Genomic DNA, 71,017 nt, shown 5'->3' on the forward strand with positions numbered 1-71,017 from the left:
AATTGAGACTTTTGTCTTTAATTCTGGATTGTTGTATTTGTGCAACATTAACTATGAGGCGCAGGACAAATGATTGATTTAAACCTTTGTGGAGAGGTTGCATGGGGAGATGAACACCTTCCACCTTCCATAGGTGAGATGACAGTCACACTTGATAATGTGTCATCACTTTTACAATTGCCATTTTAGATTAATTCCCTAAATACATCCCCTTAGAGTACAGTGAAGTTGTGACTGTCTTGGTTGAGTTACTAGGGGTCGAGGAGGGTTGTTGAAAGGCTGAGATGAGGTAATGTTACGACACCCACGTATGATTGAGTTAGTTAAGAGATGTATATGAGGAGTGTTGTGTCCATTATTCTTGAGAGTGTGCTATCAGTGCATACTTTTTGCATCTAGTTGGATGTAACTTATTTGCATATAAGAGTGTCACTTTCATCTTTGTTTCGTACTTGTTGTTAACAAATGATATATGAACATTTTATTAAAATTTCAAGAATGTGCTTAAAATCCACATAATTATGCCATAAAAAAGTGGAGTGTATACCATATGACTTTCTAATTGACTAATCCAGATGGTATTTCACAATATGGAAATACCTCCCAGATTAGTCAATATGGAAGTCATATGGTTCAAACTTCAAACTAGAATGTAATTCCTCATTCAATAAATATCTTCCAGTTTGGTCAATTCAGAAGACAACCCAATCACTAAACACACCATATTGGATCCGGAAACAACGTCCGAATTACATAATTCGTAACAAAGTTTACTATTTAAGTACCTTTCAGATCAGCCAATTCAAAAATGTCTCCAAAATCCAAATAATCATTCCAATTTACATAATTTGGAACATACAAATTACGTAATCTAAAGATTCATCGAATTACACAATTCAAAATACACATAAACATACCATAAACAATGAAAAAAAAAAAAATTGTAAACACAATCACCTCCGAATACCAAGGACCACCATGAACGCAAATTAACAGCAACCAACAATGCCTTTAACACTCTTTTCACGTACCAACAGTAAAAAATCAACACACCTTCACACAATTAAAACTTCAAACATTTTAACCTTTTCACAAAAGAATATTTGTGGGTGACAGAAGAAAACATGTGGTGCAAGAAGCACCAACGAAAGATTAAAACTTGAAACCCCAATTTGTTAAGTGGTGTTCTGACGTCAAGGTGTGACGTTTCTGACGTCACTTTTCATTTAAAGATTTTTGCTTAATTTCATAATATGTGTTTTGGGTTAAATTGGAGAGTATTATTAAAATAAAATAAAAAAGTGGTGGAATCTAATTTCCACCGTAAAGGATCCGAAAAAAGCAAAAGTGTAAGAAGCATTTTTGTTTGTTGAACAGACCTTTTATGTTTTTTTAATATGCTATCGATATATAAAGAGAAGCAGAGAAAAGAAATAAGAAGAAGAGCACATGTTATCACAGTAATGAAGAAGCATGCAAAGTCTCGAAAATGACAGTTCAAAGAAAAAGTATTTTTTATTTTATTTTAAATATTAATTAATAAATATCCAAACAATTTATAACTGGAATACGGCTGAGTATAAACAAATTAAGAATTTTTACTTTGCAGATTTTTCTTTTCAATTTCCACTTATTGATCTATTAATTGCAAAGGCGAGTTATTCATTCTTAAATTTTGCATTAAACAGAATTTAGAAAAAGTAAGAAATGTAATTTTTATAAATTAGTTTATACTATAAGTTAATTTTAATTATTAAATAAAGTCATTATTTTATTCTTTTTCATTTTTCTTCTTATAAGTCTTTACGGATAAACTGGTTCTGTGTGTAATTTGTAAAATTCCAAATTAAGTGAGGATGATTTTGTTTTTTTTTTTTTTTTCTTAAAAGTGTTTATTTAATAAAATAAACATATTTTAACTTTTTTATGTGGTTTTTTAATATCTTTATTTAAAAATATACCTTTTTCCACTTATTTTAATTTAATAACCAAATTATCCCTGCTTCTTAAATAAATAATTTGTTTAAATTACTTATTTTAAAGTTAAATAAACTTGTCTATAATTTAACAAACTTGTCTTTGCTTTATTCATGAGATGTAAAATATATGAAAATTTGTATATATGTATTAATTATTCTGTCTTTGCTTAAGCCATCTTTATCCACAAATTACGGGGTGTATTAATATGATTCTAACGAGTTTTTTGCTATAGTTATTGCTGTCGTAGTATAAATAATTTATTGAAAGTTAGTTAAAAGATATTGTTTGGCCAATCGTATTTAAATTTGAATTTAATTTAACTATTCCATCTCTATGAGTTCATATAACAACTTACCATAAAATATTTCATTGTTTCCTTATATTTTTTTGTATCGTTTATTTGGTTTATTCTAACATTAGTAGAGCTTTTTATGGTCTACTTTATATATATATATATAATATTATCTAACACAGAAGAAACGTGAATGAAGATGGTGATGAATTGATGATTGGTTCTAAAGCTAGCAATATTCTAGGTAGAATAATAATGTAAACTTGTTCAATTAAAAAATTATTTTTGACATCCATTTACCCCAAAATTCACCCTTTTGTAGCTGTAAAGGCAAGAAGAATTCTCACTATGATCCATAGTGAGTGTATAATGTATTAGCATATTTAATATTTTTTCTCATATCCACCACATCTTCCCCTAATAAAGAAACTTCCTCTTTTAAAAGAATTTTGACCATGACTAAAGAAAGAAAGACCACAGGATGAAAAAGAAGAATTCATTCTTTTTCCTATTTCATACTAAAAATATCATTAAATAAAATTTAATTTTAGAGATAAAAAATAAGTCAAAGACTAAATTAGATATTATTTTAAAAAATAAAAAAAATATTGATATAAAAATTGATAACTAACTAAATACTAATTTAAAAATTAATTTATAAACTTTACTGATTAAAAAATAATTTAGATATCAATAAATTTTTAGTTTCTAAAATAATATCTAATATAATCAATATAATAATTAATTATTTTTTATTATTAAAATTGATTTTTATTTAATAATATTTTTTAGTGTTCTTGTAATTTAATTCACATATGAGAATTTAGGAAGATAATGAATGAAATATGAAAATCTTTCATACTTACAAGGTCGAAACTATAAAATTACATCCAAGTCTCTTCCTATTTTATTTTCTTATTTGTTGTTTGCATGTTCAAAATGACTCCAAATGATATTTTTATTCATAACTTTGTACATCTAAAGTTTAACTCTAAAGATACACTTTCATGTCACTAATTTTTGAAATTTTCTACAATACAATAGTACATATAAAAAATAGTATCAAAAATATTTGTTAGATAAAAGGATGAATATTTAGAACACAAATTGTTTCATAGTCCTTAATAATATGTTAAAAATTATAATTCTCATTTTCAAGGATAAATTCATCTTAGTTTTATAATTAATGAGTAAGGCTAAATTGCTTTAATTTTTCGAGGAAAAAAATTGATCAAACTTTTTTAATTTAGTTTAGTTTAAATTATTTAATTCCAATTAAATTAATTTCATAAAGAAATAAGTTACTTTTTATTTACGTTACCAATTCGAACAATAGAATTGTTAGATTCAACATTAATAATTGATATTTATGATGATTAAAAACATTATAATCATAATTTAAAAAGGGATAAATTTACAATTTAGCCTCTTTTATCCCTTCAAATATTGCTAATTTTGGTAAAAGAGTTAAAGGATGGTGCTACAGCTTCTTTGTTGCCTCTAAACAAATAGTTAATTCATTAGATTTTTATGGATATTGTTGTTACTATTATCTTTTAAAAGGTTTTTATTCAGAAATTCCATTTGATACAGATTGTTTTATTAATTAAACAAAGAAGTTGATAATTAAACTTTTTTAGGTGATATGATTTGATTTCATGGAGAAGATTTCTATGGCAAGTTGAAGAGTTTTGAGTATAAAGAGTTTGATATGATCACTACAAGCTTTCCATTTGTAGCAACACCATCTTTTGCTTCATCATCTAACCATAACCTTGTTACGTTTCTTTATTGAAAGTTAAATTTGAATGTGATGCAAACGGGAAGTTGTGAATTAAAATTTAATAAAAAATTAGATTGATCTATTAGTCTTTATCCACCATGTTCCCATGAGGGAGTAGCTGGACCCAGTTGCACTTTGCAATGAACATAATGATGGTGTTAAAAAGACCCAAAGGGTGTTAAAAAAACACTACAACAAATTACAATGATCCACACACGAGGAGTAAGAGCAGGAAAATCAAAAGGTTTAGATGGATGTTTGACCTAAAAGACAAGAACAAGATAAAAAAAAAAGGATCATCTCTGATTTAAGGCTTCAATGGTGGTAAAGAGTCATGAAAGTGATTTACCAGTATTTATTTTTTCTCTTCACTAACAATGATCCTATTAGTTGCTGTATATGGTAAAAATTTAACCTAATTAAATTCTCTATTACATGGATACTTTTCACATATTATAGTATATAATTAATCAGGTTATATAATTTTCTCCCTATTTTTACACTACAATATTACAATATGTGTATATATCTACTTATAATAATTGATTATTTATTTTTTTATCAGAAAAAAAAATAAGTGGATGAGAATATTTAAGGGATATTTCAATCTTTATAAAAAATTATTACGGAATATATTTCATCCTAAAATAGATACATTACATATATCCTTAATATGGACATATATAATCCAAATTTTTACAATTCCTAGAAACAAAATAAATTCAATAAAACTTAATATAATCAGACGTGCCAACCTAAATTATAAAAAAAAAATATATGCATCGGTCAAGTTAGAAGAAATAAACATGTTTTATGATAGAGTAACATGCTTTTTTGGCATTGTTAGCTCTATATTTATTAATTTGTTGTTACACATACACTCGTTTTTGTTTCTTATTTACTATTAACTTAATGATCCTCGTGTAAATGAATTGAGCTTATATGACAATGATAATTTACAAGTGTATTTAATTTCAGTGTAATAATCTTTCACTAAATGCCATTATTAGTGAATAAAGTATTAAAATATTATTGAGTTTTGATATCATAACCACGTGTATATATATTAATCCGATTTTTTATGAGATAAATGGTTAGTAATTATTTATTTCCATGCCTATTTCTATTCAAACTCAAAACTGCTAACTAAATTAAATTTTGAGTTAATCAAAATATTAATAAACTTAATCAACATATTAAGTTATATTTTGTAATGTACAATGATCATATTTATATTATTTTTTATTTCTTAGTTGTCCTTCTGGCATACAATAGGAATTCTCTGTCGGTGGTGCATTGAGCGTAGCCGTTGATGCATCTTGGAAAATGAACGGCTGGTATTAATCTTAAAATTATATTGTTTTTTAAGATAAAAGGGTTGAATATAATGTCGCGTCGTAGCAAAGGAGAAGATGCAACAGAAGAACACGTATGCCATCCACAATCTCTAATTTTATTTTTAAAAATTTAAATAAATATTAAAATTGTTTTTCAAATTATAAAATTAAATAATTTTTTATTAAAATATAATCTATACCTATATATAAAGGGGATTTCCCTCTTAACTGTTCTTAATTTTTTTTCTTATTTTATCGTTATATTAATATTTAATTTTATTATTGTATTATGGTCATTGTGTCATTTTTTATTCTCCTCTTAATTGCTCTTAATTTTTTTTTTCATTTTATCCTTACTTAATAATTTATTGTATTAATTTATTTTGGTTATTTGGACATTTTATAATTTAAAAAATTAATAAAATAATTTTAAAATTTATTTTATTTGTTATTATTTAACTGGAGAGTGGAGAGATTGATTAGTTACTTTTCTCTTTTAAATATTTTCTTCTCTATTAAATAAAAAATTAAAGATATTTGTAATATTTTGTGGACCACTTTAGCGCTGGAGATTTGTTACATTACTTTTTTTTATTTAAACTGATATTCTCTTTTATTAAAATTGTAGAATTTTAAAATTGATTTAAGAAACGAATTTTATGATTCTACACTACACATAACCCATGTATCCTACTTTCCACTTTCTTTTAAAATTGTAGAATTTTAAAATTGATTTGAGAAACGGATTTTATGATTCTCCACTACAGATAACCCACGTATCCTACTCCACTTTCTTTCTCATATATAGGTACCTACTCCCCACTTTCTCTCTCATATATAGGTACCTACTCCCAATTTTCTCTCTCCACTACACATAACACATTCTTTTTTTACCATACTTCTCACTTCCTTTTCTCTTTCCTTTTCACTTTCATTTAAATAAATAAATTCATTCATTCTCTTTGCCATATGCAACTTTTAATTACCGCTCTCCACTATTTTATTAACCTTTTATTTAAAAGTATACTCTTTAACTTCTCATTTTAATGTTATTAAGAGAAATTGTTTTTGAAGAATAAAAAAATACTAAAGAAAGAGAAATAAAAAATGCGGATACACATTACTATTTAATTGTATACTCTTTAACTTCTCATTTTAATTTTATTAAGAGAAATTGTTTTTGAAAAATAAAAAAATACTAAAGAAACAAAAATAAAAAATGCAGATACCTCCCGCTAGTTTAAATAAAACTACATCATACAATACTTTTGCAAACAAATTATTTTTTTTTCGAAATTAAATTCAAACAAGTATAATTTAAATAAAATCAATCTTTGCACAATTTCTCAAATTATTAAAAATAAGTATTTCATGTAAGCTTCCAGATAATCATATCCAAAAGTGAGTTATGAGTTATAGATTTTCATATCCGGAAATGTGTGTTGTAAATGGTCTTGAGGATTGAGATCCAAAACTCATTTATGTTTGCTTACAGATTTTGACATTCGGAAGGTCATTTATGTTATCCAAGTAAGCTTCCGGATGGTAAAATACGAAAGTTTTCCAGATAGTCATATCCAAAAGTGAGTTATGAGTTCTGGATTTTCATATCCGGAAAGGTGTGTTGTAAATGATCTTGAAGATTGAGATCCAAAACTCATTTATGTTTGCTTACAGATCTTGACATCCAGAATTTGGTGGTGGCAGAAACGTCATCGGAGTCTGGTAGCAACCTTGCGTATTCTTTGGTGGTCCATAGACCGTTGTGCATGGCTGCAACTTTTTCTGGGGGCACCTCCGTGAGCCCTGTGGGGAACATGCTTCTTCACCATCAAGGTATTGTGTTACCCAATCCCAGGCAAAGGGTAATGGAAGTTGGGGAATGTAGCAACAGTAAGTCACAAGAGGTGGGACCTACACGTTCCGATGGATTTATTTCTCACAAAACGAATGTAAGGTTAGTATCTAGATCTACTGTTTTTACTAATAATGATACTAATAACTGTTTGGTCTGGTTAAATAACGAGAAGGTGGAAGCAGATAGAATATGGAATTCAGGAAAGAAGGTAGGATACTCTCGGTTTGGAAGTGCGGCTGATATTTTAAACAAGTTAAAAAGTTTGGAAGAAAGGGACAACAGGAATGAGGGTTTAGGTTGGGTTGGGCAAAATGTCGTTAATGATGAAGCTGATTAGTATGAATATTAGGGGTTTTGGTGGAATGATAAAAAGAAAGTATATTAGTAAGCTCATTAAAGAACAACAAGTTGGTTTTATCTGCTTGCAGGAAACAAAATGCGAACATTTTAGTAAGGAAAAGTGTTATCGAATGTGGGGATCAAATGAAATTGACTGGATTGAGGTTGGAGCAGTTAATAATGGTGGAGGAATAATCACGATGTGGAAGAAAAAATGTTTTGAATTAAAAGGGTTCAGATGTGGGAACAACTATTCAATTATTGAAGGAATATGGAAGGTAGGAAAGCTATTGGAAGTAATAATAGTTAATATTTACTGTGGAGGCTCTTTAAGAGAAAAGAGAAATATTTGGGATGAGATATGTGAGATAAGGAAAAACCACCGAATAAAAATATGGTGTGTAGCTGGAGATTTTAATTCTATTAGATGTGCTGGGGAGAGAAGAGGTCAAAATTATAATGCAAATTATGGAAGTGAAATACAAAGCTTTAATAAGTTCATTGAGGAGTCTAGTCTGGTTGATATTCCTTTGGTGGGTAGAAAGTTTACCTGGTACAAACCTAATGGGACAGTGAAGAGCAGAATAGACAGAGTTTTAGTCTCCCTTGAATGGTTAGAGAAGTGGCCGGGAAGTAAATTGTATGCGAAAGGGAGATCGATTTCAGACCATTGTGCTTTAGTGTTAAAGGAGATAAATATCGACTGGGGTCCAAAACCGTTTAGATGTCTTGATGTGTGGCAAAAAGACGGTCGGTTTAAGGAATTTGTAAGGTTTAAGTGGGCAAGCTACGATATCAGGGGAAACGGTTTGTATGTTTTAAAGGAGAAATTGAAAAGGTTAAAGTTTGATATAAGGAACTGGAACAAACACGTCTTTGGAGATGTGAATAAACAAAGAGTGGAATTGGAAAAGAAAGTCCAAGATCTGGATGAAAAAGATGATGAGGGGGAGTTGAGTGTGGAAGATAGAGAAGAGAGGAGACAACTGTTAGCTGACTTGGGGCAAGTCCGAGTGAAACAAGAGGCGATTTTACAGCAAAAAGCAAGATTCAGTTGGTTAAGTCAGGGGGATTTGAATACAAAATTTTATCATTCAAGCATTAAGTGGAGGAGGATGTTTAACGGGATTAATGGTCTCAAGGTCGGAGATCAGTGGTGCGAAGACCCAACCGAAGTAAAGGTTAGAGTGAAGGAATTTTTTGAGGGCAGATTTAGTGGGGGAGGGGGGGGGAGTCCTCTGGTTAGATTGGATAATGTTTGGTTTAAGGGGATATCTAGGGAGGACAATGTAATGTTGGTTGGAAGTATTTCTGAAGAGGAAGTTAAGGAGTCAGTATGGAATTGTGACAGCTCCAAAAGTCCTGGACCGGATGGTTTTAATTTTGGCTTTATAAAATTCTGTTGGGATTTTTTAAAAGAAGACGTTGTGAGTGCGGTACAATGGTTTGCAGAGGGTGGAAGTTGGCCGAAAGGTTCTAACGCCTCATTTATTACCCTGGTTCCAAAGGTTGCAAATCCACAACAACTGTATGAGTTTAGACCGATCTCTTTGGTGGGTTGTGTGTATAAAATTATCTCTAAAATACTTTCTTCAAGGTTAAAAAGGGTACTAAACAAAGTTATTGATCCCAGACAGTCTGCTTTCTTGGAAGGAAGAGGTTTGTTGGACAGTGTGTTAGTGGCTAACGAGACACTGGAGGAGGTAAAAAGGAAAAAGAAAGAATGTGTGGTGTTTAAGGTGGACTATGAAAAGGCATACGACTCAATTAGTTGGGAGTTTATTTACTACATAATGGAAAGATTGGGTTTTTTTGGTAAGTGGATTGATTGGATAAAAAATTGTTTAGAATCATCCTCAATATCTGTGTTAGTAAATGGAAGCCCTACAACTGAGTTTAAACCTTTGAAGGGCCTAAGACAAGGGAATCCTTTAACACCGTTCCTTTTTCTAATTGCGGCTGAAGGTCTTGCAGGGGTAGTTAGGCAGGCGGAAGAAAAGAAGCTAGTAGAAGGTATTGAAGTCGGGGAAAAACGAGTAAAAGTGTGCATGTTGCAATATGCAGACGACACTCTTTTCTTCTGTAAAGCCTCAATCCAAAATGTTCTGACACTAAAGGCTATTCTGAAATGCTTTGAACTTGCTTCTGGTCTTAAGGTTAACTACTCCAAGAGTAAGGTTGGGGGAGTGGGTGTGAATATAAATCAGACGATGACTTTCGCCTCAATTCTTAACTGTGACATTATGAAGGCACCTTTCAATTACTTGGGGGTGTTGGTAGGTGGGAATCATAAGAGGTGTGTCTTTTGGGAAGGTGTGATCACTAAGTTACGGAATAGGCTGAGTGCATGGAAAGGGAAAACCCTCTCTTTGGCAGGCAGAGTATGTCTTATCAAATCAGTGCTTACGTCCCTACCGCTTTTCTATGTCTCCATTTTTTATATGCCGGTAACTGTGATGAGGGAAGTGAAAAGGTTACAAAAAAACTTTTTGTGGGAATGGGGGTCAGAGAATCGAAAAATTGCTTGGGTGGCGTGGGATAAGATTTGTCAATCGAAAGATAATGGCGGATTAGGGGTCATTGACATAGAAAAGTTTAACTTGGCTCTTCTAGGGAAATTGATATGGAGACTTAAGTCTGAAGAGAGTGGGTTTTGGAAGGATACTATAGAGTCTAAGTATGGTGGGTGGAGGGGTTTAAGATCTCAAGATCAGTCTTGTAAGGAGTCGATGTGGTGGAGGGACCTCAGGAAAGTTTGGCACTTAGAGGGGTGGGGATGTGATTTTGAAGATAGAGGTCGGTGGGAAGTAGGAGATGGGAAAGAAACCAGATTATGGGAGGATAAGTGGTTGGAAAACATCCCTCTAATGCATAAATTCCCTAGATTATATTTAATCTCCTTGGATACTGGTTGTAATCTGTCACAAGTTGGGAGTTGGAGTAATAATGGTTGGTCCTGGAAACTGAGGTGGAGAAGAAATCTTTTTGTGTGGGAATCCAGTCTACTTGATCTTCTAATGCGGAAGTTGGATACCAAAAGGTTAACAAGAGAAGGTGAAGTTAAACCTGATAAATGGCTATGGAGGGATGTGGATCATACGGATTTCTCTGTGAAGGTAGCATATAAATTCCTCATGGGGGAGGAGTCTGTAGTGGGGGAGGATCTGTTCATGAATTTCTGGACTTTAAAGACCTTACCTTCGACACATTTTTTGGCTTGGAGGGTGTTACGTAATGCTATTCCTACTAAGGACAATCTTTCGAGACGCGGTATACCTTTGATGTGCGATCGGTGCCCTCTGTGTGGTGTGGAAGAAGAGTCGGTAAGACATTTATTTTTTGACTGTAAGATTTCTTGGAGAATTTGGGGTATGTGTCTCACGTGGTTGGGTTTCCCGTTGATGCTACATTGTGATGCACAAATGCACTTTAGGATGTTCAAACCTCTTGGTCTGAACCACGCAGGTACCAAGTGTTGGGGGGGTATTTGGGTAGGTTTTGTGAGTGAAATTTGGATTCACAGGAATAAGGTTGTGTTTGAGAATGGGCGGGTGGATCTAGTGGAGATTTTTACCGTGGCACAAAGGAAGACTTGGTCTTGGGTCACAGTAAAAGAAAAATCGGCTGTGTTCTCTTACTCAGACTGGTGTTTGGATCCTATTTGTTGTATGAGGTATTTGAAAGTCTGATTTTTTGTGTTATTAACTAACGTTCTTTCCTAGTTTTGGTAGTTGTGGTGTGGTTTGCGCAGGTTCCTTCGGTAACTCCTATATGAATGGCTAGACTGAGGCTTGGAAAGCTTTAAGTGGTTGTGCAGGTTGTTTTGGTATTTTCTATTTGGCAGGGTCAGACTGATGATTCTGCTCTGTATTGCGGTTGTCTTGGACATTTTGTTTGGCAGGGCCGGACTGAGTTCTTTGCTCAGAACTGCGATTGGAAGCTGTTACGTTTTTCTTGCAGGCAATATCTGGTCTATGTACTATCCTCGAAGGATCGGTTTGTTGATGTTAGTTTTTGGATTTTTGGTACAGTTTTCCTGTTACAAAGATTTGGCTTAGTTGTTGGGTGACGTGTCTTTTATTATCGAGTTTGACATTTGGTTATGGTAATTCAGCCTGATGGCAAAAACCTCTTGTATATCTTTGTTTGAGGGTGTGACCTTTTTTGTGGATTGATGTAACTGTGTTTGTTGGGTTCTTATATTTTGTACAGGAATTGTGTATTGTTGGATCCTTAGTTGGTAGGGTACTAGAATACTTGTATTTGAGGTTTTGTATAAGGGTTGGGACACCCCTGAAGTGTCTCTTTTTATTTTATTTATTCTTTGCTGATAAAAAAAAAATGTTATCCAAATAAGCTTCCGGATGGTAAAATACAAAAGTTATATATTAGTTCCGGATTTATATATCAAGAACTTTGTGATTTAACTTATGGATATGAATATCCGGAGGACAAAATTTTTAATTTATTAAAGACAAAACAAACATTTTACGTCAGTGTGTTAGGTGCAAATCTAAATTGATATGGTGCACGGAGAATCAACCAATTCCTATTCCTAGTCATGCAAACTGAGTTCGTAATTTTTTAACTGGCTAAATGGGAAAAAACATTTTTTTTTCAAAAATATGTGTAATATGGTTAACGAAAGAGAAGTTAGAATAAGTAGCTTATTTTCCCTTTTCTACATTTTATTGTTGTTTCCCATAGCACTTACCTGATGCCTAGGGCTGGAAATAAAATAAGCTACTTCAATTTTCATGTATAATAATTCTAGAGTCTCAATGCTAGCAGTTCTGAATTCCATAAGAAAATTCTTAGGGCATTGCAGGTTCTTATCTTTTATAAAACTTCTTGACTACACAAAGAAAAAATATTCAAGGCAAATAGTAGCTAGGATGTGCATTTTGTGACGAGAGAAAATGTTCTTCTTTGCTGGAAGCTCACTTTTTTAAGTGTTCACTCACAGAACTCTCTGTTTGTTGCATTAAATTTCAATCTCAGAATGTAATGCAATTAGTTTTGTTTCAAGATGTGCGAAATGGAATTTGGCTAAAGAATTAAGATCTTACAGGAAGACTGCTATGCCGATAGATTGTGACGAAAGGAGTTAAATATATCAAATACAATGAATCTAATAAAATGGTCTACTTCGTCTTATGATTCTCATCAATATTCAGATACTGCTTCATTGGTAAGAGCGGGAAAGTTGCCTTAACTATTGTCACCCTTAGTCCACATCTATTTTCATATTATCAATGTATTCACCAGAAATCTCCACATGAACAAATTCCTCTTTCAAAATGATGGAACCTATTGGCATCCCTTACAACAAGGGTCCTTTGGGAGACTTTTGATGCTATCTTAAAGAATGCATGACAATCATCACAAATTCGAAGGTTTTTTGTGATTCGAATTGAAGTACCTTTTGGTGTAACAAGCAGACCATAACCAAGTGCCAACCTTTCACTATGTCTATATAACATTTGTATTTTCTCTTCTTCACTAACATTATGGAACACAAACTTTGTTTGAGCCCTATACCCTCCTTTTTCCAGAAGTTTTGTAAACTGAGCTAGTTTTAGACAAATATCATCAGACTTTGGATGAGACTTGTCCCTTGCCATGAAGGTGTGAATCTTATTCTCAACCTCAATCCAACTGCATCCTGGTGTCTTCTTCGTGCCGTTTCCCTTCATTCTCAACCTCACTTCTTCAACATCATTCCATCTTCCATCTGCTGCGAAGATGTTTGATATCAACGCATATTTTCCTGAATTCTCTGTATCCGATTGTAGGAGCTTCTTTGCTGCAAGCTCTCCTAATTCTTTATTAGAATGAATGCGGGAAGCGCTGAGAAGAGAACACCAGACTTCAGAAGTAGGTTTGATAGGCATGTTTCGCACAAACTGATGAGCCTCTTCAAGGGAATTGGAACGGCTGAGGAGATCAACCATACAGGCATAATGCTCTGGCCATGGTTCCAATTTATATTCATATTTCATAATATTGAAAATCCTCTTACCTTCATCCATCAACCCTGAATGGCTGCATGCATTTAATAAAGCTAAAAAGGTTATATGGTCAGGAATAACATTTTCATCTGTCATTTTCTTGAATAAAGCAATGGCCTTACTTCCACATCCATGCATTCCATTTGCATTAATCATGGAAGTCCATAAAACTAGATCTCTCTGTTTTACAGAATTAAATATCTTTCTTGAGTTCTCCACACTTCCACAATGAGCATACGTATCCACTAGGGAGCTAGCAATTGGTCCCTCCAAGAAGAAACCTTTCCTGATCAGAAACCCGTGAATCTCCTTCCCTTTCTTCAATGAAGATAAACTAACAGTGGCAGAGAGTGCACTAATGACAGCTACAGAATCAGGATGAATTTTAAATTGGTTTAGTGTGTAGAAAAGTTCAAGAGCTTCAACTGGAAGTCCATTATGAACACAGCAGGTAATCATACTTGTCCAAGACACAATATCTTTGGATTTAATTGATTCAAATACACGTCTTGCATAATCTATATGCCCAACCTCTCCGTATACATTGACAATGGCATTTTGCAGCACTGTATCAGCTAAACCTCTCTTCAAAACATAACCATGAATCTCTCTGACAAAGTTTTTAGATTTCAACTTGCTACAAGCCTGCAAAACACTTCCAATCATCATGGGGTCAACAGCCATCCCATCCACCTGAACCATCCGAAACAAGTTCATTGCTTCCAGATGGCATTCATTCTGTGCATAACCAGTAATAACAGTTGTCCAAGAAATCAGATCCTTTTTAGGCATACATTCAAAAGCACGACCCATATATTTCAGACAGAAACATTTAGCATACATATCTATCATGGTGTTCCCAATCTGCATATTAGAATCCATTCCATTTCTTATTACATAGGCATGAACTTCCTTCCCTTTCAATAAATTTCCTAATCGCCCAGATGCGGCAATCAAGCTTAACACTGACACCTGATCAAACTTAGAGCCAGAACCCTGCATATCCCGGAAATAATTTAGAGCATCACTATAGAGCTCATTTTGAACCAAACCGGAGAGCAACGTATTCCAAGATACACAATCCCTGCAAAGCATACTATCAAAACCTCTTACAGAATCCTCCATTCGACCACACTTTGCATACATGGCAATCAAAGCATTGGCAACATAAACATCAACAAAATGGTTAGATTTCAACACAAAACCATGAATTTCCATACCCAGTTTAACAAACGAGGGATCCTCACAACCTTGAAGAGCTGAAACAAAAGTATATGTATTACTCTCGACACCAACCTCCTGCATTCTTCTAAAAAGCGACAATGCCTCCAAACATTTCCCTTCTGCTACATGTGCCGAAATAATAGAATTCCAAGAAACAGTGTCCTCTTTCTCCATCATAATCCCATCGAACAGCACCCTAGCCCCATCAAGATCACCACACTTGGCATACATACTTATAAGCGCATTACACACAAACACAACTTCACCATATCCACACTTAACCGCCACACCATGGATTTCAGCCCCCAAGCGGGTTTCACCAAGAGCACCACACGCTTTAAGCACAGAGGGAAAGGTACAAGCATCTAGCGCCACTCCAAGGGCTCTCATCTCTCTGTACAACTCAATTGCTGCGAGGTATTTCCCACTTGACACAAACGCACCCATCATGGCATTCCAGGTAAAAATAGTTCTCTCAGTTATCTCATCGAACACTTTGAGTGCATCGAGCAAAGAGCCACATTTTCCGTACATATGGACGAGCTTGGTGGCTAGAAACCCCGAAACGTGAGATTTTAGCAAACGGGCATGCAACTGTTGGCCTTGTGGAAGGGCTTTCTCAGTGGTGCAGAAGTCAAGGAGGAGAGAATGCGCGTGTTCGAGACGCGAGGGGGACGTGAGTGGGTGAGAAGAAAGGAGGGTTAAGGATTCAAAAGCGGGTTTGAGGATTCCTTGGTTGAGGGTGTTAACAGAAATGGGTTTGAGACCTGAGAGGATTGAAGTGGACATGGTGACTGTGCACGGGTGGAGCTGCGCCGCGCCACACCGGAACAAAGTTCTCAGCAGAAGCCGCGAAACAGGAGCACTTTAATTTAAATCTCCATTTCTTATGCATATGAGAGAACAAGATGATGAGTCATGCAAATTGCAAACAACACAACACGCAAGCAGATCACAGAAATGGCAACTCAGAACTACGAGACAGAAGTGAAAGGCATTGAGCAGTGACAGTTTCGAGATTTCAAGAACCGAATCAAGAATGATTGTAGTAACCACGCAGAAACGCACCATATATATTTTTAATTGAACAAATTAATATCTCACCATTAATATCTTACAAGCTCCACCATACAATATAAATGTCTTCATAATCAATGTCTCACTCACAAGTTCCATAACCAATTACATAAAAAAATGTACATTATTATCACTACGCCTCAATATAAAAGAAACAAATTGTGATAGCACGCACATAGGGAGTTAAATTTGTTAAACCCATCTAGTTGCATCTTAGAAACTGCATAAATATATTGAATGCAAAGTACGTGGATGCTATATTTGTATAATTTAAATAATATAATATTAACATTTAAATACTTTAAATTAGTTTTTGTTTATATTTTTACTTATCTCTAACTAGCCAAATTAGTGTCAAACCAATATGTACAACTATTTATGATTTAAACAAAAGAAAAAAAAACATTGTAATATTCTCTCTCTCTATTCGATTCTATATAATAGTCTTTTGAAAAATTAATCTTCTTTAATTAAAATATGAGTTACATGACATAATAAAATGAAATATTAGTTTCATGCTAGAGAAACTAACTTCTTGTTAATCCTTGTGATGATGACAAACTTTGAAAGTAGAGTACAATTAGTGATTCATTTGACCTCTACTGTTTAAAATAATGAGCCATGCCATGTTAAGAATAAGATCTAAAACTTTGCAAAACATATCATTTTTTTATAAAAATTAAATAACTTCAAGATAAATTAAAATTAATTTAGTATAATTTAATTTATAAAAGTGTAATTTTTTTATTAATTTTTACATATTTTAAAAAGATTTTACAGGGAAACTCGGAATAAATCTTATATACTTTTATTTAATTAATGGAATAAATAGCTGACAGATGGATCTTTACGAAAGGTAGAGGAGACGGGAGCGGGAAGCATTGATAAACAAAACAAATAACTAATTAACTAATTTTGAGAATAATAATTAATTAAGTGATTAATTAAGGTCTGAGTTGCTTCAATTTTTTAGTCTTAACCTGGTGGTTGATAAAGAAAAACTGGTTTACTCAAATGACGTGGCAAAGTACTATTACCCTAAACTACTAGCGCTTTTCCCTTCACATAAATAAGATTCCTTTTCCTAAGCTAGAAAAAAAAAAATGTGGCATGTGTGGCAAATGTTAATCGTCTAAGTTCACAGGTTTCAGGTGTTCATCCAGTGAGCAAATCAGAATGGTAAATGGCGGTAAATGATTTATGCTTCTGAACCGTCTGATTATATTCAATGATTTTGATTTGCTGACTGGGTGAGTTGGTGAAGTTTCAGAAAAGCAGAGAATCCAGGTCTCATCAGGCATTTTCTTTCTTCTATTTGCGCTAAGGCCCAACCAAAGCAACTGAACTTCTTATAAAAAGAAAACCGTTTCTCCCCCCTCTTTCATTCACGAGTTCTTGTTGTGATAGCAAGTAAAGGAGAGAGAGAGAGAGATTGAAGGAGAAATGGCGTCGAAGCTGAGTACGTCTTTCGTGTGCTGGAACCTGAGTGGTTTCAACTGCGTGAACCGCTCTAACGGCAATGGTAGGATAGTTCGAGTTTCGTTTCCAGCTTCTTGCAAAATGCGAAACCGCTCCACTTTCAGGTATCAATCGTTGTCTCTTAATCTTGCTCTATGCCTTATTCAGATTCTTCACGCTTTGAAATTCAATGCGTAGTTGTATTGTATGCTTAAGCAGTTTGCAGAATAAGAGGCAACAGATCAAGCCTTCCACTGAGGTAGGTCTCCGTCAAAATCAAGTCGAGGAAGAAGATTCAGTGGTTTCATTCAACAACGATGATTCTGTGGACAAGACAAAAGAAACGACGGCGCCTTCGGTATCTTCTTTTCTTTATTTTCTTTGCATGAATGGTGCCGTTGGTAAAGACTAAACAAGAAAAAGAATAAAGAAAAAAGAAATATATTAGGAAGGAGAATCAGATGTGCTGTGAACATAATTCGTTTGAAACCTTAATGGATGATATGATAGAATTTCTCTCTAATCGAATGTTCGAAAGTTATGAACAGTGGTACAGAAATTTAGCTTCCTTGAATGTTTGCTTAGAGCTTCTTTAAGTGGATCGTTCCAATTTCCAAAGGAAAATTAGTAGCTAAATTTGCAATGCATGCATAGAGCATAAATGTTGGATAAGAGAGTAGAATGATGCCTAAGAAACTGCTTGAACTTGTTGTCCAAACGAAAGAATTGAAGTTTGATTGGAGGAAGTTTTTGCCTCAATAGGTCTGTTAAGAAGGGAACATTGATGATTGGGGTATGGCGTTTGAAACTGGAAGAAAGAACTTGCTAGAAAAATACAAACTCCAAATTTTCTACTTGAATGACTGGGAAAGATAATATAGAATTGATAAGAACAGTTCAGATCGTTGTTCAATAGTTTCTCTATCAGTTTTGTAGCCATTAATGTCTATTTATTTATTTAAATTTCTTAATGTGACAGTTGTTAGGGTTGCCTTTAGTGGGAATGACCTATGACTAAAGAACAAGATGTATTTGGATATCAATCAAGAGAAAGACCAACATTCTTTAGCTTTTAGTGTAGCTGATCCTACAATTTGTCCCTACTCTCTGACTTAATTTCTTTCATCATCTATAGAGATTTAATTGAAATTTTGTTACTAAAGCAATTTTGTACTTGTTTGGTTTTCTTTGTATTTATATATGTGTTGATAAATTAATTATTCACTTTGCAATACTCTTCAATGTTAAACGAACTTGCACTATACTACAGTGATAGGGGATATGAATGTTCTCTTGCACATAAATAATTACATTACGGTACCCATACATGAATCTCAGGCATTTTTTCCCTAGTTAGACCTGAATCAATGCATTGCTTTTCTATCATAATATTACAATACGAAGTACAAAATATATACGTGAGTCCTTTACCCACCCACATTACTCGGTGCAAATTTTGTTGCATTGTCTTATCATAAGGCGATAGACCAGTCATTTTGTACATGGATATACTTAGCAAAGGAAATGGAAAGTTTTTATACAAGTAACAACTAATTATTCTATTATGAAATAGGCCATAAACATAAATGGAGCAGAGCAGGCTGAACAGTTGTCTAGTGAGCAACTTGAGGATTTTCTGGGCATGATAAGAAAAGCAGAGAAAAGTAAGATATCTTTCTGGAATAATTATGGATTTTTTTTTTCTCATATCCTTACTGTTTGTTCAATATCTTGTTTTCCTATTATATTATCATTAAGAATTTTATATTCTTCATGCAGACATTCTTCTTTTAAATCAGGCTAGAGTTCGTGCACTTAAAGATCTTGAAAAGATTCTTGTTGAAAAGGATGCATTGCGAGGAGAGATCAATGTCTTAGAGATTAGATTGGCTGAGACTGATGCACAAATTAAACTTGCCACCGAGGAAAAAGTACACGTGGAACTATTGGAGCAGCAGTTAGAAAAACTTCGTAATGAGTTGGTCGAAAAGGGAAGTACTGAAGCAGTATATGAAGAATCGCGTGACCTTCAAAATGGAGATTTGAGGGATGCACACCCTCTCAGTAATAAGGGTATTTCTCATGCCCTTAGTAAGGAATTTAATTCATTAAGGACAGAAAATGCATCTTTGAAGAATGCCATAGAATCATTTAAAACACAGTTTAGTATTGTCAAGAATAATGATGGACGTTTGGTGGCATTGGAAAATGAACGGTCATCTTTGGAATCGGCCCTAAAAGACTTGGAATCAAAACTATGTTCTCAAGAGGATGCATCAAAACTTTCTACACTTACAGTTGAATGCAAGGATTTATGGGGTAAGGTTGAAAATTTGCAATCATTGCTAGATAAAGCAACCAAACAAGCTGATCAAGCTTTTATTGTGCTGCAACAAAACCAGGATCTTCGGAGGAAGGTTGATAAATTGGAAACATCTCTTGAAGAAGCTAATATCTATAAGCTATCATCTGAGAAATTGCAAAACTATAATGAACTAATGAAACAAAAGATAAAACTATTGGAGGACCGTCTTCAAAAATCAGATCAAGAGTTAAATTCTTATGTTCAGCTATATCAAAACTCAGTAAAGGAATTTCAAGATACACTTGATACTCTGAATCTGAAAGAAGAAAGCAAGGGAAGGACAGCGGAAGAACCAGTGGAAGATATGTCATGGGAATTTTGGAGTAAACTGTTACTTCTAATTGATGGTTGGGCGTTAGAAAAGAAAATATCAGTGGATGATGCAAGTCTTCTGAGAGAAAAGGTGAGAAGAAGAGAAAGGCGTATTTGTGAAACATTTCTGGCATACGAAGAAGAGAGTGAACATGAGGCTGTTTCTGCATTTCTTGGTCTTTTATCATCTGCAACAAGGTATTCACTTGTAATTGTAAATTACAATTTGATATATCTTTCACTGTCTGATGCATCTCTTATTTTTTATCTACAGTCCAGGATTACATGTGATTCATATTACAGCAGAGATGGCACCAGTGGCTAAGGTGCACTCATGTTTTATTCTTGTGAATTCATTTTATGTTATCCCTAGATTTTAATTATAACACCTACTGGAATCTAAAGAGGCATGGCAGAAGCTTCTTGATTTTCCTAAAGAAGGGAAGTATTGGCTTTGAGTTCTATATTGAAATAAATTCTCAGACCTCCTTTAAATGTAGTCTCTTTTGTTTTTTTCCTCTCTTGCCATTTGTTGAAATTTTTTTTCCAAATTAATTAGTATTTAGTTAAGAATTTTCCGTAAGCTTGCATTTTTCACGCTTATTTGGATTGGAAGCTGTTGCAACTGCTAGATCCTAGCTCTTTGACAATGGTCTTCATGTACCATTGTTTCTGAACTTGTTGAGTTCTTTTCCTGATTAGATGGAACTGTATTTGGTCCTGATAGAAATCAAGAACCACTGCTAAAAAGACAATCTAAGAGAAAATAGAAGAGTAGTCATTGAGGAAATATAATTTTGGGTTCTTAAGTTGGAATTGGATGACCGAATAACCCTCTCACAGGTTTGATATCTCAATCAGATTTTTAACAGAATCTTAAGTTTCTAAGTACATGCTAACTGGCTGACAGCTGAGCAAAGTATACTGCATCTTACTATTGACAAAGCATTACAGTATTTATGATAGATGCTGCACTACTGAACTGAATATTACTCATTGCAAGTCTATACTTCTGTAGCTTATAGTATGAAATCAACTAGAAATAATGTCATTCTCTGTGCGGAAGTTCAGGTGAATTAAGCATACAGTTGGTCTGTCTAACTTTACAGTAATATTTAAATTGAGTTATTTCATGGACAGGTTGGTGGTTTGGCGGATGTTGTCACTGGTCTAGGTAAAGCACTGCAAAAGAAAGGACACCTTGTCGAAATTGTGCTTCCCAAATATGATTGTATGCAATATGATCGTGTCTGCAACTTAAGGGTATGTTATTTCATTAAGAAAATAATTGAACGTGTTGATGCACTAATCTAATAATTTGATTATCCATTCAGGCTTTGGATGTGCTCATTGAATCACACTTTGATGGTCAATTATATAAAAATAAAATATGGGTTGGCACTGTTGAAGGTATTCTATTAGATATTTTTGTTTTATTGATTGTCTTTATCTGGTTTAGTAATTTCACTTTGCCTGTGCAGGTCTTCCTGTTTATTTCATTGAGCCCCTCCATCCTGATAAGTTCTTTTGGAGAGGAGAATATTATGGCGAGCATGATGATTTCAAACGATTTTCATTTTTTAGCCGTGCTGCTCTTGATTTTCTTCTGCAAACTGGCAAGAAGCCAGACATCATTCATTGCCATGATTGGCAGACAGCATTTATTGTATGAGCTGTCTAATTCTTTCTAGCAAATTTTTGCTCTTTTAGTCACTAATTGTGGCATCTCTGTTTCTTTGCTAGGCTCCTCTGTACTGGGAGATATTTGTAAATAAAGGATTAAATTCAGCTAGGATATGCTTTACATGCCACAACTTTGAGTATCAGGGGACTGCAGCAGCTTCAGAGTTAGACTCATGCGGTCTTGTTAGCAAAAGTCTAAACAGATCAGATAGGATGCAGGACAACTCAGCACCTCATAAAGTTAATTCAGTCAAGGTATGGTAATAAAATTATTACCAATTATATTATATATCTTCAGTAAATATAAGTAATAGTTTTGCCTTTCATGATCAGGGTGGGATTGTTTTCTCAAACATTGTGACAACAGTTTCACCTACTTATGCCCAAGAAGTGAGAACTAAAGAGGTATGATTTATTTCTTGTTCTTGTGCAGAGTATTTATTTTCTAGTTCTATCAAAATCTTGTCTCTAATTAATTAATATAAATAATACGGCAATAACTCATATTGGCACAAACGTAAGAACGTCTCCTATAACTTTCTATTTCATTCTCCTTTCTACATACAACTGATCGTTTGCAAAAAGGATTGTTAGATATAGAGAAACCATTTAGATGCCTCCACGCATGTTTTTCAAGGGAGTTGGTTCTTGACATATTGAGTCTTTAGAATTTGATTTTGCTACTTCTATGTTTCAAATCAAACAATAATCCTCTCACTGTTTTCTCTTTAATTAAAATAATTTATTCTCAATGTTCTTTAACTTTAAACTAGTGCTCTTCCTCACTTTTCAATCTTAAAAAAAGTAAATTGTTCCGATGAAAATGCAGGGAGGGCATGGTCTCGATTCAACACTCTCTTCTCACTTCAGAAAGTTCATTGGTATTCTTAATGGTATTGATACTGATGCATGGAATCCTGCCAGTGATGTATTTCTTCCAGTTCAGTACAATGCAGCTGATCTGCAAGGGAAAGTAGAGAATAAGCAAGCCTTGAGAAGGAGACTAGGTCTTTCATCTGCAGATGTTACGAGGCCATTGGTAATTATATAACCTAAACTTTACTTTGGTCTTATCTCTCTAATCAATTACAGATGTTAGGAGGACCCAAGTTTGAATAAATTACAGAAATAAACATCATAAACACAGAGTTTTCCCCTTTCCTTCTTCACAAATCACAACACCTTAATTGTCTTCTACTCATCCATCAGAATGCTTGTATATCACTATAACTGTCACACTGTAATATATAATTGCCTAATCTGAAATTAATATAAAAATAACCGCCCTTCAGAACTTGTTGTCTCACTGATACATAGACCCATTTAACATGTGATACATGAACTGCTCATAATTATAACATATTCAATTAACGTTTGGAAGTGGTTGACTTGTAATATAATGCCCTTATGACATTGCTTTATGATGTCACTTTATCCTCTCTTGATAGGCATCTTTCATGCATATGGAGAATCAATGTTCTTTTTCTTGATATTTCAAGTTATTAATAATTCATATCTTATTATTATAATTGAAATGCTTTATTAATTCAAATTTTCTATTCTCTTCTTTGATAGGTTGGTTGTATAACAAGATTGGTTCCGCAAAAAGGTGTTCATCTTATTAGACATGCAATATATCTAACATTGGAGTTAGGAGGACAATTTGTTCTACTTGGTTCAAGTCCAGTTCCATCTATTCAGGTTTTCTTTCCTTGTGGTTGAAACAGTATAGAATAAGAAGATAGTCAATAAAATGCACTGTAGGTGGGATTCATGTTTTGGTGAAATAAAATAATCACTACTTATCCTAATCACATTATTAGGAAACAAGAGAAAAGTCAAGTAGCAAAATTTGCTGAGAAAAGTGTTATCATATCTCTAGTAAATATAAGAACTTAACAATTTAAGTTGTATTAATCTGTATTTTGAAGATAGGACTAGCTGGTCCGATTAGAAAATTAATATTCTGTTTCTTTGATGTTAATTTATCTATTATTTATTTTTTATTACTTGATTAATTAATATTGGTTTACCACAGTTAGAAACTTGACCTAGTATCAATTCAAGGGACCATATGATAAAATAACGTGAAGTTGGAGCATGAACTCTACTGTAATCTAAGTTGTAGCATACCTCGAAGATCATAAACATATATAGCCTATGCTTGAATGTTTTGAGATCATAAACATTGTAATTAAGTATATATGCATGTGTATAACACACTTATATGCTGCTATTGTTGGTTCACCTGGGTGAGAGCAGATAGTTATTTGAAAAGGAAGATTGTTGAGTTCTTTCTTCTAGAAATTTAGTGTTAGATGTAGGCTATTTTTGTCAACTGATTACCAGTTTTTTCTTTTCTAGAAAGAGTTTGAGAGCATTGCCAACAAGTTTAAGAATCATGATCACGTAAGGTTGATATTGAAGTATGATGAACCTCTCTCTCATGAAATTTATGCTGCATCTGACATGTTCATCATTCCATCAATCTTTGAACCTTGCGGGCTAACACAGGTAATGGTCAAAATTTATGTTCCTGAATTTCAAATATTAAGAAATCTGCAGAAATTGACATCATACAATACTATGGCATTAAAATAAATATATGCTCGATTCTTTTCGTAATACATGTATCTTCCCTAAAACATTAGGATTCGGGTATGGCACAATTTGGCATAACTGTCACACACGCACCCATAGCATGGTTGATAAAAGTGTTTTTGTTTCCAGCATCTAATATGCTATCTGGCCTTTTGGCCTCCCACTATATTCTGCTATCTGGCACTAATAACACCGATAAAATATGCTGTGTCAAGAGTATTAGAATAACAGACACTCATGTTTCCTATTTATGTCAATATGTCAAATGTCCTTTGTGGTAAATTGAAACCTTGAGATGTGCACACATACTCTTTAGTGTCCTCGTGAATGACGTGTATGCTGAATGACTTTATATGTACTGCTATTTAGAACTAATCTCTCTTTTTCCAATTCATTTTGTTTTACCAAGTTTTCCAATATATTCCCTGCAGATGATATCAATGAGATATGGTGCCATACCTATTGTCAGAAAAACCGGTGGCCTAAATGACAGGTCAACATAGCATGCAAGATACAGCATGACAGAAATCATAACTCTTGTTTTCTAAAGAATAACTAAATTCTGTCTCATTTTGTAGTGTTTTTGATGTGGATGACGATACAATACCTTCACAGTTTCAAAATGGATTTACATTTGCGAATGCTGATGAGCAGGTAACAAATAGTTAGATTATCTTCACATATGCAGTCATTTTATTTAGAATAGAGTCGGTTATACAAATTCATTTCACCTTTTTTAGGTGTAAACCTACCTTTCCCTCTTTTCAGCATTCTAACGACTAGAGAAACATTATTTTTTGCAATTTTGACAGGGATTGAAGGGTGCTTTGGTACGAGCATTGAATCTCTATAAGAACAATCCTGAGAGTTGGAAACAACTTGTTCAGAAGGATATGAACATAGATTTCAGCTGGGGAACATCAGCAGCACAATATGAAAAGCTCTACTCAATGTCTGTGGCAAGAGCGAGGGCAGCAAAACGTGCGTAATTGACAACAGAAGGCTTCCCCTCTGCAATCGTTCAATTTTGTCACTTTTTCTACTTGGAGATGAGAGCTCAGAGTTAAAGCTCAAATTAACTGAACATTACTTGCAAAAAAAAGTCTCAGATTGGGAATGAATAAAATGAATGCGAGATGGTTGCTGAAAATAGGCTGTTGGTTCCATGACATGGAAGCAATATTTCTCTATACTTTGACGAATTTTAGGTGATATTTCAACTTTACTATGACTTGCAACATTGTGTAGTTCTTTTTCTATTATTACTTTTTTTTTAATATTTCAAATGTATACAGAGGTCCATACATGTAAATCGTGACAACTATGTTCTTGAGAAAAGAAAATGTATAAAAATATTAAACAAAAAAATGTTCATTGCCTGTAGCATTTTCCTGTAGTTTGCAGAAGTGCATGAAAAGCTTTCTTCTCGGTTTACACATGCAACAACAAAACTATTAATTGTTGCACGCTCTATATAGCCAATATGTTTTCGTTTTCTGGATGAAACTTAAATTGCATCAGGACGACATGAAAATTATAAAAAGGAGTCTAATTGACTCCATCAGTTCATAGAGAGAGTGAAAAGGAATATAAAGGCGCACAATTAATTGTCATATTCAGTACATGTTACACTAGACAATCCACAGTTCAACATGGCGATAGAAAGTTTAATAGGCATAACACTACAACCATGTATCATAAAAGCAAACTTGTGCAAGTAAAAACCTAGTGGCCTCAGAATCCTCGTTAAAATATATGAATTATGTGCCTAGAGCAACATTGCAGAGTTAATGTCTGGTAATAAGTAGAAATCTTCATTCAGACTCAGGTGAACCACCAGGGACCAACTGCATTAAACCCAGATTATGGTTTGTTAGTATGAGGATAACACCAGCTAGAAACAACTGAACCTTGAATTATTGTAACAGTTTCTAAGTTGTCAAACCAAATGATTTATTAATACTCCATAGATTTCAACAAAACGGAAAATAATTGAATATCAACTTACAATGGCAATGTTGTTTCCATTGAGTAAAATCTGATCAAGCTTGGTTATCCGTCTCCCTTCAGAAGTGATCTCGCTGTTGTATGAATATGAAAGCAACAAACCAAATCAGTTTTATTACATGCCCAACGCATTCGCATGTATGTCAGGTTACAATCTGTCAATACCAGATTGTAATTCTTACAACTGAGTAGCCCTAGGGTATAAACATGCAGCAAAGGGTATAACTTACTATTCAGTAACATCTTCAAGTACCATGTTGACATAAACATCAAAGCCTCTAAGAGTACCAACAAGCTCCTTGTCACCTTTCATTATCACCCAAATTTTTGAACCTATACACCGGTCAATCAACTCTGCAATTTTCCACCACAAATCATATACTTTTAAACACCTTTCAATGCTACATTGAATTTACTCCTTTAGCAACAAAAATTTCAAATATAATTATGAAATCAGTAACCTGATGGGAGAAGCTGTGACGGATTGTTAGCCATGGAAAATTGACGCCGAATTTCCCAAAACCTGCGGAGGATACACAAAATTAAATAATGAAGAGTTACGAATTTGTATTAAACCCTAAACCCAAATGAAAAAAAGAAGGTTTTTCTAAGAATCAGTTTTGAATTGAATTGGTATGTGAAAATTAGCGAAGCGAAGTTAAAACCTTTGTGGGAACAAGCGAAGACGTAGCTGCGTGAGACAGAGAGAAGAGACTGCCCTAACAGTAGCAGTGAAGAGATGATGACACTGTTTTTTTTTTCATCTATTGACTCTTATTTATAAGTTTTTAGCCTCATATTATTCTGGTTAAATTGAGATTTTAATCCTTCTTTAGATTTTAACATATAATTTTCATCTATTTAATCCTACCGTTTAGATTCTATAAATAAATGTACTTTTTTGTTTTAATTTTTTAATTTTAAAAAATTCAAAACTTTTTTAACACATATCATACCTATGTCCCATCCCTTGCGTATCATTTTATCATTTAACACATATCATACACATTATCATTTAACACATCACATTATCATTTAACACATATCACATTATCATTTTACATTCTTCTTGGACAGTAAAGCACATATCATACCTATGTCCCATCCCTTGCGCCAAAAAGGAAGTTGCAATAACTATTATTGGATTCTCATTTGGATATAGAGAGTAGGGGTTTAAGAGATTTTGTAAAGGATTCATGCAAAGATGATAGAAAAAAGACAATCAAGATAGAAAAGAGAAGAAAAAAAAATTAAGAAAGAAGAAACATAATACAAAAAAATGCATGTGCACCGTTCTTTTGCCATATTGAGAAAATATGATGATGTAGAAAGAAAAAACCAAAAAGGAAACCAAGCAAAAAGAAAAGATATATGATTCCGCATATATTTTTCAATATCTGTTTTACACGTTATATTATGTACATAAACAAGAGAATGAACAAAATCAATGTATGGACCAGTCCAAGGCCCAAAAACACCGAAAACCTAGGTTTTTTTTCAACAAATTTTTAGTAAAAGGTATAACTATTCTTTAAAACATGTACAGAAAGATGCAAAGAACTTATCTAAGGCAGTTTGTTCCTGCACCCAAGAGTGTAAAAACTAAATCGTCCTTATTAGTTTTTAAAATTTCAGAAATATTCATAACTTAAAAAAATCCTAGAGAGCTCAGGCAAGAATGCTCTCAGATTGCGCTGCCGTGTCTTTCATGTTCTATCAGTGGCACCTTCAAATCATTCTTCTTTCAATCGCACACATTTTTGTTGGTGATTTAGAGTGCTCTTGACAAAGGTAAGTAAATTTCTTTTCTTTCGGATCTACACATCCATTTTTTTTATGGAATTTTGTTTTCATAAGTGTTTTCTCACATTCCAGATTATAGAATCCAATAGAATTTTGGATCACAAAATACGGTAAAATCCTGGATTTATGCTTCTGGTAAAATCTTGGATTTGTAGTTCCGAAAATATTCTAGATTTGTGGATCCAGGAAGGTTCCAGATTTGTGAATCCGAATTTGTGTTTTTATGGTCATCCTTTCTTCAACATATATAACTTCATCCTAAGATTTTTTCTATCTTTGAATGTAAGTGTTCTAGTGAGATATAAATACGATGGAAGTTACAATTTAAATATGATGGAAGTTACAATATAATATGAATGTATACGACTCGAACATCCAATCTATTCCAAAATGCATTTTATTTAATTGGATCATATCAAATGCAACGTCCCACACCATTACTATTTTTGGTTAAGCTCTTACAAGAAGATTTGAATCTATGATGTATTCTTAGATACAATATTTAAATCTCTCTCACCTCACCGCTATTACTCAATTATATCCTAATTTTATTACTTCAGAGATTATTATATTTAATTGAATGTTTGTTCAAAATGTTATTTTATTTTGGTTTAAATATTTTTTTATTCTTCTAGATTTTGTATATGATTTGTAATGAGCTTCTTTTTTTTTCTTCTTTTAATATTTATTTTTGGTCTATTTAGTTTATTTATATTTGCTTAGTAGAAATGATACAATGCTTTTTTTTTTCTCTCTTTTGGTTTCAATAGAATTTTATATTTGTTGTTTCATGTTTGTATTGGTTCAACATCTTATTCATTAGTTTGTAATTTGGTTTAACTTGAATGGTGTAATTGAAGAAAAATGGTGAAGACTAGGGGAAGAGGTTCACAAGGTGATTGTCTATGTCCCACAACCTCTGTTAGAAGAAGAAGACATGTTAATGAAGATGAAGAACATCTTGAACATGAAGATGCAGAACATGTTGAACCTGAAGAAGTTGAACCTCAAATGGAGGTGGAGGATGAAGACGCACCTGAAGTAGAAGGTGAAGGTTATCCTGGAGGTCCACAGGATGGGACACAGTTAACAGGTTATGAAGACCATGTGGCCATGCAATTATGGAATGATGTGGTAAGTAAATATGTTATATGATACTTGTTCACTGTTAATTTGATATGATTTTCGTTTATTAAATTGTATATTTTATATGATTTTGGTTGGTTAAATTAGGATCAAGGAGAGTTAAAATTGGTGTCTCATGGCCAAAAAATGAATAAGATGGGTGCTCCTCATCCTCAGATACTACCTGTAGTGGAGTTGACAGGTTTAGTTGAACTTGTTGGGGCAAGCTATGACACAATAGACAAAGGATTGTTATGTACCTACAAAAGTTATCATAACAAGTTATTTCATTTACTAATTAACAAACAGCTTAAACATGCTTTATAAACTTAACTTTACCTCATTTGTAGTAAATACATCTGTACATTCATATCCCTTCGATTTACATAATGACTTCTCAATATCATCATCATCCCACACATAAACCCCATCATATAATTCTTCTTCAAATTCTTCACTACTATCCATGTTTCTACAAATAAAAAAAAATGAAACTAAATCATTGCATTCCGAATGCATGAATCCATAAGTCAAAAAAATAATTCCAGATCCAACAATTCATAATTCAAAAAGACCATTCCGGATTCAGGAATCCATAACACAAAAAAAACAATTTTGGATTCAGAAATCCATAATGCAAGTTACACATTCCGGATTCAGGAATCCATAACACAAAAAAACAATTCTGGATCCACCAATCCGTAATACAATTTAGGCTTCCAGATTCAACAATCTGGAAAACAACAATTTATGAAATTTTAACTTCCAGAACACCCCCTCATCTGGAAAACACAATTTAATCAAGTTTGGATTCATGAATCCAAAATACATTACCGGATCCTGATATCTGGTAACCCTGAAATATCCATAACCACCATGCTCCTAAAAAAAACTTAACTCTTACCTCTACAACCCAAACAACACTTCGGCAACATTGTGTAGTTCTCCACCTTGCTCTGAATAATTACAAAGACTCTCCACAACAGTTGATATTCAATGATGAAAATGAACCGTGACAATGGAAGTTCAACACGGTGCCCCTTTTCAAATTGTAGGTTAAGATTAATTTTGGGATATTTAAAATTGTGGGGGTGCAGCAAGAAAAACTTGGGCGTGCAGCAAGAAGAAGCCCTTATCTAAATATAGTTAACTATTTTAGCCCATAAAGATAAAATTGTAATTTGTTAATTGTTCATTGCCCTAAAATAAACTGTTTTGTCTGTATGTAAAGTATGGTAAGAGTTGACTTCTATTAAGCACTTGTGCATATTTTTTAAATATTAATTTTTTCCAATGAAGTATTTAAATAATAACTATTTAGTGTTGGATTAGTATATATCAACATGATTGTTAATATTTGAATATTTATAAATTGTGAATTGAGATTTCATCTTTACAAATTAGAAATATTTGACAATATCTTTAAATAGGTGTTACACTTGATAATGAATCATAATGAATTTTTTTAGGAGATAATGAATTTGATTTTTTTTATAAATTAAATAAGTTGAAAAATAAGACCACAGAGAAGTTAATTACACTGTTAAATAACTTATATAAATTATTGCTTTAATTCTTTTCTCATAAAAGTGTTTATAGAAAAACTGTTCCAAATTAACCATAAGTTTAAGTACAGAGTTAATAATTATCATTTAATATTATATTCAATTGAGTTGTGAGTTAGGAGTATGAAGAGTAAGTGCAAGTGTTTAATATTAAGAAATTTAAGTTTGATAGACTCCATAATGAAGGCATGGACCATTAATAGCTTGTAGTTTACTTGTATATTAGACAATCATAATAAGACAGGTTAACAACTTAAGAACCCTTTTACATTAATTATTTCATGTTAACTAATTGTACTTGTGGTTATGGTAGTTAATCATATCATACGAAACTTATATGAAAAGTGATTTAATTCTTTTGTTTTATTATGTCATCATGGTGCCAATAGAAGATGTAATAATAATAATTCATTTGTTTTAATGAGGATAAATTTTGTGTTTTGTAAATTCTTCATTTGTTTCGCATAAACTTTTCTTGTGTGCAAAAATATAAGGGTGGGTAGTTAGAGCTGATTTGAAAACAATGTTTTTAATTTTTATTTCTCAAATTTAAACCAGTTTTGACTAATTCAAGACTTTAAACACATAAAAAAATATATAACTCAAATATTTTTTTAAAGCAGAATAGGGTTATGAGAAATGAAGGAAATGTAAACCCAGTGAACAACTAAAAATTGGAAAAAAATCTGAATATTTTTAAGATTAATAGTGAAAAGTGTAATATCTACTAATTTGGGTTTCTATTTTAGCATTGTGTTCGTCTTGGTTAATAGGATTTACTGAACTAGGTCTTATAATTTTATGAAATAGTTTAACTATTTTGGGAATTTTCCATTGTTTTTAATTTAAATAATTTTAAATTAAAGAAAAAAAATCTATTTTTTTCCTGGTATGAGAAATATTTTTAAATTTTTTGGGACCCATTTATCGTAATCACTCTCTAATTACTTGTATGATAGTTCACTCTCAATTTGTATAAACTGTAATAGGATATAAGTATGTTGGGTTCCAGTAAAATTTTAAAATAACAAATATGTTTTTAAAAAAAATTATATTACTTTTGTCTTTAACTAGACCTTTTATATTCTTATTAATAACTTATGTATTAGAAACTTATGTAGATATAAGATCTTATAACTTTCACTATATATATCTATCTAAAATATTTTTTTGATTGTATCGGTTTATTCATATTCCTAACAAGAGTCTAAGAAATATATTTAAATATATTTTTAAATACGTATTTAATATATTTAAAGTTTTATAGAAATGAGAACATATTTTACCCATTATAATAAAAATTTATTAATATTTAATATTTTGAGAGAAATTATTTAGATATTTGCATCTTAATTTAACTTGGAAAGAAAGATTTGTAACAAGGATTACTTGGAGTAGGTTGTAGAAACTATTTATTGTTTGTGTTTAATTAATGAGATTCATTAAAAAAATAAGTCAAATGATCTTTAAATGATCTTTTGGATAAAGAGTTAAAGTTACTTTCTTAAATAACTTTTTGACATAAAAAATATTTGAACTATGGCTAACTCATTTGTACTATATGATATGCATTTTTACTATATGTTGGTGCAAAATGTTATTTTACCTAGAAAAAGGAATACTAGCAACGATTAAGAATGTTACGTACAAAAGAAAAGTAATTAATATTTTATGGAGTGTATTTAATGCAATGTCGATATTCAAGTTTGTCATACACAAAGAGGACATTCAAATAAGTTGAAGTTTCTTAACGACCAAAACTGTCTCTAAACGGCATATTCTTTAATGCCTAGATAAAACAAACTTTTAAGAAGAAGATAAAGATCCTTATGCATAGAGCAAAACTTTTGCTAAATATTTGAATCTGAAAATGCTTTAGAGAGAATACTATGAGTGTTCATGTAGCTAACTAGGATAGAGTGTTTCATCTTGTATTTGTCAAAAGATGTAATCCCTCCCTAGAGAGCAAGACTCGTGATGTGATGATCATACCCTCAAGCAAAATTCACAACTTAGCCAAGAGTCGTTGGTTGCAAGCATACTCAATCAAGCTAATGAGTTGCTTGGAAATAATAATCAATAGGGTCAGTGAAGAGTGGTTGGGAGCCGAAAGAATAATAATTGTGTTAGGAGTGACTTATGAAAAGAATACTTAAGGGATTAATTAGGAGTGACAATGAGCTCAAATAACAATCAAGGAGTTATCCAGGAGTGGCTACAAGCTCAGATAATACTCAAAATGCATTTCGTAACATTAGTCTACTTAGTGGAACTTAATTTATTGATTGAGAACTAAATGTAGTCTATTGCAACAAAGGAACAAATATAAATTGTTGAGTGTATTTTATTTCTTCCATTTTTTTTGTTACATGTTATCATCATCTGTACTAATTGAGGAAGGAGAACTCCTTTTGAAAAATACAAGTTCAAAATGTTTTACTCCAGAAAACCAGTTAAGCTGTAAAGTTGCGTCTGTTGTACTCTAACATATTCAAAAGTCTTTATCTGATCAATTGACAAACAAAACTATCGTTTCAATATCATTATTAGACGGTATTTACGAAAAGATTCTAAAATTAATTTAAAACACAATTCAATCATCAATTCTTGTGTTTTTCCTATTTTTTCACATATAAATAGACTTTTATTTTATATCTGGACTCTTTTAGTAGATTGTAGAAAATAGTTATGTATGATATGATGAAAAACTAAACTCGTGTAGGATCGTTTCCGATAATTTCCACTTATCGATTGACAACGTGAAAAATATGGAAGGGATGAGAGATAAAAAAAACTTCAATATACCTCGATTGATGTCACAATTGAAAGAAATTGATGAGTAGAGGAAGTTTGTCAATTGTGAATGAAAAATTCAAAAATAAAGTTCAAAAGTTCTAATGAAGGACATAGAGAGAATTATTTAAGAAAATTATTCAAATTTCAAAATTAAAAACTTTTTAGTAGAAGAGTTTAGGGTTCAAAAAAAACTTATCTACTAGAGATCTTGTATTCATGAGTCCAAATACTACTAAGACCCATCCAACAAGCCTCTCAAAATCTAGAGTCTAAAAAGTTTCTAATTACAATTGACAATTATTTCCTGCTTCCGATCTTTTTAAACCTGTGCACCTGATATCTTGTGTCAAATGACAAAAATGCAATTTTTAATTTTTAAATAAAAGGGAGGTGCGTATAAAAATACATTTCGAATTTGGTTTTCTAGATTTAAATTTTTATAACACTTGGATTCTGAATCCTTTTTTCCAGAATTTCTAAATTTTTTGTTTTTTGGAGTTTTTTTTCCATAATGTATTTTTTTTAATTCTGGAATTACTTTTCTAAAATAAAATTTGGTTTTCTAATTCTATTCTAAATAAATGAACTTTTCTGGAATTACTGTGTATTTTAAATAAATGGGCTGTTAAAGTAGTGAAGCTAACTGAAATTCTAAATAATTAATCAGATCTTAAAAGAAGGTGTTATTTATTTATTTTGTCGTGAGTTTTATGTAGTCTATTATTGAGTCAAATAACTATTTTTATTGGTATTACTGCTCATGGAACCAGTTTTTAATTTAACGTGAATTCTCTGTTTCCTAGCTTATACTCCCACAAAATTGCTTCTTAAATCGTTTTCCTCTATACTTATTTCACTCTGTTTGGTATTAAGGATCTACAAATTTTTCTACGTATTGCTATCCATTTTTCTCAATTATTTTCTCAAAAGTAAGTGTATTGTAATAGAAAGGGGGGGAGAAACAAGGTAAATGAAAAAAAAAACCGAGAAAAGTAAGTAAAAATAAAAATGAAATGTATTTAATTGAAGAAAAATAAAAAATAAACAGTGAAATTCCCAAATTTTAAATTTCATTTCAAGATTAGTTATACCAAATACTCTCTTCTAGTCCTATCCACTCAATATTACGATTTCAAACAAAATATAAGAGATAAAAGAGATGAATTAGGAACACATGTTTATTTATAAAGAGAGTATATTTCGAGGATTTTTATTTTCATAATAAAATTTAAGAGGAAAAAATTTAAAAAAAAATTGAAATGAATTTCTTTAGGAAGAAAAAATAATTATATATATATATATATATATATTTAAAATGTTTTTTTTTTTTTATAAAAGTATCCGTTGAAATGGTAAGGGATAAGTATGTGAAAGAGATAGAGTAATCCTAATCTCATATGACTTACTTTTTTGCTTTTTACCTATCTAAACAAATATCACAAAATGCATCTTCCATCCAATAAGAAGGTGCCATTTTAGATTTTGGATAAGCAGTGTATATCAGATAAATGAACTGTAAAATGGAACATGCTCAAAATACGAAATATGCATGCACAACTGTGTTTAATATGTGGATCACAATGCTTCTGTAGTTCTACCAAACTGCATATGGCCGCACAATAAAACTTTACCAAGTAGAAACTTGGTATTTCATCAAGTTATTTTAGATATTTTTCTCTTCTTTTAGAGAGAAAACTTGGATCAAACTAATTATTTATTATTTATTAAGTGGTGAACCAATCTTCAGAATTCACGTATTAGTTTGAGTTCATGTGACGTGTACTGTAATTTCTCCTTCATCAGAAATGGACGCGCGTAACCATCAACCTTCACTTGGTTCTTTTCACAATTTCTCTGTCTGTGTTTGTCCTTTACTCTCTCTGCGCTGCTAACATACACTCATTCAAAATTTGTGGTTCTCATGCACCATGCCACAAGAGAAAGTAGATGTGGACCCACAAATATCTCACAAACTCAAATCATAGCCACATAGTTGAAGCCATTTTCCAAGTCACTTGCAAAATGGAATAACAAATTAGCAATTATATCTAGTGGAATCCTACAATCAGACGTGGAAGTCCCACATTGGTGAGAGAACATAAGAAGAATCTAACCCATTAGTGGATTGAAAGGGTGCCAAGTGTAGCAGCAAAATCTGAACCCCCAATGAGATTGCAGCTTTAGATAGCCCAAGATAAGAGCTCCACCACTTCATCCCCCATATAAATCCCCACCCACCACCCTCAATTATTCACAACTCCCACAGCACAAAGCACAGAGCAAAAAGAAGAAAGCAAGTTCCTTGCAACAATGGCTGCTGCATCCTCCATGGCGCTCTCATCCCCCTCCCTGGCTGGCAAGGCCGTCAAGCTTGCCCCATCAGCCCCGGAAGTCGGGAGGGTCAGCATGAGGAAGACCGTCACCAAGCAGGCCTCCTCCGGAAGCCCATGGTACGGCCCAGACCGTGTCAAGTACTTGGGCCCATTCTCCGGCGAGGCCCCATCCTACCTCACCGGCGAGTTCCCAGGTGACTACGGTTGGGACACTGCTGGGCTTTCCGCTGACCCAGAAACCTTCGCCAAGAACCGTGAGCTGGAAGTCATCCACTCCAGGTGGGCCATGCTCGGAGCCTTGGGCTGCGTCTTCCCCGAACTCCTGTCCCGCAACGGCGTGAAATTCGGCGAGGCCGTCTGGTTCAAAGCTGGTTCCCAGATCTTCAGCGAGGGTGGGCTCGACTACTTGGGAAACCCAAGCCTCGTCCACGCTCAGAGCATCCTCGCCATCTGGGCCACCCAAGTCATCCTCATGGGCGCCGTCGAGGGTTACCGTATTGCCGGTGGGCCTCTCGGTGAGATCACTGACCCCATTTACCCCGGTGGCAGCTTCGACCCATTGGGCCTCGCTGACGACCCAGAGGCTTTCGCTGAGCTCAAGGTGAAGGAACTCAAGAACGGTAGGTTGGCCATGTTCTCCATGTTCGGGTTCTTCGTCCAGGCCATTGTGACCGGAAAGGGTCCCTTGGAGAACCTCGCCGATCACCTTGCCGACCCAGTGAACAACAACGCCTGGGCCTACGCCACCAACTTCGTCCCCGGAAAGTGAGCACCATCAGAATGACTTGTGGATTCGAGAGTTTTAGACTTCTGTTTGTTGAAGTATATGTTATTGCAATGTACTTCACATAACGTGAATCATCTTGTGTATCCGATCCAACTTAATGTTAATTGCTTTTTACAAATTTTCCCTTTTTCTGCTCTTCTCACCACCAAATCGAACTTTGATTCATTCGTTCTCGTAAAACAAACATGTTTCTGTACCTCACAATTTTTAAACCCGATCATCACCGGCGTTATCGAATTCGAATTTCTTCTCCTCGCTTAACTGGTATGAAAATGAAATTGTAATTTCAACATTGTAACATGTTCTTCATGGAATCTGAATTCTAACATTTGGATTATGCAAATGCAATCAGTTTGTTAAAATTGATTAATGTTGTCTACTATAACAGCCTCATAGTGAAAAGTTTAATCTGAAACTGGACCTTGTTGGGAAGAGTATTTCAAAAAAATTAATTTAAATTGTAGTTTATATTTGATTGTAATTTATTGATGAACGTGGTGGAAACTTTAGAGCCTTTACGACAAACAGAAAACTTGGAAGGTTCTTTCATCGGTAGAGAGCAAATTCCATTTCTTCCTGAAAGTGAAAGAGTGGGAGACAAAGTAACGATTAAATGGTTATTTTTTTTTGTTTTTACCAATCGGGGTCCGTTTAAAAAAAATTACAAATTTAGACCAGTCGTGCCAATTCGGCACGACTTCATATGCAGAAGTCGTCCCAATTAGGCACGACTTTTGTCATGTCATACTAAAGTCGTGCCAACTTGGCACGACTTCTGTCCTGTCATACTGAAGTCGTGCCAACTTGGCACGACTTCTGCCTTGTCATACTGAAGTCGTGCCAAGTTGACACGACTTCTGCCCTGTCACTTCATTCTCCACACCATCAGATTCCTTACACGTATAATTTTTTACCTTCTCCTTCAGGTACTTTTTCCACTCCACCAATTATATTTGGAACTTCGGCATTCACCCCTCTTTCTACATATAATCCAACATCATCCATGCACTATCGATCCACAATGCCCTCACCAGCATCTCATAATGAAGCCAATGACAACGATGATGAACATGTCGTTGATGATCCTCTTCCACGAAGACCTCGATGACAAATACGAAGACCACATTGTGTCATGTCTTCCCATAAATAATTTACTTCTAGTTCAACTTTATAGTTTTATTTTATATCTTGTAATGAATCTTACTAATTTGTTTAGTTCTAATTAATCTCTTCTCATCATTACGTGTTCTCTGTAAAATCATTACTTCTCAAGCTATTTATTTTGCAACTTCACAACAATAATTCTCTATTTATTTTCCAAATACAATAAATTTTTATTTATGTATTTATTTCCAAATTCAATAACAATTTTCTTCATTTTTTAATTAATCAAATAATCAAGTTATTGTATTACATTACCGTCAAACATGATTCATACACGATTATCTAATTTTTTGTTCCTTAAAACTAACACTCTTAGAAAATTATGTATCAAAATAATTTTTAACATTACATAACTTTCTACCCAATATATAAACAATAAAATTAAAAAAAAAATTATGATGTGGCATAAGTCGTGCCAAGTTGGCACACTTCAATATGACGGGGGCAGAAGTCGTGCCAAGTTGGCACGACTTCAGTATGACAAGGTTGAAGTCGTGCCAAGTTGACACGACTTTAGTATGACATGGCAGAAGTCGTGCCTAATTGGGACGACTTCTGCATATGAAGTCGTACTGAATTGGCACGACTTGCCTAAATTTGTAATTTTTTTTAAACGAACCCCATTTTGGTAAGAACAAAAAAAAATAACCCCATCATGGTCAAAAAACCGATTAAATATCTAGTTTAGTTTGAGGAGGTTGGCTTTTGTGTATTGGATAACCTTTTGCTTATAGTTTTTTTTAGTTTCTCCTTATTTCTTATAAGATTATGATTGCACTGCAATTTTAGAAATGAATGTCTAGATACACGGATGAAGAAAAAACAAATCTTTTGAAAATTAAGAGAAATAGTCACCATAATTTTATTAAAAAAAATTAAGAAAAAATCTTTAAAAAGTCGAGTAATTGAAAACGTTTAACCTTCATCTCTTTTCTACTCAAGGTTATCAAACTCGTGCAAAGTCCATAAATTCGATTAGTAAATCCAAGTAGATTAATAAGAGTCTATTTTATATAAAATATTAATAAAAAAATATTCATGATACCAATTTCACAATATTAAAATTAATAAATTTATTTATACAATAATCAAATATTTCACTTTTTTTTCATTCCCTAAAATATCAGTTCCATCCAATATTTGATTTATTTTTCCTAGTAGTTTTTCTTCTAGGTGGTGGTGTGGAACTGAGGAAGATGCACTACCATTACCATAATTTAAACCAGATGTTACGAGTTGAATTTGTCGAAACATAACCATAAAAAACAATTTATCTCAATCTTATTTCAGTCACTTCAAATAAAAAAAATCAACTCAAAATAGAATATAACTTTTAAAAGAAATCAACCCAAATATTCCATTTTCAATTTCAAATTCACCCAACCCAACCAATCCCCAATCACGAAACCCACAACCCCAATCGTAAAAACCCACAACCCCAATCATGAAAACCATAACCTAACCCTCGTGAAATCAAACTTACAAACCACATGCTACATGAAAATGAAGGTAGAATGCGACAATGGCGACGACAACAGCAAAGCGAAAGCGACGAGAGGGAAGGCGAAGCAATGCGATGTGCGATGACAAGGCACAACCAGACAACGATGAGACAACGGTGAGGTGACGACGATGAACCCAAGTGAAACGTGAATGCAGCAAGTTCAATTCAAGTTGGAACGAACCCTAAAAATCTTGACACTAATTAGCAAAAGTGGGTCGTTTTGGGCATTTCTTCATAACTCGTTCACTCGGTCTCCAACTTGCGAGTTTGCACTGAGTTCACTGAGTTTGACTGATGACTTTCTACGACAAGTGCACCGCGTTGTCAGAAGTAATAATTTTTCCCTAAGGACAAATATCCATCCCACCAGGAACAGTGAATTATCAAGTACAATAATCGCTAAATATAAAACATAACAATAAAAAAGTGTGTTGAAAGTGGTTGTGTTGGCAATGATCAATAAGAAAACAGACAAAAAATTGGTTGCTACAAGTTGGAAAAATAAGGATTAAGTTTCATCTCTCTCACTCTTTCGTATTTTGATTAACATGTTAACATTATGTTTTTTTTATTGAAATTGATGCCCGTATAAAAGTCATTTATATCGATTCCTCACATATAAAATTCTTAAGAATATTTGCTAAATATCGATCTCTCGCATATTTATAAGAACAACTTAGAATCAAGCTCAGACGTTAATAACAATTAACATTTTATGTCTATTCCTAGGACTCAAATATGTTAAGTATTGTTGTTTAGGTAAGAACCCTAAAAATACTTTCCAGACAAATTTAAGATTCTCAAACATATCACAAATATTTAGAAGCGAAACAACAATACCAATAATCAATCAAGAACAAAATGTTATATCATAATTAAATATCACCTCAATACATAAGTGTTTGAACAGATTACTCCCAATCCCAAATGGTAGACTTAGCTACGCATATTCCTAGCTCCTTCCATTCTCCCAATTGGTTACAATTCACTCAATGGTGTTTTCCTCTCAATCTGGCACATTAGGGTTGTGCCTCTAGCCCCCTATTTTGTTAGAATATATGGCCTTAAACGAGAGGGGGGTGAATTGTTTAAGAGAGATTTTCACAATCTTTGAAGGTATAATGAAAATCAATGCTGAAATACAGAGAAAGAAATCAAAGAAACAAATAACCAAAACTGTTTCAAGATGATATCAGAAAAACAATCGGTTGTTTTTATCAGCAGTTTATAAAAACAACTTAAAAACAGAATTTAAAGAGTTAAGGGTAAGAGATAAGCACGCAAGCAATTTATACTAGTTCACTCTTACACCAAGAGCTACATCCAGTCCCCAGAAACCACTGGGTATTCCACTATGCAATCAAAACCAGATTACAAACACCACACACCAAAGTAGTGACCTTGAACCCCTCAAGAAACACACTACCTTTGGCAAACCACACCAAGAGTGTTGATCTTGAACCCCTCAAGAACACACAACACTCCTTGGCAACACAACTACAGAAATACAGTAATCAAGGAAGAAGGGAATAGAATACACCTAGGTATTACAAAGCTTAAAGTTAAGAATTACAACCCAATCCTATTCCACACACTTAAGAATGATCCAAAACTCTTTCAAATCTTGGAAAAACTGTTTTGATAAACTCTTTCTGTTACTCCAAGATTAGGAGCATAAAACCACCTTTATATAGATCCACCAAGTGGTCAAAAGCATTTAATAAAGGAGTCAAGTTAGTTAGGATCATTTAAAACATATTAAAACCGCTTAACAGAATTCTGTTAAGGTTTTCAGGAAAACAATTGGTTGTTTTGTCGAAACAATCGATTGTTTTGGTTTGACAGCAAAGTCAACCAAGTTTTTCAAAAATAGCTAAGGTAAAACAACCTGTTGTTAGGTAAAACAAACTGTTGAATTTTTGACAGCTTTTTAGAAAACACATCTTTTCAAAAGGTTAAAGATTCAAATGAACTTGGATCATCTTAAGAAGTGAATTAATAAGTTTCAAACAACTAGACAACACACACACACCCAACAGCAAGGTCTTCAAGCTTTCCTCTTGGATTTGGAGACATCAAAGCATCTTGTTCAACAATAATTTGCTAGGGTTAGGCAACTTCTTGTGTTGTGCTTTGGGCTTGTTCATAAAAACATAAAATTAGCCAATTAATTTGACGCATTCTCACTGCTGAGTTGGACTTTTTTCTCTGTTTTGTGCATTCTGGGCCTTCCAACTTTCTCCTTTTAACATATATTATTCTTCTTTAGTCCAAATCTCCGTTCTTCCCTAGAAACCTGCAATTAACACCAAATTTGGGAATAAAATGCTCTTATTCAATTAAAGATCATAACAAATGTAAAAAGGTATAAATTCATAAATTATGGATTATTTTATATGTAAATTAGCAATTAATACTCATAACTGCCTATATTTTAATATGAAACATTACAAAAATTAGGCACTTATCATTGACTGAGTCTAGTCTAGGTTTACTCAAAAAATGAGTCTACTCACGAGTTCACTCGTGACCCATCAATAAACTTTTAAAATTCGTAAGGGTTCACGAGTTAATCCTAGAGTTTGATAACCTTGCTCCTACCTCTATAAGAACTAGGAGTTTTAGTAGTTTTAGTAATCAATGTTGTAGTCTTACAAACATTGATCACTCACGCCTCAAGAAATCAACCTTGTTTGTGTTTTCAAATTTTATTTACTACATAGTAAGGACTTATTGTTGACAATACAAACAACAACAACCACTCTACACCGGAGACGTCAAACGTGGTTTCCACAACTCAGACCATTTTTTTGAAACCATTTTTGGAGGTCTCAAATATTGAAGTCTTCATCGGTCAAAATTTCTGACCTTAGCAAGAACACGTGTCTACCCCGATTCCAACACTCCTACGAAACAAAGTAATGATTGGAACCATGCAAATAAGGTATGTTGTCACACCTTACTTAGTGCATTATCTAACAATTTGTTTGATGTATACTGCTCTTACAAGGAAGCAAAAGGTATTTATGATTCTCTTATTCTCAAATACACTGTTAAAAACTTCGTTAGACAAAAGTTCGTGATCAGAAACTACTATCGCTGGGAGATGATTGATGACTATTTTATGGCAAGTGTACAATGTCATAAGTAATAAATTTGTCCCTAAGGACGGATATCGAACCCACAAAGAACAATTTCAAGTATAATTTTCATTAAATAGAAAATAATGTTTAAAAGTTTGTTGGAAGTTTGTTGTGTATGAGATTGCAAGAATGTAAATAAAGCAAAATAAAGAGTTGTTTGATTCAATTGAGATTAAGGTTCATCCTTCTCACTCTTCTTATGTATTTTGAAAATCACATAATATTCTATCTTTCTTTGATTGATATTGATGTCCATATAAAATTCATTTGTATCGATTTCTGGCATATAAAATTATTAAGATAGTCTCTTAAATTATATTCTTCACATATTTATAAAAAATCTTAATTTGTTTGGGTGAGTTGAACGAGAAAAAGCCCAACTTATCAACTCCCCAAACCTAAAATCTTGTTTGTCCTCAAGCAAAGTAAATAAATATAAATAAATCATATTTGAATTTAAATATCAAAACAACTTTATTCACCAAACAACAGATTAAATTAGAAATTTAAGTTGCTTCCAACTTCAAATACAACAAAATATAGATACAATCAATTTTTAAGATCAAACTAAAACAATAAAATGACAATTAATCAAGAAATTTCTTTTCATACACTCATATATAAGTATTTCTCTCTATTTTCTTGTAAAAAAATATGATATAATTATTTCTTAATGCTGAGAGGAGACTAGTTGATTATAAATTAGTAAACTAAACTAAAATCTTAAATAATAGTTACTTTAATAAAGTCTAAAGAGCGAAACGTTTTATAAGTTAAATAAATATTAAACATTTTTCAAATTATGGTAAACTAATATAAACAATTGTTTTTCAAAACCTTATATAATTTTACGAGAGTATAATTGACTAAGATTGTAAAAATTTCCTAAAACATTTTAAAAACTCAATTCAAACTTTTCTTTTACAAATAAATTTTTTATGTAGGTGCTTTAAATTCATATTAAATTATTTCAAATACACGATTTTAGATAATTATATGTTTACTTTTCCTTTTAAAAAAATAATTCTGAATTCAAAATTATATTTGAACTGAATTAACTTTAGCACGTGTTAGATAAAAATTTGCTTTCAAAATACAGCTTAAGAAAATAATATTATATAACTTCAAAATCAATTTGAATGTATACGAGGATGCAATGACAAATATCACAATACATTGCTGCGTGTCAACAAAATTCGACCATTCTCACCATCATGTCATCGCATTTCAATTTCTTCTCCTCACTAAAACAGGTACGTATGCGTAATTGTAATTTCAATATCGTAACATGTTTTTAATGAATTTTGAATTTTGAATTCTGAAGTTTGATGCTTGTTCAGGTTGAAAAGAGGTTAATATTAGACCAAACACCACCACCCATTGAATCTCAGATACAAGAAAGCACTTTGGGCTCTCCCATCTTCCTCCAATCTAATTGTACCCAGAACTCTCCCTCCCAATACAGCAGTGAACCTCCTCAAGCATTCCTCTCCATTTCCCAAGAATTTCCAGCAACCCATCAGAACCCTTCTCAAACAGATCATGCCACTCCTGTAAATGAACCTGAAGATGATGATGACATTGAGCAGTTAATGCAGCTTTTGGGATTATCAGAGGAACACGAACAAAGGGATAATAGTTTTGATGATTGTGGTTCTTGTCACTGTGAAGGTGGATTTTATGCAAAAGTTGTTGGTGTGGAAGGGCCAAAATGTAGGAAAGAGGTGCTGAGGTTAGATGGGTGGATCAAGCACTTTCTGAATGGTGGTGGGGAAGAGAAGCTAGAGCCCTTGAGATTGGCACACCTGCTTTTAGGGAAAGCTGCTTTTGTTTCTGATGGTGGTGCTTATAGGGAATTGGACTTCCCTTCAACCATTCAAGAATTTCTTCATACTGATCCTTCCAGTAATTGAGGCAACCCCCATTTTCTTATTACTCTTTAGCTTTGTTGTTTACTTTATGATATTCTTCTTTCTAATTGTTATATGCAAAATGCAACTCTCTAGAAGCTTCAGAGCCTTTATGACTAATACAAAACTTGGAAGATTCTTTCACCATGTCCCTTGGAATATTGGGCTATTAACTCCCAAGTAGCTTGTTATTTTTCATTTCACATCAACTTCATTCTCCGTTTATTAGGAGAGGAAATTTCACTGTGTACTGTGAATGAGAAGAGAGTAGGGGATAATGCAAGTGTTGGATGAGTAAAACGAATTAGGTCTTGTTTAGATAAACTTCTTAATTAGCACTTGTAGAAAAAGAAAATAAAGTAGATCTAACTTCTTTTATAAGTTAAATCAGCTCATACACACCAGCTTTTGAAAAAATTAGACGAGAGAGCTTTTATAAAAATTGAAGTGTATAAGTGTATTTTGAGTGGAAGAAACGTAATTAATTTTACTTTATTATTTTCTTTTCTTAAAAGTACTTTTGGAGAAGTTTATCTAAAGAGAACCTAAATGATACTTTAGGAAAAGTGGGCTAGCTAAAGTAGATAGAGTAACTTTTTGCTTAGTTTTGTCTGTTCGTCTTATTTCTTGTAAGATTATGATTATACAGTGTACTCGGTAATTTTTCTGGTAGAATTGTGAAATTTTTTAATGATTATGCAAGTTACATTTGCATCTAAAGCAAAGGTGTTGGAAGGGAGTGAAAAAGAAAAAAAAAGCATGCAACAATGGACAATAGATGTTATATTACACATCTGTGAAGGACGGCTGATAATTTCCATACATTTACAAGTCCCTGCAAATTTGCTATCTAATAAAAAATACTGCATGAGTTTCACCATAACTGGCAAACTAACATGGGTACAATAAGGCTTTGCTGTGTTGAAGGCAACAGTAATGTGGTAATTTGGAATCATTTAATTTTTCTTCTTTAGGAAAAGCTGCTCCAAGAATTGGTTGGTTGGTGGTGTTTATCATTTAACAAGACAGTGTTGTTTGAAGCTTCACAAGGGCAGATAACACCTCATTCGTATTGGGTCTCTGTTCAGGATCAGGTATGGTGCAGCATAGAGATAGCTTAAAGAGCTCTGCCAACACTTCATCATTGTCTTTTGTAACATTCCAGGTCAACAAAGGATCCACAATATTGACAAGTTGTTCTATTCCATTTGCAAGGGCTTTTGCCACTAATTCACGCAAAGTGATTGGTAAACCATTCTCTTCCGAGAGTCCTGTCGGCCTTCTTTTTGTTAGGAACTCCATTACTATGATACCAAAGCTGAACACATCTGCTTTAGTGGTCACTTTCCTCGTGTAGGCAAATTCTGAGAATTACACACCAGAAATATCTTGTTTAGAGTATGAAATTCTTAAAAGCTTTTTGTGTACGAAGTTAATAAGCTAAGAGGATTGGAAACAAATAAAAATTATATTTGGTATATTAAATAAAACTAAGGTGTGCATTATAGGTAAATTAGCAATCTGTTTGGCACAAAGGGGAAATATATTATATCTAAAGGCGATAGGGTACTCCATGCTTATATGAATCTGATAGAAAATGCTTCTGCCTATCCCTAACACACAAGTCAGTTAGTTAGGCTTACCAGTAGCAAGTTGGAAACGTTGAGATGATAGTTATGCTTAATATGGTAATGCAGTCAAAATAACTCTACTTCATGGTTTGTGCAATCAGTTAATGCTGATCCATGGTGAATTTTAACCACTATCTTTTCTCTTAGTACATTGAAGAGGTAACATGTCTATTCAACCAAAAGAAGGGATGCTGGCTACTAATATAGCATCTAAGAGCCTTGGGGTGGGGGGGGCGAGAGGTTTGAGACCTGTAGCATGGACTATTTATTTTCAAGCAACAAAATAAGAATTTATGTAATTATGTCAGTCTTGATGATGCTACCTTTTCTTAATAGAACATTCAAATTTGGCCTCACATGGATAGAATAAAAACAGCAAATAGACACTAGTTCAAGCCTTGAGCTCTTTATTATGTTTCTTCTGCTGATTATGGCAATATAAGGTGCAGCAGGATTTACTCTACAGATCTAACAAGAACTAAATATTCATTGGAATTGCAAGTCTGCCATGAAAATAACTGTGATGAAAACATATTGTACATTGAAGATAAGAGATTAGCAAAGTAGGAAAGGCTTTTACCTGGAGCCATGTAGCCAACTGTGCCTTGCACAGCTGCTGATGACGAAAGGGTACTACCTTCTTGTAGATGAAAACCAAGAATTCGAGCTGTCCCAAAGTCACTGACATGAGCTTCCCACTCTTTATCTAAAAGAACGTTAGAAGGCTTTAAATCACAGTGCACAATGGGAATATGATAACCCGAGTGCAAATAATCCAATGCTTTAGCAATAGATATGAAGACTTGGACTCTTTCAGATAATGTCCACCTAGAGATCACAGGATGATCTACCCCGTTGCCATGTATGATGCTATCCAAATTTCCATTTTCCATATACTCCAGAACCAAAGCCTTCATTTTCCCGCTCTGCCAGGCATATCCAAGTATCTTGATCAAATTCCTATGTCTCAACTGGCTCAAGGTGTTGGCTTCTTTCTTGAAGATCTTGTCAGTATTGGCAGAGAATTGTTGCAAATTCAACCTTTTTATGGCAACAACCTGGCCATCTTCCATTTGGCCCTTGTAAACTGTGCTCAAACTGCTAGCACCAATGATGCTGTCCGCACTGAAAAATCTAGTGGCATTCTCCAATTCCTTTGGACTGAACCTTTTAAGTGCCAATGCTGAGTTGTAGTCTGGTCCATGATTTACACTGATATCTCTCTCTTTAGAATTACAGAGTTTAGTACCGCGACTGAGAATTAGAATCACTAGCACTAGAAGTATAGCTAGAGATCCAAGTGAAGCAATAATAGATATGCCCTTCTTGGAAAGTGAATGTTTTATCTTCCTGCATGGCGGTAGGAATTTAGCTCCACAAAGATCCTGGTTTCCCATCACACTAGATGCATTGATGTGTGCAAATACTCCTGTCTTAGGAACAGGACCTTCTAGTTGATTGAAGGAAAGGTTGAGATGCACCAAGTTGGAAAGGTTGGCAAAGCCCTCAGGAATAATTCCTTTCAAGTCATTCAGAGAAAGATCTACGGAACTAAGATGATCAAGTTCTGCCAGTACTTCAGGGATTCCACCATCTAAATGGTTCCTTGAGAGGTTTAAGCTTTCAAGCAAGTCCATGTGACCAAATGCTTCTGCGGGAATAGGACCTGAAATACTGTTTCCTGAAAAATCAAGATTAAACAGATTTCTGCACCCAGAAAGTGTTCTGGGAATGGAACCCGAAAGATTATTGTTTGAAATGTCAATAGCCTGTATCATTTCCAACATGCTCAACTCAGTTGAAATATTTCCGACCAAGTGGTTGTAAGAAAGGTTGAGATACATCTGCATGCTTTTTAAGTTTGCAATGACATCTCCAGGAATTGATCCTATGAGCTGGTTGTGAGAGAGATCCAAAACTAAAAGTTGATTTAGCTTCCCCATGCTTCTTGGAATGGACCCATTAAGTTTGTTGCCATGAAGGTCTAAGTAGGAAAGCATCTCAAGCTTTGAGAGAGTATCAGGTATTTGACCAACCAAGTTGTTTTGATGCAGGAAAAGTTCGGTTAGTCCTTTTAATTCGGAGAGCTTATCAGGTATTGTACCTTCTAACACATTGGCATGAAGAGTGAGCCCCTGTAGGCGAGAAAGTTTGGACAGTTCTGGAGGAATTTGACCTGAAAACTTATTTTCAGAGAGGGATAGAGTAATGAGTTGATTCAAGTTTCCGATCTCTGGTGGAATTGGTCCTGTGAAAGAATTTACATTCAACTGTAGGCGTTGAAGTTTAGACAGGTTTTGAATACCTGATTTTATCAATCCACTGAAGTTATTTATTGCCAAACTGAGAGTGCTAAGATTTGAGCAGTTGTAGAGGTCATCTGGGATTTCCCCAGTCATTTTGTTGGACGCAAGAGACAGGAAAGTAAGATTTGGTGACCTGGAAAAACCCTGAGGAATTTTCCCACTTAAAGCATTAAAAGACAAACTTACATTTACCAGTCCAGTACAATTGGTAATGCTAGGGGGAATGGATCCATGAAAGTGGTTGTCGTTCAAAACAAGAAACTGCAAATTATGAAGCACACCCAAGTTTGAAGGAAGTTCACCTGAGAGGAGATTCTGGCTCATTGACAGGTATGTCAAGTTTGTCAAGTTTGTTATTGATGAAGGGATCTCCCCAGTTAACTTGTTTAAATGCAGGGTTAGAACTTGCAAGGAGTTCATATATCCAATCTCAGAAGATATTGTTCCCTCTAAGTTATTCTGTGAGAGGCCTAGATTTGTTAATGATTTCAACTGGAATATGGCTGAAGGGATGGTGGAATTCAAGTTATTCTTGTGTAACTTCAATTTCTTCAACTGGACTAAATTTCCTAGCTCAGGAGGAATACTTCCAATAAGCTGATTGTCGGATAACTCAAGGCCTGAAAGATTGCTACACTTACCAAGTTCAAAAGGAATTTTTCCACTCAAGGAATTTTCAAACAATTCAAGGTATTCTAATTTTGTCAGGTTTCCAATCTCTCTAGGTATTACACCTGATAACTTGTTTTCGCTAAAATCAAGAGCTCGCAAAGCTCCTAACTGACCTACGGAAAGGGGTATAGATCCTACTAAATTATTTCCATAACCTATAATCTGTACAAGGTTAACTAGATTCCCTATGTTTGATGGAATTTTGCCAGTAAGGTTGTTGAAATTAAAAGCAATACCCAACAAAGAAGTGCAGTTGAAAATGCTGTCAGGGAGGCTTCCATTCAAGAAGTTGTTACCTAAATCCAAATACTGCAGGCTTTTAAGGCTACCTAATTGTGGAGGGATAGGACCTGAGAGAGAATTGTTATAAAGAATGAGTTGTGTAAGTTGAGTATTAAGACTGAGCTGAGCAGGAATGTAGCCAGTGAATGAGTTTGAAGTTATATCAAAAACCTGAAGGCCTGAAATGTTCCCAAGGAAAGGTGAAATCTTCCCTTGCAGTTGAAGACCAACCAGAGAAATAGAAATGACTTGATTTGAAGATGGGTCACATGCAATGCCAGACCAGTTGCAGTGGTTGTGAGTGTCTACCCAGTCTGCTAGAGCCCCACTTGGGTCATCAGTGATGGAGTTCTTGAAAGCTTTCAAGGCTTCAATTTCAACATCCAAGCTTGCTTCAGCATGGGAAACTATGGATACAATGGAAAGGACAACGACTGTAGTCAAACTAATCTTTAGGGACAGCATCATTGTGGAATATTGTAGAAAATTCAACTGCAGTTTGCTGATACTAAAATGGAAGTGAGTGAAGCCTTTATATAAATAATGTTCATTTTTCATCCACCAATAATTTCAAAAGGCATGGCCTCCCATCTGTGACAGTGTGTTGAATGACATCTAGGCAAGTCAAACCTTTAGCAGGGATTAATGTTACTTGGAACAAAAAAAACGTCATTGTTTGGACGAGGATTGAGCATTTGAAAGTTGACTTACGATGTCATCCCGGTATAACGAATCAGGTCGCATTTTCTACTGATTGAGACACCACAAAGAATACGCCAAGTCAGTACACATGGTAGATACTATTTGGCATGGCTATCCATAGAGCTACAAACCAGAAATAAATAAGTTGTTTTTTAAAACTTAACACTAGGAGAAGCCAGTTTAATAATATGTAGGAATTACAAAAAGTAAACGAATATAATAAAAACTCGAAGTTTTGATTAATTGCAATTGCATTTGGATGAATGCGTGTTGATTTTCCTGACCCTGGGTTGAATATTGGCTAAGCTACTGTCATAGAGTCGTCTGCTTTTGTCCTTTTATAGCGTTTAGCAGAAAGCAGTTTGGCATTGGCCATTAAGAATATGAAAACGTGTTAATTGAGAAGTTGAGCGTGAGTAGTGGAGCAAATATAGTGTGTACTGGGATTTAATATGAAAGAGAGGCCATAACCATAAGAAGCAAAACTGAACATGCATGGATATCATCAAACGCGGTTTGCAGCAAGTTGTGTGTGAAGACACCAAACAACTTGGCTATAGATAATGTCTTAATGCGATGCAAGTTGCACAAATAAAAGCCGAAATGATTGAAAAAATGTAAAGTTGGCACATTGGTTGAGACGTGTGGATTTGAGAAACCTTTACTGTGTTCAAGTTCAAGGTGTGACATGAGTAGTGAAAAACCCTTTAGAAGCACAACAATTACACTCGAATAATTTGAATAGAATCTACCACCCAGCCGTTTAATTTTTGAAGTTGCCTGTTTTTTCATATCATATGAGGCAATTGTTTCTTGCAACTGATGTTTTTTAACCTGCAACTGATGTGTTTTAACCTACAACCGATAAAAATGTCATTTTTATTTTTAAATAAGAAGGTAGGGTGATTCAAAATACATTTTAGATTTGATATTTGAAATATATTTTCAGATTTGGATTTTTAGAATAGTTTCGTAGTTCTGAAATTTCTTTTTTAGAATTTCTGGATTTTTTTCTTGGAATTTCTGAATTTTATTTTCCATAATTTTTTTTAAGAATGATTTTTTTTATTCCAGAATTGTTTTTTCAAAATTAAATTTGGTTTTTTAATTTTATTCCATAATTTCATTTTTAAAATAAAGAATCTATTCTAAATTTTTTTTATAATATATTTTTTAATTTCAGATTTCCAATTTAAGAATAAAGAACATTTTTAAAATTTGAAAGTTGATTGTATGCTCATAAAAAATCACCATTGAGTCAGGAAGTCTGGCCATCATATTATCATGTAATAGTGTTTCTTTTGAGATAGTGATTTTAATCTAAAGTTGGCAGTGTGTTGAAAAATAAGTGTCGGCGAAATTGGTCTATGATTTTAACTATTATTAACTAAAAAAATATAGTTTGACATCCACATAAAATAAAATACTTCTACTTTAAACTCATGTAATAATATATATTAATAATTTATATTAAAATATATAAGAAATATGATTAAAATAATAATACATTGAGTTGTTAAAGTGAAAGTAATTTTTTCAATAGTTTGAATTACTTTTCTCTTCCATCGTAGACCTGCTCTCTGGTACAAGCTCAATGGATGCCGATGACAACTCTAGCAAAGAATCACAATTCTTCTACACTTATGTCTATTATATCTAAGGAAAAGAAACACTAAATAAGACACTGTCTTTTTTTTACTCTAATATTGTTTCTTCCATCACCTTACTGTGTTTATCGCTGTTTTATATATACTAAATAACTGCATTATCTGTCAGATGCGGGCTTCAAACCCATGTGTGTTTTGGCTACGAGAAATTAACTTTATCACTTCTCACTTTTACATAATTAATTATTGGATGCATTTTAAAATAAAGGCCTTAATTTAAAATATTTCAAAACTACGAGAATTAAATATTAATAATTATAACTAAAACTAAAATTGCACATAAAATATACGTACATTAAATGCTAAAACAAGTTAGATTTTTTTTTAAGTATGAGCTTGCAACAAAAAAAACTAGAAATTATATAAACCAACTACCATCAATCATAATAAATATACAAATATTGTTGAAATACTTATTATCCAAGATTAGTTGTTAATTATTATCCAAGGATTTTGTTTAGATTTTAAAATAATTTTTTTAAAACTTTAGAAACTATGTAGTTTTTAATTATTTATTTATAAATAGATTTAATTATATTTATTTATTGAAATTTGAAAAATCTGGTGTATTTTATTGAGGTTTTACAATAAATCTCTGGAATTAAACGAATGTTAAAAAAATATTTGTTATTTTACTGAGGTTTTAAAATAAAACTTTGAAATTTAGCGAAGATTAAAAAAATCTTCGTTATTTTGCTGAGATTTTAGAATAAACCTTTGGACGTAATGAAGGTTAAAAAACCTCAATTATTTTGCTTAGGTTTTAGAATAAACATTTGAAATTTAACGAAGGTTAAACCAACCTCCTTTATTTTGCCGATGTTTTAAAATAAATTTTTAAAATTTAACGAGGGTTAAAAAACTTCAATTATTTTACTAAGGTTTTAAAATAACCTTTGGAACTCAATGAAGGTTAAAATAATCTTAATCAATTAAATCAATTTCTAGATTATATTAACTTCTGTTAAATAACCTCTACTAATTTTTTTTTTCTTGGAGTATATGAGATTTACTAATTATAAAATATTGAGAATATTTTTTTCAAATGTGCGATTACTAATATTAAGAGAACATTAATAGTGTAGAATAAATATAGACAAAATCTTTTTCAAATCTGTGATTACTTATTATAAAACACTCGTGACAATGCTTGAAATTGTTTTTTTCGTAAAAAATTCATAATTAAATTATTTAAATTTTATTTAAGACTGATATTAATGTTACAAGACAAGTAGAATAAATTAATCAAGGATGAAAAATTAGAGTCAATTAATTATAAATCTTTGATAGAAGACTCTGCAACTAAAAAAACTATAAAAATAATATAAAATTTTCAATTTATATTATTTTAAGTTTTTATAAAAAATTGCTTTAAACTCCACATTATTTTTTCAAACTCTGACTTCAGTCTATTGCCATAAAATTTTAAATTAAAGATAATATCAACTTCTTTTACTTAATTAACTTGTGATCTATTAATAAAGATCTTTAAGATATTTTTCTCTTCAGATTTCATAACTCTCTCCTCTTATCTCTTACCATAAACATATGTATTGTGAAAGTCTGTAAGAAAAAAAAAGCATAGAAAAAATTGATTTCGTCTTTTGATAAAATAAGAAAATTAAAAATGAGAAAACAAGCTAATACCTTTTCAGAAGCTTCATCCCAAAGCTTGTAAGAAATCTTGATTTTAATTTCTTTTACTAAATATTTGAAAGCAATCAAGAAATCTTGTTGAAAACACAATATATTAATTAATCAAGTAATTGTTTCATTTTTTAAATTATTATTATTCATACATAATAATAATTGTTTAACATATATAATCTACCAAAAAGTCTTTTTTTTTTCTTTTAAATAATTTTGAGAAGTATAAAAAAAGGTAAGAAAATTGTAACCACATCTTCTAGGTTTTCTTGGGATTACACATAATACTTTTTTGTAATAATGTTTACACTAATAATTTGCTAGAAATGCTTCCTTCATAATACTCATATCTTTCATCCCTAATCCTCTTTTATTTTATTCTTAGAATCACAAATCTCCTTCCAAATCACCTAAGAATTTTAGTTTCATCTCTCCCATCTTTTATCTCTTGCTCAAAGGGTCCCTTTTAGCCCTCACTTTACCATGATTTTTATAGCAATCACATCTTTGGAATATACAACAACCTTATCTTCACACTTATTCAAAATAACTTTTCTATTTCGATACAATCCACTCTCACCCATTATACATTTTTCTCTCTATTTATTGTTAACTATACTATTTTTTCCCAATAAAATTAAAAATTTCACATAAATATAATTAAATTATAATATATAAATAAATTTAATATTATTTTATTAAATTAATTTTGTAAAATTGAGTTAAAACTTGTTATTTGTATTATATTTTGTAATACCTTTAATCAACATGTTTAAATGGCAGGTACTTGACAGTAAGTTTCCTTTCTATTTCCAAAAAGCACTGAGAACAACATTTTTTTTGCTGTAAAATAAGTATTAAATTAAAAGAGACAACATAAGAAGGAAAAAAGAATATACAAAAGTGAAAATAAAGAGGATATATTTAGTTAATAAATATTAAGTTAAAAGAGACAACTTCAGAAGGAAAAAAGAATATACAAAAGTGAAAATAAAGAGGATATATAGATTTAGTTAAGTTTGCTAGATAAAAAAAACAATAGAGAATTAGAAAGGAAATTGAGTTTCATTAATATTTTTAAATTTTGTTTTTCATATATTTTTAATAAAAAAAACACTTGATAGACATTCTTATGAACCTTAAAATTTCAGTATTAGACTTATCATATGCCACTAAATAAAAAAATATATAAAAGAAAAAAAATATAAAAAATATGAAAGGCCAAGCCAAACTCTTGTAAAGAAACAATATAATATATAATCTTTTAAACAAATTATACAAATATAAAGTTTAAACTAATAATAAAAGCTAAAATATCAACCCCAAAAAAAAAAACTAATAAGTCTCAATATTGATAGTGCAACAATTGTGTTCACATACAGAGACCATAACATTATGATTGTTTTTACATTTGAGAGATCATAATATATTATGACAACTTTCAAGACACTTATTATGTCTAAGAACCTAAAAAAATAGTTTGAGAGTAAGAGGAAGCTTTTGACAAACCAAAGTAGAACTACAGGCCAACCATATATACATGTATTTTTACTCATTTATTAATCTGTTTTCTGTTTTCTTATTCTTTTTTTTTTCAATAAAACCTTCTGAATTCTATTTTATTTTCAAGGTTAACACAACACTTTCTTTTATATAAAAATAAAGAATACATTTATTATATTTAATTTTTTATATGATTATTTTTCTTATTAAGAACATTAAAAAATTAAATTACCTTAAAAGCATCTATAATGCAGGTATCTTATTTTAAGAAACAATATTTTAATTTCTCATTAGAACGGAACAAGTCTACATAATATATAGAAAGTTTTTAAAAAGTAGTTGCTTATAAATAAAAAATCATTTACTACTTTTAATAAAAAAATTAATTAATATTTTAATTTGAAATAAAAGTTAGTGTACGAGTTGGTTAATCTTTTCACCACTGAAATAAATTTATGCTTTAGTTTACTCAAATATGATGCGTAATTATGGTGGCTATTGTTTTGATATAAAATAAGATATCTAAAAATCAATATTTTAATTTGGAATAAAAGTAAGTGAAAATTAAAATATAAAAAATGTGATTTTTTTAAAACTTTTTTAATTATTAAAACAAGGATTAAAATATAAAAATATGATCTGTTTAACTTTTTTAATCATTTAAACAAGTTATGGATGAGCTAGTTAAATATGAGGTGTCATAATAATAATGTACCATATTTTTTTTATAAGATAACATATCCAAGTATAAATATTTTAAAATTGCAGTAATAGAGGGTCTAATAATAATTATAATTATTATTATTATTATTATTATAATACAGAAAAAAATGATTATCCTTATTGGGAGTACGTGTATTGGAATATTTCTATTTACGTCATGCAATAATAAGAAAAAGGAATATGAAGATATCAAAATCAAAATATTTGCATTTGATGGTTGATGGAGGAGAATAACGATTTGATAATAACTATAATCATGAATAATTGAATTTATATATTCATGGAAATTTCCTTGAGCTGCAATCTTTTCCTTTCCAAGTATGCATGCAGAAAAACAAAAGCATGTGTATCTTTGAAATTTCATTATTCTATGAACATGCTATGCTTCTATTTACTGTGAGGCTAGCGATTAGATAATAAGCATCATCATCTCATCAATAATCAACATATACATATATACTTATATAGAGTTTTTCTTCTGCTGCAACTCTTTCCCTTCAAAGTATATTTGCAGAAAAAACATGCATTCATCTGTTCCTATTCTCCTAACTTCTAAATTAATTACTACCTATTATAGTTATCCTTTCATCTTCCTACAAACTGTAAAATTCTCTTATTATTATTGTTATTACATTCCAACTGCTTTAACGCTATGTAATCTAATTAATGGGTTAATAATTGGTTTAAAACTGATGGGTAATTAACAATAATTTATCTTGCCATTCCTCTATTTATACCATGCCCTTTCAGTTCACATTACACCACCACCTCTCAAAGGGAAATAGCACCATTTGGCTCTTTACAAATTCAAAGCACACACAACATGGCCAAATCAACAGCCTCACTTGTCTTACTTTTTATTTTTCCTCTACTCCTGTTCTCATGCAACAACTTGGGTAATAAATTCTTGGGTTGCACCCTAAAGTTCCCTTCTATGTGAATGATCCTTTTACAATTTCCACACAAAGTTTATATTATCTCTATATATAATATGCTAGTACAACTTCTCTTTACTCGTTGACTAAATTCCAATACCCTCCACAATATTGCTTAGAATTGCATGAACTTTTACATTGTTTTGACCATCTTAAATGTGTGATTAATTGGTTGACTTGTGCAGGAGGGCATGTGAAGTTTGCTTATGGATTGGTGAAAACTCATCACCTTAGTTAAGTATCTTTGATATCTAAATATTGATGAAAGCTGATAGTTTGTTTTAAATACAGGAAGCCCAGAAGAGTTGGTGTGTGGCAAAACCTTCATCAAGTGATTCTGAATTGCAAAATAACATTGAATATGCTTGCAATCTCTTGGGTGATTGCAAGATGATCCAGCCAGGTGGATCCTGCTTCGACCCCAACAATCTGATGAACCATGCTTCTGTTGTCATGAATCAGTTCTATGCATACAATGGTGGAAATGGTTGGAACTGTTACTTCTCAGGATCTGGTCTCGTAGTTGTGAATGACCCAAGTAAGTTATTAATATTACATGTTCCCTTATAACATGTGTTCATTTGAAGTTATTATTAGAATAATGTTTTCTGTGTTCATTTGAAGTTATTGTTAGAATAATGTTTTGTGTGTTCATTTGAAGTTATTGTTAGAATAATGTTGTGTGTTCATTTTGTTTTGTCTACAGGTTACGGTAACTGCAAGTATACTTAGAGGGAATAAACGTAAAGAAGATATATATATATTTATAGGCTATGTTTATTATTGTAGGTGCTGTTATGAATAGGAAGTTCCTTATTGACTACTCTGATCTTTCTGTGTATTTCGTTGCTTAATGAAAAGTACAATCCTTCAGTTAAAAAGGTTACAATGTGTGAAAGAAATTACAAAAAATTGGAAGGGGCATTCCGAGAATTGAACTCGGGACCTCTCGCACCCTAAGCGAGAATCATACCACTAGACCAAATGCCCATTGATAATATTATACACCAATCAATTATTTTAACGCAATAATTACAGTTTAATTTTATATATACAAAGATTAAGACTAAAATATCAATTGTCAAACCCATCTTAGTTTTTATTATGTTTGAAATAATTAAGATGTAAAATTATAATTTCAAATGTCCTAATTTTCACATTAGTAAGCTCATTTGTTCCACCAAAAAAAAAAATTCCTCTGGAGAACATATCTAAAATCAATGAGGACAAGATGATCAATGCAATAAAACGAAATTATGCTCACTAAATTTTATTTAAAATTAAATTCAAATGGATTTGCAATTTTTTTTAAACTTTTGGAGAGAAATGAAATTACCTCCACTGGTATGAAGAATTAGCATAGTTACACTTTCAGTTTTCAAAATTTACCCTCGAGAAGCTTTTTTTCGCTATTTTATTTTTAGTTTCTCTTTAAATTTTTAAGGCTTTCGAAAATTAACAATTAAATTTTGTATTTGCATTTAATGGATAGCTGGATATCTTTTTAAAATGAGTATTTATCTATTATTAATTATTAATAACGATAGGGAAAGAAAACAGAACGAACTAGGAATCAAATCAGTAACCCTCACGAACCCGGAATCAAACCAGCTAACGTTTCGTCTTTGGAAATTTCTAATTATGGTTATTAAAACAGGCCCTTGAAACTTTTAATTTAAATTTTTAGAGAACGGTTTAATTGAAAATATTTTTTATAATCGTATAAAATATTTCATTACAGTTAATTGACAAAAAAAAGTATCAATTAAAATAATTATATATATATATCAATATCAATATAAAAAAATGAGTATGAATTATATTTTTAGCAGCACAATTAAAAGGGGAGATTGTAATGGTGGTGTTCGGGGGCTATTATTTGATTTACGAATTCATTTGTTGATTTTCTAATTCAAATTTTATTCTCATATTTTGTTATTTTAATTAGTAATTTGAAATTATCATATTTTAGTTTGTTTTTCTAATTTTTTTGCTTATTATATATGACCTGTTTGTGAAAATGCTGGGAGAGATTATTCGAGCATGACTTTTTGTTTTCTTTTGGAAACTTTGTTTCGTGAATTGTTTTTCTGTTCTACTTTTTTTTATAGAGCAAGGAAATTGGTTTGTTAATTTAGTTTGAATCTTCATTTTGTTGACAAAATATATGCGAAGAAGAAAAATATACGTTCCTTCAAAACTTCAACACCCTATGTTCCTTTCATAAAACTCAATAAAAGAGGGCCATTTTGTCCAAACTTTTATTCTTCAAGTTTCAATATGTTTTAAGCAAAAGTTAATATAAAATAAAATATGTAATATATTTATTGACTATAAAATTTATTGAAAACTAATTGATAAATATTTTTTTATTTCAAGCAATTTTATAAATTAATTAAAAAAATTCAAAGAAAGAACATTTTGTTATGACTGCTATTGGTATATGTAAATTGGATGGTTGTTATAACATAATTTTTTTGTGATGATTTATAGTAAAGTTATTAATTTGATTTATAGTTGAGTCAACGATATAATTCCCTTTTAAAACCAACCAGGTTTTTTATTGATCCACTAAATAAGTGGATTAAAAAAAGTTTCAATTGTCAATGTCCCATATAAAATAAGTTAAAATCAAAATTAATGTGAGTTTGACATAGCTTAAGACTCAAATTAAATTCTAAATACTTTTCAGAATTGAATAATTTCTAAAAATATTATAAATTATAAATTAATTCTTAAATATTTTATATTTATTATAAATTTGTTCTTAATTAATTTTTATTATTAGTAACTTAATTGTGAGGTTGAGACCTAAATTAACTTGTTTGGTCTTATCTCTACTTAACCTGACTTGGGTTCGGTTCAACCCAATCTAATCTTACATGACTTGGGTCCTCAACTCGACTACACCTTTTTCGACTTAATTAACTCAACACAACTTGGCCTAAACACAGTCGAGACCAACTCAATCTAATTTCAGCTCAATCTAACCTTGGCTCAGTTTAACTCAGTCTAACCTTAGTTACGCCCAACCACCTAACATGGGTTTTCTCGAGCCCAATCCAACCTAATGTGGGAGTCAACCTAACCTAATCCCATCTTGACTTGGGCCAAACACAATCCAATTTAACTTGCCTTGAGACCGATAGCCTTGGTTTGCACAAAATTTCCAAAAAAAATTTCCGAAATAGTTTTTTTCCTGAAATTCCACGTAAGAATCTCCACTGAATTTGGGACAAAACGAGACAAATTTCAGGTCAAACGAATGAGTATTTGCCTAAGAAAAAAATCAAACAGTTTCACACACAAACAAATCTTCCTTTCAGCCCTGCCAGTGATCAATAAAAAATTCATTACCAATCTTGTGGGACGAATTTGGGCCTCAAATCTCAGCCAAAAATCAATAGACACAGTGACGAATGTCTGGTAAAAATTTCAGACCAAAACACCCAAGGAGAAAGGCGTAGTAAGTCCCAGACCGAGAGTGAACAAAACTGGTTTTCCGAAAACAAAATGTCCTGAATTTTCTTCCCCGTATCTCCTTTTTGTGATTCTTTTATGGACGTGCCTCCTTACCTGGGTGCAAACAACATATGGAAATAATTGTGTGAACTTTTTCAGCGCAATACGGACCCAGAATAAAAATTGCCGAAAGTAGGGCGAAATTTCACAAGTTTTGGTAGAGGATAACCTTGGTTTGCACAAAATTTCTGAAAAATTATCCCGAAATATTTTTTTTCCTGAAATTCCACGTAAGAATCTCCACTGAATTTGGGACAAAACGCGACAAATTTGAGGTCAAACGGATGAGTATTCGCCCACGAAAAAAATCAAACAGTTTCACACAAACGAACCTTCATTTCAGCCCTGACAGTGATCAATAAAAAATTTATTGCCAATCTTGTGGGACGAATCTGGGCCTCAAATCTCAGCCAACACTCAATAGACACAGTGACGAACGTCTGGTAAAAATTTCAGACCAAAACACCCAAGGAGTAAGGCGTAGTAAGTCCCAGACCGAGAGTGAACAAAACTGGTTTTCCGAAAACAAAACGTCATGGATTTTCTTCCCCGTATCTCCTTTTTGTGATTCTTTTATGAACGTGCCTCCTTACCTGGGTGCAAACAACAAATGGAAGTACTTGTGTGAAGTTTTTCAACGCAATACGGACTCAGAATAAAAATTGCCGAAAGTAGGATGAAATTTGACAAGTTTTGGTAGAGGATAGCCTTGTTTTGCACAAAATTTCCGAAAAATTCTCCTGAAATAGTTTTTTTCCTGAAATTCCATGTAAGAATCTCCACTGAATTTGGGACAAAACTCGACAAATTTTAGATCAAACGGATGAGTATTCGCGCACGAAAAAAATCAAACAGTTTCACACACAAACGAACCTTCCTTTCAGCCCTGACAATGATTAATAAAAAATTCATTGTCAATCATGTGGGACGAATCTGGGTTCAAATCTCAGCCAAAACTCAATAGACACAGTGACGAATATCTGGTAAAAATTTCAGAGCAATAAGGCGATGTAAGTCCCAGACCAAGAGTGAACAAAACTGGTTTTCCGAAAACAAAATGTCCTGAATTTTCTTCCCCGTATCTCCTTTTTGTGATTCTTTTATGGACGTGCCTCCTTACCTGGGTGCAAACAACATATGGAAATAATTGTGTGAACTTTTTCAGCGCAATACGGACCCAGAATAAAAATTGCCGAAAGTAGGGCGAAATTTCACAAGTTTTGGTAGAGGATAACCTTGGTTTGCACAAAATTTCTGAAAAATTATCCCGAAATATTTTTTTTCCTGAAATTCCACGTAAGAATCTCCACTGAATTTGGGACAAAACGTGACAAATTTGAGGTCAAACGGATGAGTATTCGCCCACGAAAAAAATCAAACAGTTTCACACAAACGAACCTTCATTTCAGCCCTGACAGTGATCAATAAAAAATTTATTGCCAATCTTGTGGGACGAATCTGGGCCTCAAATCTCAGCCAACACTCAATAGACACAGTGACGAACGTCTGGTAAAAATTTCAGACCAAAACACCCAAGGAGTAAGGCGTAGTAAGTCCCAGACCGAGAGTGAACAAAACTGGTTTTCCGAAAACAAAACGTCATGGATTTTCTTCCCCGTATCTCCTTTTTGTGATTCTTTTATGAACGTGCCTCCTTACCTGGGTGCAAACAACAAATGGAAGTACTTGTGTGAAGTTTTTCAACGCAATACGGACTCAGAATAAAAATTGCCGAAAGTAGGATGAAATTTGACAAGTTTTGGTAGAGGATAGCCTTGTTTTGCACAAAATTTCCGAAAAATTCTCCTGAAATAGTTTTTTTCCTGAAATTCCACGTAAGAATCTCCACTGAATTTGGGACAAAACTCGATAAATTTTAGATCAAACGGATGAGTATTCGCGCACGAAAAAAATCAAACAGTTTCACACACAAACGAACCTTCCTTTCAGCCCTGACAATGATTAATAAAAAATTCATTGTCAATCATGTGGGACGAATCTGGGTTCAAATCTCAGCCAAAACTCAATAGACACAGTGACGAATATCTGGTAAAAATTTCAGAGCAATAAGGCGATGTAAGTCCCAGACCAAGAGTGAACAAAACTGGTTTTCCGAAAACAAAACGTCCTGGATTTTCTTCACCGTATCTCCTTTTTGTGATTCTTTTATGGACATGCTTCCTTACCTAGGTGCAAAAAACATATGGAAGTACTTGTGTGAACTTTTTCAGCGCAATACGGACCCAAAATAAAAATTTCCGAAAGTAAGGCGAAATTTCACAAGTTTTGGTAGAGGATAGCCCTGGTTTGCACAAAATTTCAGAAAAATTCTCCCGAACTAGTTTTTTCGTGAAACTCCACGTAAGAATCTCCACTGAATTTGGGACAAAACGCGACAAATTTCAGGTCAAACGGATGAGTATTCGCCCACTAAAAAAATCAAACAGTTTCACCCACAAACAAACCTTCCTTCAGCCCTGGCAGTGATCAATAAAAATTCATTGAAAATCTTGTGGGACTAATCTGTGACTCAAATCTCAGCCAAAACTCAATATAGACAGTGAAGAACATCTAGTAAAAATTTCAGACCAAAACACCCAAGTACTAAGGCGTAGTATTCCGAGACCAAGAGTGAACAAAACTCGTTTTCCGAAAACAAAACGTCCTAGATTTTCTTCCCCGTATATCCTTTTTGTGATTCTTTCATGGACGTGCCTCCTTACCTGGGTGCAAACAACATATGGAAGTAATTGTGTGAAATTTTTCAGCGCAATACAGACCCAGAATAAAAATTGTCGAAAGTAGGGCGAAATTTCACAAGTTTTGGTAGAGGATAACATTGATTTGCAAAAAATTTCCAAAAAATTCTCCCAAAATATTTTTTTTTCCTTATATTCCACGTAAGAATCTCCACTGAATTTGGGATAAAACGCCACAAATTTCAGTTCAAACAGATGAGTATTCTCCCATGAAAAAAATCAAACAGTTTCACACACTAACGAACCTTCCTTTCAGCTGTGACAGTGATCAATAAAAAATTTATTGCCAATCTTGTGGGACGAATTTGGGCGTCAAATCTAAGCCAAAACTCAATAGACACAGTAACAAACGTCTGGTAAAAATTTCAGACCAAAACACCTAAGGAGTAAGGCGTAGTAAGTCCCAGACCGAGAGTGAACAAAACTGGTTTTCCGAAAACAAAACGTCCTAGATTTTCTTCCCCGTATCTCCTTTTTGTGATTCTTTTATGAACGTGCCTCCTTACCTGGGTGCAAACAACATGTGTGAAATTTTTCAGCGCAATACGAACCCAGAAAAAAACTTGCCGAAAGTAGGGCGAAATTTCACAAGTTTTGGTAGAGGATAGCCTTGGTTTACACAAAATTTCCGAAAAATTCTCCCGAAATAATTTTTTCCTGAAATTCCACGTAAGAATCTCCACTGAATTTGGGACAAAACGCGACAAATTTCATGTCAAATGGATGAGTATTTGCCCACGAAAAAAATCAAACAGATTCACACACAAACGAACCTTCCTTTCAGCCCTGACAGTGATCAATAAAAAATTTATTGCCAATCTTGTGGGACGAATCTGGGCCTCAAATCTCAGCCAACACTCAATAGACACAGTGACGAACGTCTGGTAAAAATTTCAGACCAAAACACCCAAGGAGTAAGGCGTAATAAGTCCCAGTCCGAGAGTGAACAAAACTGGTTTTCCGAAAACAAAATGTCCTCGATTTTCTTCCCCGTATCTCTTTTCTGTGATTCTTTTATGAACGTGCCTCCTTACCTTGTTGCAAACAACATGTGTGAAATTTTTCAGCGCAATACGGACCCAGAATAAAAATTACCGAAAGTAGGGCGAAATTTCACAAGTTTTGGTAGAGAATAGCCTTGGTTTGCACAAAATTTCCGAAAATTCTCCCAAAATAGTTTTTTCCTGAAATTCCATGGAAGAATCTCCACTGAATTTGGGAAAAAACGCGACAAATTTCAGGTGAAACATATCAGTATTCACCCACGAAAAAATCAAATAGTTTCACACACAAACGAACTTTCCTTTCAGCCCTGCCAGTGATCAATAAAAAATTCATTGGAAATTTTGTGGGACGAATCTGGACCTCAAATCTCAGTCAAAACTTAATAGATACAGTGACGAACTTCTGGTAAAAATTTAACACCAAAACACCTAAGGAGTAAGGCACAGTAAGTCACCGACCGAGAGTGAACAAAACTGGTTTTCCGAAAACAAAACGCCCTGGATTATTTTCCCCTTATCTCGATTTTGTGATTCTTTTATGGTCGTGCCACTTTACCTGGGTGCAAACAACATGTGTGAACCTTTTCAGCGCAATACGGACCCAAAATAAAAATTGCCGAAAGTAGGGCGAAATTTCACAAGTTTTGGTAGAGGATATAACCTTGGTTTGCACAAAATTTTCGAAAAATTCTCCCGAAATAGTTTTTTCCTGAAATTTTACGTAAGAATCTCCACTGAATTTGGGAAAAAGGCGACAAATTTCAGATCAAACGGATGAGTATTCGTCCACGAAAAAAATCAAACAGTTTCACACACAAACGGACATTCCTTTCAGCTCTGGCAGTGATCAATAAAAAATTTATTGTCAACCTTGTGGGACGAATCTGGACCTCAAGTCTCAGCCCAAACTCAATAGACACAGTGACGAACGTCTGGTAAAAATTTCAGACGAAAACATCCAAGGAGTAAGGCATACTAAGTCCCAGTCCAAGAGTGAACAAAACTGGTTTTCCGAAAACAAAACGTCCTGGATTTTCTTTCCCGTATCTCCTTTTTGTGATTCTTTTATTGACGTGTCTCCTTACCTCGGTGCAAACAACATATGGAAGTACTTGTGTGAACTTTTTCAGCCCAATACGGACCCAGAATAAAAATTGTCGAAAGTAGGGCGAAATTTCACAAGTTTTGGTAGAGGATGCCTTGGTATGCTCAAAATTTCCGAAAAATTCTCCCGAAATAGTTATTTCCTGAAATTCCACGTAAGAATCTCCACTGAATTTGGGACAAAATGCGACAAATTTCAGGTCAAACGGATGAGTATTCGCCCACGAAAAAAATCAAACAGTTTCATACACAAACGAACATTCCTTTCAGCCCTGGCAGTGATCAATAAAAAATTTATTGCAAATCTTGTGGGACGAATCTGTGCCTCAAATCTCAGCCAACACTCAATAGACACAATGATGAACGTCTGATACAAATTTCAGACCAAAACACCCAAGGTGTAAGGCGTAGTAAGTCCCACACCGAGAGTGAACAAAATTGTTTTTCAGAAAATAAAACGTCCTGGATTTTCTCCTGAAACTAGGGCGAAATTTCACAAGTTTTGGTAGAGGATAAGTCTTAGTTTGCAAAAAAATTTCGAAAAATTCTCCCAAAATAGTTTTTTCCTGAAATTCCACGTAAGAATCTCCACTGAATTTGGGACAAAATGCGACAAATTTCATATCAAACGGATGAGTATTCATCCACCAAAAAAATCAAACAGTTTCACACACAAACGAATATTCCTTTTAGCTCTGACAGTGATCAATAAAAAATTTATTGTCAATCTTGTGGGACGAATCTGGGACTCAAATCTCAGCCAAAACTCAATAGACACAGTGACAAATGTCTGGTAAAAATTTCAGACCAAAACACCCAAGGAGTAAGGCGTAGTAAGTCCCAAACCGAGAGTGAACAAAACTGGTTTTCTGAAAACAAAATGTCCTGGATTTTCTTCCTTGTATCTCCTTTTTGTGATTCTTTTATTGACGTGTCTCCTTACCTCGGTGCAAACAACATATGGAAGTACTTGTGTGAACTTTTTCAGCGCCATACGGACTCAAAATAAAAATTGTCGAAACTAGGGCGAAATTTCACGAGTTTTGGTAGAGGATAACCTTGGTTTGGTTTGCTAAAAATTTCTGAAAAATTCTCCCGAAATAGTTATTTCCTGAAATTCCACGTAAGAATCTCCTCTGAATTTGGGACAAAACGCGACAAATTTGAGGTCAAACGGATGAGTATTCGCCCACGAAAAAAATCAAACAGTTTCACACAAACGAACCTTCCTTTCAGCCCTGACAGTGATCAATAAAAAATTTATTGCGAATCTTGTGGGACGAATCTGGGCCTCAAATCTCAGCCAACACTCAATAGACACAGTGACGATTGTCTGGTAAAAATTTCAGACCAAAACACCCAAGAAGTAAGGCGTAGTAAGTTCCAAACCGAGAGTGAACAAAACTGGTTTTCCAAAAACAAAACGTCCTGGATTTTCTTCCCCGTATCTCCTTTTTGTGATTGTTTTATTGAATTGTCTCCTTACCTCGGTGCAAACAACATATGGAAGTACTTGTGTGAACTTTTTCAGCGCAATACGGACCCAGAATAAAAATTGCCGAAACTAGGGCGAAATTTCACAAGTTTTGGTAGAGGATAAGTCTTGGTTTGCACAAAATTTCCGAAAAATTCTCCCGAAATAGTTTTTTCTTGAAATTCCACGTAAGAATCTCCACTGAATTTGGGACAAAATGCGACAAATTTCAGGGGAAACGGATGAGTATTCGCCCACGAAAAAAATCAAACAGTTTCACACACAAACGAACCTTCCTTTCAGCCCTGGTAGTGATCAATAAAAAATTTATTGCGAATCTTGTGGGACGAATCTGGGCCTCAAATCTCAGCCAAAACTCAATAGACACAGTGACGAACGTCTGGTAAAAATTTCAGACCAAAACACCCAAGGAGTAAGGCGTAGTAAGTCCTAGACCGAGTGCAAACAAAACTGGTTTTCCGAAAACAAAAGTCATGGATTTTCTCCCTGTATCTCCTTTTTGTGATTCTTTTATGGACGTGCCTCCTTACCTGGGTGCAAACAACATATAGAAGCTAAGTTGATTTGCACTTGAGCTAATCCAACCTACTTAGGCTTAACTTGATCTTGCTTGACTTAGACTCAATTGACAATCTTGCATAACTTATGTTAAACCTGACATGACATTTCTTGACTAGGGTATAACCTGACTTGCATCTGTGGCCTGACCTTAGTCCAACTGAAATTGTAATGACTAAATTGTAGTTATTTAGTAATGATTTTGAAAATTCAACATTAATAAATTAACACCTATAAATTTAAAATCACACATCTTTTTATCAAAAAAAAATAATAAAATAAATTATTAGAACATTTAAATGTTCTAACTCATATAAAAAAAACATATTTAAGGCATATTCACCTTATTACACTTATATAATACAAAAATAATCTAATACTTTTTTTATCGACAATAAAAATAAATAAATAAATAAAAATCACTTCAAAGGTGGTCCAACCCTTATACATAAATACATGAGAATAATCCCACACTTATTCAAAGGTGTTGATCATATACCTTCCCAGGACACTACAATGTAAACCACATACACTTAGAACGTAATTTCGATAAAGTTAGTTAATTAGTATATTTTTTACTTCTTAGTGTCGATTTTTATCAACACTAAATATATATATTTTCTTTTCAATCAAATATACTAAAACTTAGTTTAACCTTGGAATACTTATCTTATTTTTTTAGTTTGGTTAACTATAATACATTTTTTAATTTTTTTTTTTGAAAATAAAGTAATTTAATCAGTTCAACTACAGTTTTGCAACATATACTGAAAAAATACAAAGAGAATTTATCATTGAATTTCTTTTAACTCAAATTCATATATGAATTCATTTATTAACATGTATAGTGGACAATCTTTGACAAATTATATCTACTGAACATGAAAACAAATAAAAAATTAATCAAAGGTAAAATTTTGACAGGATAAAAAAAAGTGTTGTCTTTTATGTTTACGGGAATATTGAAATAAGATTTTGAAGTTTATATTTAATTTTACAGATAAAATAATTCCTATTTGAAAATTTATTTAAAAGAATCTGTACCTTCAAAAACAACTAGTAAATGATTATGCAAATAATTTTCTTAACACTCACTCACCATTAGAAACACTAAAAAAAAAAATCATGAAATAGAAATCAATTTTTATAGACTAAAATAATTAGTTGCAATAGTAACTAAATTAGAAATCATTTTAAAAATTAAAAAAAAATTTGGTTTCTAAATTAGTTTATATTATTGTTAAATAGTTTCTAAATTAGTATATAATTAACAACCAAAGTTTTAACTACCAATTATTTAGTTTCTAAATTTGGTTTCTAAAACCTTAGTTGTTAATTAGATACTAATTTAGAAACTTAGTATTTAAATGTATTATTTTAAAAACTAAAAAAAATATTAGTATTTAAATTATTTTTTATTATTAATAAATATTAATATATAAAATTAGTAGCTAAAACTTTGGTAATTAATTAAATATCAATTTAAAAATTATTTATCAATAATAAAAATTAATTTAAATATTAATAATTTTTTAATTTTAAAATAATATTTAATTTAATTAATATAGTAACTAATTTTTTTTTATAGTAATATTTTAGTACTCTAAGTAATGTTTCAATCGTTTAATGTTTTAAAAATTGAACTAAAAAAGCAGTTTAGTATAGTTTTTGATATATAAAAGTAGTTCAGTTTTTTTTATAGTTTAGTTTATAACAATTTTAGTTTACCTTTTTTAGCACTTCTAGTTATTAATTTTAAGTATTTACTGATGATGCTCATGACAAATCTTCATGATCACTTCTGATCATATTTAATTTTTCCATTCAATATGCGAATCTGAAATATTACTTAAGTGTACAGCCATATCTGCATAATGAACTACTTGTTAGTATTTGTATGTTAGGGTTGTTTGCCCTTGTGACATCATCATAAATGCTTCTTCATGTATGTTCCTACCAGCTGTCGATGTTCATATAGGATTTATATATTAGACCAAAAAGTGGCTTTGTGTTTAAGTAATGAGCAGCATCAGATTCCCCTTTCAACATATATAAAACGCAGGCTTAGAAGGGAAAACACCAAATTAAGAAATCAACTTGATAAACAGATTGATAGAGAGAGAGATCTTCAGTTTCCTTTGACAGCATGACTTTCTTGTGCAGCCTTTTGGGTTGGGGGCATTTGGGAGGTTATGGCTATCGCTACCCTGTTGTAATCAACATACCATGTGAGAGTAGCAACACGAGGCACGACCCTTGCAATCACAGGAAGCACGAACCTTGCAAGAGTAACAACAACAACAAGAGGCACCACCCTTGCAAGGGCAACAACGGGACTAAAAGTTCCTTCAACAACTCTGGTTCTGGAAAGCAGAATTTCGGAAATGGCAAGTTCAACACTGGTGCACAAATTAGCGGGAATCGCGTGCCTAGCAATAGCAACAATGGAACTATGAGCTCATTTAACAACTCTGGCTCTGGAAAGCAAGATTTCGGAAATGGCAGGTTCAACACTGGTGCTAGGATTGGACGTTGATTCTCTCCTTATAACTACCTACTACCTTCAAGGTGTATACATATATGCATGTCTGAAGATCTTTGCCAGGGTTCAAACAACATGCATATGGGGAATAATAAAAAAATAAGTGCTTTATTTTCTGTCTTTGCTGTGTTGCTCATGTACTAGTGTGCTAATAATTATAATATGGGAGCTTTAGCTCTGTAGAGTGATTCTGTGAAATAATTAAGTATCTGAATTATGCTATACTACTGTTACTATACCAGTATTCTCAGTATTTTCGTCCTTTGCAACTTTATCAATATGGAACGTGCATGGTGTAAATGAACTTTTATCCTTCTAACTGGTGAAACATATATATGTATATTTTTGTGTGTTTTTTTACGATCCATGTGCTTTCGGTATATGGAATATTTTATCAGAAACTCATAAAATCATGATTTCGACTTTTGAAATTTATTAATCTGACTTATGTTGTTAATTATTCTCCAATAGTTTAATATTAAAAATATTTAAACACTACGAAAATAGAGACCAAAGAATAACTATAGTTTAATCATGTACATGGTTAGAGAAAGTGAAAGTAAAAGGCAGTCTCCTCTGATACAACCTACGAGTTTTGTATTGGTTATGCCACTACTAGAAAATCATAACATAAAAAACAATTTTAGATAAAAAAAATATTTAGTTGTTATAATGACTAAATTAGATACCATTTTAAAAACTTAAAAAAATTTTGGTTTCTAAATTAGTTTATATTATTGTTAAATGTTTTCTAAATTGGTATCTAATTAGCTACCAAAGTTTGGTAGTTAAAACTTTGATAACTAATTAGATACTAATTTAGAAATTATTTAACAATAATAGAAACTAATTTAGAAATCAAAAAATTCTCTAGTCTCTGAAATGATATCTAATTTAGTCACTATAGCAACTAATTATTTTTTGTTTCTAAAATTGATTCCTATTTCATGATTTTTTTAGTATGCATCGTCTGAACAAATGTAAATGGAAATAAAGTATTTGACAGGGTCTAACTGACACAAGGAGATAGGTCAGAGATGTTAGGCTTAGCCATCACAAGGTCTTAGGTGGAAATGCTAGGACTCAAATGTTGCAAGTGTTAGGTGCGGGTGCGATGCTTAACCGTCGCATGGTGTTAGGTGAGATTATTATTATTAAGGAAATAATAATTATCAAATTATATGAAATATTGTACGATATTGTACAATATTGTACCTAATTATATTCAATTAATTTAATAATGATAGAATCTCATGATTAGTATCCTACCTAATTAGATTGTAATTTGGGAGGAGAAACTCCTATATATTTCCTATACATGAAGTGATGTAATACACATATAAGAGAATAAGAAACATCTCTTCTTCTTACCATTTTTTATCATTTTCTTATATGGTATCAGAGCACCGATCTTGGTGTCCTGACAACCTCTCCATTTTTATCCCCTAAATAAAAATCATGTCTGGCAAAGAAGGCATCAGTAACGGATTTTGGATCATGTCTGCTTG

General features: G+C 32.7%; 8 protein-coding genes and 1 non-coding gene across 15 annotated transcripts; 5 read left to right on the top strand and 4 right to left on the bottom strand.

The window, feature by feature from the left end:
- Positions 1–12,654: 12,654 nt before the first annotated feature.
- On the bottom strand, positions 12,655–16,198 carry LOC137809570 (pentatricopeptide repeat-containing protein At3g63370, chloroplastic). The gene has a single exon (XM_068610679.2). The coding sequence runs from the start codon at positions 15,611–15,613 to the stop codon at positions 12,851–12,853; it is 2,763 nt and encodes a 920-aa protein (XP_068466780.1). The 5' UTR covers positions 15,614–16,198; the 3' UTR covers positions 12,655–12,850.
- Positions 16,199–16,964: 766 nt separating this feature from the next.
- On the top strand, positions 16,965–25,703 carry SS4 (starch synthase 4). Of its 6 annotated transcripts, none has more exons than XM_068610675.2 (17): positions 16,965–17,080; positions 17,166–17,484; positions 17,579–17,717; positions 18,960–19,023; positions 19,139–20,234; positions 20,311–20,362; positions 21,177–21,299; positions 21,371–21,446; positions 21,518–21,702; positions 21,780–21,974; positions 22,053–22,124; positions 22,549–22,758; positions 23,295–23,420; positions 24,084–24,233; positions 24,752–24,813; positions 24,899–24,974; positions 25,133–25,703. In XM_068610675.2, exons 2-17 carry the CDS (start codon positions 17,345–17,347, stop codon positions 25,307–25,309), a joined length of 2,943 nt encoding a protein of 980 aa, XP_068466776.1. In that variant the 5' UTR covers positions 16,965–17,080; positions 17,166–17,344; the 3' UTR covers positions 25,310–25,703. The 6 variants fall into 6 exon arrangements, with proteins under 6 accessions (XP_068466776.1, XP_068466778.1, XP_068466772.1 ...); XM_068610677.2 differs by having other exon boundaries at positions 17,172–17,484; XM_068610671.2 differs by having other exon boundaries at positions 17,007–17,080; positions 17,172–17,484; positions 18,933–19,023.
- Positions 25,704–25,898: 195 nt separating this feature from the next.
- Positions 25,899–27,126, bottom strand: LOC137809569 (sm-like protein LSM5). The gene is made up of 5 exons (XM_068610678.2): positions 26,993–27,126; positions 26,789–26,850; positions 26,558–26,681; positions 26,329–26,401; positions 25,899–26,167 (listed from the first exon to the last, which is right to left on the bottom strand). Exons 2-5 carry the CDS (start codon positions 26,820–26,822, stop codon positions 26,135–26,137), a joined length of 264 nt encoding a protein of 87 aa, XP_068466779.1. The 5' UTR covers positions 26,823–26,850; positions 26,993–27,126; the 3' UTR covers positions 25,899–26,134.
- Positions 27,127–35,903: 8,777 nt separating this feature from the next.
- On the top strand, positions 35,904–36,854 carry LOC137809566 (chlorophyll a-b binding protein 3, chloroplastic). The gene has a single exon (XM_068610669.2). The coding sequence runs from the start codon at positions 35,927–35,929 to the stop codon at positions 36,716–36,718; it is 792 nt and encodes a 263-aa protein (XP_068466770.2). The 5' UTR covers positions 35,904–35,926; the 3' UTR covers positions 36,719–36,854.
- A 6,827-nt stretch (positions 36,855–43,681) lies between these two features.
- On the top strand, positions 43,682–44,738 carry LOC137811745 (uncharacterized). The gene is made up of 2 exons (XM_068613577.2): positions 43,682–43,800; positions 43,888–44,738. The coding sequence occupies exons 1-2, from the start codon at positions 43,762–43,764 to the stop codon at positions 44,458–44,460; spliced, it is 612 nt and encodes a 203-aa protein (XP_068469678.1). The 5' UTR covers positions 43,682–43,761; the 3' UTR covers positions 44,461–44,738.
- Positions 44,739–45,206: 468 nt separating this feature from the next.
- FLS2 (Leucine-rich receptor-like protein kinase family protein) lies at positions 45,207–50,258 on the bottom strand. Of its 2 annotated transcripts, XM_090298683.1 has the most exons (3): positions 49,520–49,855; positions 46,669–49,416; positions 45,207–45,821 (listed from the first exon to the last, which is right to left on the bottom strand). In XM_090298683.1, the coding sequence occupies exons 2-3, from the start codon at positions 48,812–48,814 to the stop codon at positions 45,475–45,477; spliced, it is 2,493 nt and encodes an 830-aa protein (XP_090154809.1). In that variant the 5' UTR covers positions 48,815–49,416; positions 49,520–49,855; the 3' UTR covers positions 45,207–45,474. The 2 variants fall into 2 exon arrangements, with proteins under 2 accessions (XP_090154809.1, XP_068469677.1); XM_068613576.2 differs by having other exon boundaries at positions 46,669–50,258.
- A 6,100-nt stretch (positions 50,259–56,358) lies between these two features.
- Positions 56,359–57,399, top strand: LOC137809565 (major pollen allergen Ole e 10). The gene is made up of 4 exons (XM_068610668.2): positions 56,359–56,486; positions 56,711–56,739; positions 56,817–57,063; positions 57,232–57,399. The coding sequence occupies exons 1-4, from the start codon at positions 56,414–56,416 to the stop codon at positions 57,255–57,257; spliced, it is 375 nt and encodes a 124-aa protein (XP_068466769.1). The 5' UTR covers positions 56,359–56,413; the 3' UTR covers positions 57,258–57,399.
- A 44-nt stretch (positions 57,400–57,443) lies between these two features.
- TRNAP-AGG (transfer RNA proline (anticodon AGG)) lies at positions 57,444–57,515 on the bottom strand. The gene has a single exon. It is a non-coding gene; the product is annotated as a tRNA-Pro (tRNA).
- An 11,518-nt stretch (positions 57,516–69,033) lies between these two features.
- LOC150029137 (uncharacterized) lies at positions 69,034–69,731 on the top strand. The gene has a single exon (XM_090298684.1). The coding sequence runs from the start codon at positions 69,114–69,116 to the stop codon at positions 69,501–69,503; it is 390 nt and encodes a 129-aa protein (XP_090154810.1). The 5' UTR covers positions 69,034–69,113; the 3' UTR covers positions 69,504–69,731.
- The last annotated feature ends 1,286 nt before the right edge of the window (positions 69,732–71,017 follow it).

This window comes from Phaseolus vulgaris, chromosome 2 (assembly GCF_051622355.1).
Source record: "Phaseolus vulgaris cultivar YP4 chromosome 2, ASM5162235v1, whole genome shotgun sequence".
Lineage (NCBI taxonomy): Eukaryota > Viridiplantae > Streptophyta > Magnoliopsida > Fabales > Fabaceae > Phaseolus > Phaseolus vulgaris.

What these genes read in the sequence shown, in the direction of transcription:
- SS4 (XM_068610670.2), top strand. Translation starts at nt 17,345, where the DNA reads ATGGCGTCGAAGCTGAGTACGTCTTTCGTGTGCTGGAACCTGAGTGGT. An exon ending in CAGATGTTACGAGGCCATTG is followed by an intron (nt 22,759 to 23,294) that starts GTAATTATATAA and finishes CTTCTTTGATAG; the next exon opens with GTTGGTTGTATAACAAGATT. An exon ending in ACCGGTGGCCTAAATGACAG is followed by an intron (nt 24,814 to 24,898) that starts GTCAACATAGCA and finishes CTCATTTTGTAG; the next exon opens with TGTTTTTGATGTGGATGACG.
- LOC137809565 (XM_068610668.2), top strand. Translation starts at nt 56,414, where the DNA reads ATGGCCAAATCAACAGCCTCACTTGTCTTACTTTTTATTTTTCCTCTA. An exon ending in GTTCTCATGCAACAACTTGG is followed by an intron (nt 56,487 to 56,710) that starts GTAATAAATTCT and finishes TGACTTGTGCAG; the next exon opens with GAGGGCATGTGAAGTTTGCT. An exon ending in TGAAGTTTGCTTATGGATTG is followed by an intron (nt 56,740 to 56,816) that starts GTGAAAACTCAT and finishes TTTTAAATACAG; the next exon opens with GAAGCCCAGAAGAGTTGGTG.
- LOC137809570 (XM_068610679.2), bottom strand. Translation starts at nt 15,613, where the DNA reads ATGTCCACTTCAATCCTCTCAGGTCTCAAACCCATTTCTGTTAACACC.
- LOC137811745 (XM_068613577.2), top strand. Translation starts at nt 43,762, where the DNA reads ATGTCATCGCATTTCAATTTCTTCTCCTCACTAAAACAG. An exon ending in TCTTCTCCTCACTAAAACAG is followed by an intron (nt 43,801 to 43,887) that starts GTACGTATGCGT and finishes ATGCTTGTTCAG; the next exon opens with GTTGAAAAGAGGTTAATATT.
- LOC137809566 (XM_068610669.2), top strand. Translation starts at nt 35,927, where the DNA reads ATGGCTGCTGCATCCTCCATGGCGCTCTCATCCCCCTCCCTGGCTGGC.
- LOC137809569 (XM_068610678.2), bottom strand. Translation starts at nt 26,822, where the DNA reads ATGGCTAACAATCCGTCACAGCTTCTCCCATCAG. An exon ending in GTCACAGCTTCTCCCATCAG is followed by an intron (nt 26,682 to 26,788) that starts GTTACTGATTTC and finishes GGAAAATTGCAG; the next exon opens with AGTTGATTGACCGGTGTATA. An exon ending in ATGGAAACAACATTGCCATT is followed by an intron (nt 26,168 to 26,328) that starts GTAAGTTGATAT and finishes GGTTTAATGCAG; the next exon opens with TTGGTCCCTGGTGGTTCACC.
- LOC150029137 (XM_090298684.1), top strand. Translation starts at nt 69,114, where the DNA reads ATGACTTTCTTGTGCAGCCTTTTGGGTTGGGGGCATTTGGGAGGTTAT.
- FLS2 (XM_068613576.2), bottom strand. Translation starts at nt 49,906, where the DNA reads ATGAAAAATGAACATTATTTATATAAAGGCTTCACTCACTTCCATTTT. An exon ending in AGTTGGCTACATGGCTCCAG is followed by an intron (nt 45,822 to 46,668) that starts GTAAAAGCCTTT and finishes TGTAATTCTCAG; the next exon opens with AATTTGCCTACACGAGGAAA.